Source organism: Argiope bruennichi, chromosome 7 (assembly GCF_947563725.1).
Source record: "Argiope bruennichi chromosome 7, qqArgBrue1.1, whole genome shotgun sequence".
In the NCBI taxonomy this organism is placed as follows: Eukaryota; Metazoa; Arthropoda; class Arachnida; order Araneae; family Araneidae; genus Argiope; species Argiope bruennichi.
In genome coordinates, this window is record NC_079157.1 from 55,975,374 (window position 1) to 56,033,946 (window position 58,573).

At 27.0% G+C, this 58,573-nt stretch overlaps 2 protein-coding genes across 4 annotated transcripts; one reads left to right on the plus strand and one right to left on the minus strand.

Annotated features, from left to right (window-relative positions):
* Nucleotides 1-246: 246 nt before the first annotated feature.
* On the minus strand, nt 247-35,943 carry LOC129975093 (WW domain-containing adapter protein with coiled-coil-like). Of its 3 annotated transcripts, none has more exons than XM_056088004.1 (13): nt 35,731-35,943; nt 29,997-30,030; nt 26,340-26,508; nt 23,606-23,733; nt 22,114-22,241; nt 20,179-20,267; nt 17,798-18,055; nt 11,631-11,696; nt 11,337-11,550; nt 10,425-10,608; nt 7,601-7,728; nt 6,510-6,599; nt 247-5,150 (listed from the first exon to the last, which is right to left on the minus strand). In XM_056088004.1, the coding sequence occupies exons 1-12, from the start codon at nt 35,769-35,771 to the stop codon at nt 6,524-6,526; spliced, it is 1,515 nt and encodes a 504-aa protein (XP_055943979.1). In that variant the 5' UTR covers nt 35,772-35,943; the 3' UTR covers nt 247-5,150; nt 6,510-6,523. The 3 variants fall into 3 exon arrangements, with proteins under 3 accessions (XP_055943979.1, XP_055943977.1, XP_055943980.1); XM_056088002.1 differs by having other exon boundaries at nt 22,114-22,244; XM_056088005.1 differs by lacking the exon at nt 17,798-18,055 and having other exon boundaries at nt 22,114-22,244.
* Nucleotides 35,944-36,391: 448 nt separating this feature from the next.
* LOC129975263 (protein fem-1 homolog B-like) lies at nt 36,392-42,154 on the plus strand. The gene is made up of 2 exons (XM_056088313.1): nt 36,392-38,540; nt 39,494-42,154. Exons 1-2 carry the CDS (start codon nt 36,567-36,569, stop codon nt 39,545-39,547), a joined length of 2,028 nt encoding a protein of 675 aa, XP_055944288.1. The 5' UTR covers nt 36,392-36,566; the 3' UTR covers nt 39,548-42,154.
* The last annotated feature ends 16,419 nt before the right edge of the window (nt 42,155-58,573 follow it).

The following is a 58,573-nucleotide window of genomic DNA, read 5'->3' on the forward strand; positions in this document are numbered from 1 at the left end:
GACAATTACAGTACTGTCTTTTATTCAAAAAAGTAAAAAGAAAATTCAAATAAAGAATCTTAATATTTTTAAATAACAATATTACAAATATTTTAATAGTATTTAATAAATAACAAATTTACTTTGTGACTTTACGCTGAGAGCTGGAATATTGCATTGAACGATTTTCCCGAAATTAAAACTTTCATCTGCTTGACATAAAAATCTATAAATAAAAATTTAAAGTTAAAAGTAAAGATAAAGAAGTTGCAAACACTGTCTTTTATTGAGTAAGCATTACAAATCAGTATCTGGCTCAATGCAGTTCTTTTAACATGAAATATTTGCCGCTGCTGCTGTTCTCTTCAAATTACTGTATATAAGGTCATGTTGATGAGAATACTGTGCATTAAACACTGCAAAGAAAACTCATGCATTCAACAGAATTCCCAATAAAATACTAAAAACAATTTTATTTAAGAATAAAAATAATTTAAAAATGTATCCACATGATTCATGAGTAGAACGGAAAAGAAAAAAATATATATAATGATTCCTAGTGTTCAACAACAAAGTACATTAAACGGAAATTATTTAACTATGCACTTGTCAACAAGAATGCAGTAATTATTATGTGAGTATATAACAGATTAGTGGAACAGATTAGCAAACAAACACTCAAATCTGAGTGTTTAGTCTTTTAATCTTCCAGGTAAAAACTGACTGACCATCAAATAGCTTACTTTATAGAGCCATTAAATCACATACAAATTCACAGTAAATGTATTAAGCAAGCACGATATGAAGATAACATTATAAATTTTAAATCAACTATTTCCTATAACAGAATACAAAGAGTTGTAACTATTTTAAGGAATGCCAAGCATTGCTTTCAGAAATTAAGGGAATAAAATTGTATAATATTCTTGAAATAAAAAATAATAATACAATAAACAACATTAAAGATAATTTTATAAATATCTTTTTTCTATTCTTTTTACAGAGAGAAATTACTATTTACAGAGATGTATGGTAACCCTAAATTTCCCTTTTAATTGAGTATTTCTAACTTGTGAAGAAATGGCAAGGACTATAAAAAAGCCACTTAATATTTCGAACTGACTTTTTGAATTTTGAAAATAATAGATTTAAATGTAACAGTCAGATTTTTTGCCATAAAACCGAGGATTTTCAATAAGGAATATTTCATTAGAATTTGCAGACCTATATACATAACATACCATAAAAGAATATAAAATATTAACAGCAAAAATAATTAATCAAGATTTCTATCATTATTTTATAACTATAAATGTATTAATAAATAAATATTTCAATACTCAATGCATATGTATTATGCCAGTTAATATCTTAAAAAAAATTCTGAATGCATCAAGTGACCACCCCCACCCCCTGCAAATTCAACAATGAACTCAATATCTCATTATCCCTTACTAAATAATTTTCTATCCCATGTAAGGTAAAATTATACTTTTAAATGTGCCTGTTGATTTAAATAAAGTTTTCACTCGTAAAGTTCAATAAATAAACTTTTTGCTAAAAATCACAAGCAAACAGATAACTCAGCAAGTCCTAAGAAGAGAAATATTACATAACCTGAAAAGAACTAAATTATAAAAATAAACTTATACAGAAGGGAAAATTTGTAAGGATTAACAAAAACATTTTTAAAATTATGTGGTAAAAAATAAACACCTCATGCTGCAAAATAAAATACATGAACAGGCTCTGTCTAATTGATAAATCGATTAGATGTCTACGATTGAACATTCTCTCATTACATACTGCTTGCATACTTAAATATACTGTTATAAAGGCAGATAAGAATGAGATTTGGTAAAAAAAAATTGTTTTTAACCCAATTGTTTAACAAAGCTAAGGATAAAAGCTTTATTAGTAGACTGCTTCTTATACAAGTATTAAACAAAATAATTTTACCATCATATAACATTTTGAGACTTTTAGTGATATGAATCAAGAACAGCAACTAGGGCTTAGCTGAACACATTCCATTATTTATTCTTTTTTTTTTTTTTTGTAACAAATGCATATCAAAACTTCTAAACAAGTTTTAATTAAAAAATACAATCCATTAATCAGATTTACAAATTATAGTGTCACCATTTAATCCCCCCCCTCGATCTATTAATAAGGCAATGACAAGAATTTGAAACTAATCTTTATTTGTGCAATATAATATGAAATTTAAAAAAATGTAATATATATATATATATATATCCATATAAAGTTCTTCATTTCCAATAAATTTTGATAATTATATTTTCTTAAAATTTAATTTTACTCCACAGTCATATTATTTTTCATAATTAATTTATATAAAAATATAATCTTAATTGAAATTTACTGAACTTTATGATTTAAAGACATTACTGTTATGTAGAATGAATAAAAATATAATTTCACGGAGAAAAGTAATTGAATAGACACTTCTGAGTCCAATCATGATAATAAGAATCAATTCCAAATGAACAGGATTAAGATAAAAAAACATCCAATTTTAAATAAGATTAACTCATTTTTTAGTCAGCTTAAATTGTGTTAAAAAAATTTTTCCATGAGAAAGTTCAAATTTAATTTTTACGAGATACATTTTCACTATAAAAGATTTTGAATTAACTTTTACTTACTAATTATGTATTTAACACAGAGAAATAAGAATTACAGGTGACATACTAAAATAAAGTTGGGTCAGGGCCAATAAATTGATTATGTTGTGTTAAAAAATAAATAAAGATAGTATATAACAGAAACATGATAATCAGTACAAAAGCCCTGATTAACACTATATGTAATAGTTGCACAAAAGTAAAAATACAGTATTGGCAACAAAATATAACAAAAATTAAGTGCTAAATATTTGTGCAAAAATATAATAAAATCCTGTATAATAAATATAAACGAAATATTTATTTTCCCACCAGCTGCTTAAAAATGCTTTTATATAATCAGATCAAAACTAATTAGCTATATGGAAATTCCTTGCAAGTACCTTAACCCAGTACAGTCCAAAATTTTTTCTATTATTTTAGAATGATTCAGTAACAGATGACTTCCAAAAAATAACACATCAAATGAAAATAGAAATTAAGATTTTAGATAATATATTTAATAACTTTAAAACTATTAACATTATAAAAACTATCAATATTTTTCAATTGTAGTACACTAAAAAATATCTTTCATTTTTAGCATAAAACTAATAAAAAATGAACAGATGAAAATAAAAAAAGGAAATTTTAAGAAAACTACATTAAACCAAATCTGAAGCATAGCTAAATATTCCTTTCATAAGGACCCGAAGTAGAAGCTTATCGTCCCACAAACATAAAGTGCTTAATAAGTTTAATCTCCAATAATTTCTTGTTGCAGGCATTCTAAAATTGTATGTGGCGGCATTTAAAAAATAATAGTAAAATGATATTTATTATCTTACATGATTCATGTATGGGATATTTTCATCATTTATTTAAACATTAAATCCCATTCCATTAAATGAATACGAGGAAAAATATTACAGAAGCCATTTTTTATGAGAAACTTAAGCTCATAATTTTTCATTTTATTAATTATCATGCTTAAAAAAGTACTTATATACATATATATTCACAGGATTCAAAAGTCACAAAATTTATGACTTTAAAATGAATACCATAAAACTTACATTTTAATAACACTATTATTAGAATCAATTTTTAGTAAAAATTAATTTTAATTTCTATCAAAAATTCCAGATTGTTTTTAGAGTTGCATATAGAAAGTAAAACTCTAACATTATGTATGCAAGCTTAATAACTGCAATGCTTAAATAATAAACTAGACTGGAAAAATTCTTACAGTATTATAATAAGATGTTTCTATGAAGCACATCCGATTACAATACTCAAAATAATGTATTTCAAGTCTAACTAAAATGTTAAGAAAATGTAAAACATATCCACAACAATATGAATGATATTTCACTAACGATCAGTTATATTTCTTTTACAACTCAGCACAACAAAATATAATTATAAAATTTAACTTTTACAAATTTTTTAGGATTGCATTAAAAAAATCTATATAAAGACAACAGAATAATTTTCTTCGCTATGAAAGCATGTAGATGGTTTTTTATAGCTACAAATTAAATAAATAAATCACACCTATTTTTAAATGTACCGTTTACTTGGATATAGGTAAAATCAATTTGTTTTCATTTAAGAGATTAGAGAAGTTAAACAGAACTTACGGAATTTCATATTAACACAGAAATAAAGTATATTATCTTTTATGATTTTTCATACCTCTATGATGAGTATTTCAAATTTGTTTAGACAATACTTGGCATTCATTGAAAAATTAAAACAAAGCATACTTAGCATTGAGATAAAATTTATTTCAGCTAATTAAACTGAACTTTTCTCAACTAACAAAACTAAGTCATCACATACAAAATACAATATATAATAGGAAAACATTTAGATTATCAAAATATACATCTTCCGAGATTGAAAATTTTGAGAATTCCAGAATATGTTTTTAACTGTTGAACATAACGGCATGTAAACACGCAGCCATCTCTAATGATGTGATCAATTGATGATTTCAAAGATGTGAAATGAAATAAATCAGAAGCAAGTCACAATGAAACATAAGAGGAGTTCTGCACACATTAATTCCACATTGCTCGGAATGCCATTAGACTTAGAAACATCTTCATATGTCTTCAGGTTTTTTTTGCTGACATCAGTATTAGATCAACACTCACAAATGTTGCGAGACAGAGTTCATCAGGAAACTACACACATTAAAACCACATTAGATCTTTGTTTATGCTTTGGTAGGTCTTCAATGCACTTTATAAAACCAGTGAGGAAGTGCCTGTCTTGATTTTTTTTAATAAAGGTAACGATAACTAAATCCACATTTTTGCATACAAGAAAAAACTGTGCAACAAATCTTTTCTGGAAGTCAACTTTTATGGCGTTCAGAAGGAAATTTTCAAGTGAAGCGCATTTTGGACCCAGAGCAGGGATATAGCATTTAATATATCTAAATGCCAGCCAGTATAATAAGCCAACAAGCTGTATAAAGTTGTTGGCGACGGCACTGTTAAGTCCTATAAGGATCATGTCCGGTAAAATACAAACCTAGAAGGAAAAAAAAAGCAATATTAATAATTATAAGAATAGCACATAATGAGAAAAATTATCCCATTACGTGCTCAGAGAATGTAATCAGTTTGGTCTTAACAGTAATGATTTCAATTTCCTTAATCTGCTTTAATAAACAGAAACTGAGGGGAGAGTTTTTACCCTCCCAAATAAAAAGAACTTAAAGGAGAAATCTAAAACAAAAAGCAAGTTACCCAGTATGAAAAATGTTATTAAATTTTACAATTCCAAATCGTTTAAAATAGATAAAAGATATGTATTAATTAAGAAAACATTTGTCATGAAAACAATGAATTATCACAGATATATTGCAAAATAAAGTTAAATAAAGTTTTTTTTCTCACATTTCTTAAAATCACAAATGCAATTGTATGAACACTGATAGTATACAACAGTTAAAAATTTTTTATACTGAGTTATACAATTTAAAAGTAACTGTTTTAAAGACATACTTTAAGGCAGTTTATTTTGAAATTCTAACTCCAAAATAAAGAAACTTAGAAAATTAAGAAGAATTAATAGATACTTTTATATTTCTCACTATCAAATTCAAAATGACAAAACACTAAAATTAATTCAAAAGATTTTTAAAAGGGGTTTTGAATTATATTACTAATTTGTTTAAATAATTTTTAATTAATAAAAATATAATTTTGATTTGATAATTAAATCTGTAATTAAAATAATAATAAAGTTAAAGTTTTTTTTTTCTCACATCAACTTATAAGCATTCATATATTTATTTGTATAGCTTTGTAATGTTATGAAGCACTTTGGATTAGTAGCTCTTTTCTAACTTGTAAATTTTATTTACCCAAGATTTCATAAATTAGATGGATAAAATTCATCAAACAATTTGTTTTATTTACCTATAAATAAATAATAAATTCACTGACAGATTCGTTTAAAAATTTAGTATAGATTTACAATTTTGGTAGTAAATTTATATGCCAATTCATTGCATGTTTGATATAAATCTATAATTTTAGTGTTAAATGACTTGGTCATAATTCATGAATCTATTCAATCCATACTTGTGCTGCGATTAGGTATAAGCAGATAAGTATACTTAATTCCAAAAATTATTCTTACAGATCAAAATAAAAAATTTGGGGTTTTATAAAAAAAATTATGGTGATTTATCTTTCTTCCTATATATATATATATATATATATATATATATATATATATATATATATATATATATATATATATATATAAACTTTCTCATTATCTAGTTAGCCCTTCAAAATTATAGAAACATATATATGAAAGAAGTACTAAAAATTCCTAAAAAACATATTTAAACTAGATAACATCAAAACTCTACAATACCTTTATTTTTTTTACTAAGAATCTCCCATAAAGCTATTTAAACTTCTCCATTCTTCTAGCTCTTTAATTTGCTGTCTCAAAAATAATATCCTGCAATCAATAAAAGCATGAGATATATGCATAATTTACAAACATCATTCTAATAAATTTCAAAAATTAAATACAATTAAAGAAAGTTGAGAAACTTTCGTATTACATAAGTGATAAAGGTGCAATAAATAAAAGTAAAAATAAATAAATGATTAAATTACTGCTTTATTTTGGTATTATTTTTGGGTAAGACGAAACTTAAATAACAGGCTACTATGCAATTAAACACTTTTTTCTCCTTTCCTCCATGAAATAGTGAAATTAATTATAAAACAGCTTTTTATATAACTATCTTAAATTTCTTCTAGAAATATTATTCACACTAGAAATATAAATAATTCTAAAACTGAGGTTAACCAAAATTATTATTTTGAATTCACTATTTTCATTAAACTGGCACAGAACTTAATATTTAGATATTTAAAAACTTTGTACCAAGTTATACATTTTATTAGAAAGTAGGTGATGTTTTGATATTTGATTTTCTTTTGACATTTTAGAAATTGCCATAAACTAACATTTTTAATATTTAAATATATAATTGAGATTGTATTGAATAATAAACTATTGAAGAATTATTCAACTTTTATGATACATAAAATCTGCTTCTCCTATTTTAGGAAAAAAAGTCAATTCTTTTTCAGAAGAATAAATCATTTAAAAGAATTATTATGAAACTTTACTACTTCCAATTATATATATTATTCAAATAAAATAAAAATGTATTTAACAGTAAATATGATATCATTTACAATTAAGGATAGCATGATTTTAAGCATTCTATCACATTAAATAATGTAACTCATAGGGAATAAAATTTGAATTCAGAAAATCAAACATAAGAAAATGAAAACAGAATTTTAGATTGAAACAAAATTCAGAAAATAACACAATCCAGCATTCAGATCAATAAAATCCTTTATTATAGGAAACTATAATTTGTATATTAAAATGCCCTACAATACTGAAAGGGGAGAAAAAAAAAGTTTTAACATGCTTACCTCTGTTCTTGCAGAGTTGCTTGAATTTCGGCTAACCTAACAAGGGCTCGGGCCATCTTGAGTTCAGCTGAAACTTGGGTGCAGTTAATACTGCCAATGTTAAAAGCCTCTTCCCAATATCGGTTTGCCTAGATTTAAAAAAAAAAAATGATATTAATAAATCACTTAGTATAAATCTTTCGAAATACAAAATAAAAGAAATCAATCCCATTTCAGATAATAAAAATAAAAAAAAGTAACTGAGTCACTGTAGTAAACAAATCAGTAGGAAGCCCCAAACAGAAATAAATTTACATTATAAATCAATTGCATTAAATATAAATGTCATTCAGCAATTTTTTATAGCATATTTCAGCATTTTCTCACTAAGCTATAGTCAAAATAGTAACTTCTTCAAAAATATCTTTAAGAAATTCCATGCCATTATTGGCAAAAGAACACGTAAGAGTTCAACTTTGTTACATCTTGAATAAATACAAAAAAATATTAATCAACTTTAAAGAGCTACATTTTATAGAATAAAAAAAAAGTGATGTTTTAAATTAAATTTGTGCAATAAACATAAAACATTTTGATTGGTCAATGTCAGTGTAATTAATGTTTTATATGGCTATGGATGCCATATAAAACATCTTCATATGGCATCCATAGCCATATTTATGGATGCCCTATGTATTAAATTCATAGATTGATATCCCAATTACAATAATTTCTCATTAAAAAAGGCAAAACCTTGAATAAGAAAATAAATTTCATTCTATCAAATCTGATGTACAATTCTGGCAGACAACAGGACTCTGGCTCTAAAAGACAGAAAAACATATTCCCCACATTCCTATTTATGTATAGGGCACACAAGGTTCATTTGCTGTATGGAGAACAAGCACCAACATTTCTACTGACTACTTAACATACCCTTTCCAAATGGCCAAACTTTTTTAACTGGTATTCATAAATTTTCCATAATCAACTTCAGTTTTAATACCTGCTTTATTTAGCAATATGTTTCAGGTGCTACTTTTAATGTAATGAACTTTCAACTTTTATTTCACTTAACTTTTGATAGGTTTATCTCTTTATTTGCAAATTATTTGGATTTTAGAATTTTTTTTTTTCATATCTACCGTTAATCTTTAATTAAATTGGATGTAGTTTGATTCTTCATTCAATACAATAGAATCAAATAAATGTATCTTTTTTTTTTTTTTTTCAAAACCAAGACATTTCAAATGATAATGTATAGTATACCAATAAACGACACAGAATTAAAAAAAATAATAAATAAAAACTGTCTCAATACAAAAATAATAAAGTTTTTTTCATTGAAATAAACTGATTTATATAAATGAAAATTTCAAATAGTTTGTAAATTACTAAAATAAAAATGCTTAATAATTTTCAAATTTCATTTACAAATACCACAAAGCACAAGAAAAGTTAAAAATTTTCTTCAATACTAATGAAAATTTTGTGGTAATTACTTGAATAAATATTTTTTGAAAAATTACATTCTGAAACATAGAAATTTTCTTTTTAGAATTGTCATTTTTTAAAAAAATAAATACAGATAATTTAAATCATTTTATTTATTTGCTACTCAATTGCCACTTGCAAAATTTTGCATAACATTCTTTTAAAATTATTACAAACTTATGAGTGAAACTGGCCTAAAACAATATTTATAAATTGTTTGACCAATGTTCTAGTTCAAACTAAAATATTTAAATAAAATTAAAATAAGGGATTTTTTTTATATACTAGAACTTTTTATATAAAAAAATATCTTTTACATTTAAAATATATTAATTGTTAAAGAATGTGCATTTGCCCACATTTCTTCTCGCATATGGAATGTATGATATGAATGTATGATGAAACTATGGAAAGATAAATTGATAACTGATCGCTCCAACCTTCATTATAATATCAGCATTTGAAATTTTAACTAAAAAAAATAAAATGAATTAAATGTTTTAGTGAAGTTTTTGCAACAATCAATGAAATATCTATGTTTTATATTGGGGGGACAAGATTAATTCCCCCTGCCTTCAGAATATTAAGCATATATTAGCTAGTAGGAAGACTTTTCTCTAAGAAAACTACATCAAATAAAATCCAATTTTTAAAGAAAAGCATGTTTTATGCACACATAAATAAACTTTCTTACTTTTTAAATGCTAGAAAACTTTCATTATTACTCAAAATAATGCCATTCTTAAATTTTCTAGCATATTTTCCTATAAATGTATTTGTGTATTATTAATTCAATCTCATTAGTAAATACTTATGAAAGAACCTAACTGCATGTAATTTTGTTGAATTTCATTATTTTTTTGGGAGATTAATTAATGGCAGGCAATTAACAAACAAGTACCAAAAAGCCAAATATGCACATTTTAGATGACTTTTTCTTGTCTAAATGAAACCAAAATTTGACAGAGGACTACAATTGTATTCACTAGATATATGAAGTATAAGCCATTACATTTTTGAAAGATCTTATCTATATGCAAGTAAAAGAACTGACAATCAACCTCTTCACATATTTGGTTCCAAATTTTTATATTATATATATATATATATATATATATATATGGTGTAAAGCCTACATACCAAATTTCATTTAACTAGATCAAAACATTTTAAAGTTATGTTCACAAACAAACATAATTCCAAAAATGAGATTTCTAACTCTTGGAGGTCTGAAACATGAAGATTTGTCAAAACCTAGGGGTCAAAATTTATGATTACAATTCTCTCTCTTTGTACATATAGTGTATGAGAATGCAAAAAAACATTCAAACTGATTCAAAATTTAACTCACCTGCCGTTCAGCATGGTCTGCCTGCCAACCTACAACATGAGATATCAGATCTTCTCTATAGTAATTGGCTAATGATGGGGTTAGAGATGGGATGGATGGTTTTAGTGCAGCTGTAGCTAATGAACTAGTCCCAGCTGTACTTAAGCTGTGCAGACTGCTCACACTTGAAGTGGGGCTGTCATGCCTGAGAAGAGAAAAAAACAAACCTTTAACTTAAATCAATGGACATTAGAAATTTCACAGATGGGTTTAAAACAAGCATAAATCTGATAAATCATTTCTTTCTAGCATCGATTTGAATTCCTGAAATATGGCTAATTATAGCTAGAAAAATAAACGTATTGAAAATTTTGCAATTTTTTTGTAGTAAACAAATTTTTCATACCTCACTTACCTATGACCAAAAAAAAAAAAAAAAAAGTCAAATTATAACACGGCAATTAAACATTGAATGCAAAAGTAAGCTTCATAATCCATTTCAGTTTCTTTAATTTATAAAATACAAAAACATATATTCATCTGCAAAGCTCCGAATTTATTAGAAGAACTGAAGTACTTAGTCATTCCATTGTATTCCAAAAGTTGCATTGATAAAGGAAAGAAAATAATGTATTCTGCCAGATAAACAGAACAAAAAAAAAAAAAAAAAAATCTTAATAATCAGCACATATGAGTTGTGAATGCTTAAGCTAGAACCCCACTCTATGATTCTATCTTCACTATTTGTGATGTCAAAAAATTTGCTAGTAACAAATTTATTACAATAATTTCTGTTTTTTATATGCAAAATATCATTCCCTAATATCAAATCTATATAAAAATATTTTCTACAAATCAAAAAAATAAATATTTTTATATTTATAAAAATAGCAGCATATTACTATTCTATAATGGAAATAATTTCACACATACCTCACAGAATGAGTACTACTATCAGAATCTGGAGAGGTTCTATCCTGATCCAACTCTGATTTTCCATCTGGAAAATGTGCAGCACCCGTAGAATTGACTTGAAAACTGGCATTACTTGGTAATGAAGTGATCTGAGCTGTTGCTGGATGATGGTTAACCTGATTTGGTTGAGACTGTGCAGGGGAAGCTGAAGGTTTGCTTTGGTGATGAGAATCTAAAACAATAAAAATGTCAAATGTAAAAGTAGTAAATACAAGAAAATATTTTAAATTGAAATAAGAAAATTAAAATTACCTGCAGCTTGAGACAGATTAGTCACCTGCTTAGTTAGTTGTAAAGCTTGTTGTATTGTTCTCAAAGCTAAAAAGAATTTCAAAAGATCAGTACTGCAAAACAAAGACAAAAGAAATGCACACTCAAAATGCATTTGTAATAAAAAATTTAAGTTAATACAACGTCATTTTATTCAAGATAAAAGAAATACTACATTTTAAAAATATTCTTTAAATGAGATATCAAACACACATAAAATAGAACCATAAGATAGGAAAATGTTTACGCAAGAAAAATGTATTTATTTTTCAATATAACTGCTCCAGTTTTTGAAGCTTTTCTCTAATGCTTAAGTAGCATATAAATGAATTACGGGAATATCTAAAATACAGAATAATAATGGACTCTTTAGTTGTAAAAATATATTTTACCAAAAAAAAAAATCAAGACAAATAACATCTAGATACATTTTTCTAGATTCATAGACAAGTGTTGAGAATAAGAGAATCTGATACACTTGCAAAAAGCAAATGGCTAGTCCCATGTAATAACTAGTTGCTTTTATTTCTGTTAATTATATTTCAAAGATCAAAAAGAAAAAGGAGGTTGATATGAAACTTAATAATTATTTTCTCATATCATCATCATTTTTCTTTGAGAATAGAATATGATGGTGAGTTTTTATACAAAACCAGACACTGTTGGCAACCATTGATTTGTTGGAATTAATGGTTGCTAAAAATTTCAATTACATATTTTTTTTTCTATGTTTGAATGGTTTTGTGGGCAAAATATTTTTAAACTTCAAATTTTAAGATGTATATAACGCATACAACCTTAGAAGCCTGTCATTCTTTTCATTTTACTATGCACATACGGATTTCTTTATCTATAAAAAGATGGCCAAATTTTGAAAGTTAACTTATACACAATTTTGAAATGAAATCTAGTAAATAAAATCTCTGAAATATTAATAAAACCATGTTTTGTACTAAAATCTAATCAACATGGGAAAAATAAGCCAAATCATAATATCCTGATCATCAACAATAAGGAAGAAAATTCAAGATAATATATTTGCAACAATGAAAACCATTTGAGTTTCATTTCAAAAATGAAATATATTCTTATAAAACACACTTAAAATATCTTTTTAAAAAACCGATTAAAAATAAAAAAATATTACAGAGTGAAATAAGTTGAAATCCTGAGAAAGACGATTTTCAAACACAAAATGAAAATCATTTTTTGGTTCTTCAATAATATTTTGGAAATTGTGGAAAAATATTGAAATTGCTGGGTTTCGAATTACTTAAAATTCCGATATAAAATCAAATAAAATCACTCTGAGAAAGACATTCCTAATCTGTTATAAAATTCTAATCAACCTTTCAATAAAAGCACTCCAAGGAACACATTCCTATAGCCAATGTATACATGTTCTAAATTTACTAGCTCTAGTACAAACCAAGTTTTATAGCTCTAGTCTGATCTAAAAAAACAATATATATAGATGTGCCCCTTTATTATAATATACTTTTTTCTTGTTCTTTAGGACTGCTCTTTAACTGCCAGATATTTTACACCTTTTTATATAAATGTGCTCAGTCATTGCCTTTACATTTATTTGAAGACCCAAAGATAAAAATGAAATTGTTATGAAACTTCTTATTCATTTCATTACAAAACAACTTATAAACAACAACAGCATTAAAAGCAGTAATAATGAAATCTAGTAAAAATTCCAATTCCAATAAATCTGGAAAAGTATATCCATGGCATACAGATCAAAAACTAAAGTTTATCATATTAACTCATCTCTAAAATTATTATACCATAAAAGGAAGATAAAATTTACAAGGAAATTATTGTAAATACTTTTGGTAGTTTGAAAAAATGAAATTAAATAACAATTAATCAAACCATTCATATTTATTTAAAATTTAAAATTCAGTTAAAAAAAAAACTTAAGAGTTTTAGTTTTCAATCAATAATACAAGGAATTATACTAAATATATATTCTTAACACTCAAACTTATTCAAAATTAAATAAGCAATGAAACAATTATTTTTTAAAAATAGTTTAGGCATTGTTAAGAGGGACAATGAAAGTTAATAATCTGGTTAACTTTTTAATGTACTGATAACTTAACTCTTATTACTTTCAAAAATAAATAAAGCAATCACTAAGGCAAATGATCAAATTTAAACACCTTCAGATATTTGCCTAAAATAAATCAATAATTCTCAATATTCCAAGATTTTCTTTTCTTTTTGTAGATATAACTGTCTATTTTAATCATGTTTCTATGTTAATTTCCAAACTATTAGAGATAGGCACATAGTACAAATTAAAAACAAAATTATATTTTAAGTAGTCCAAATCAATAAATGTACTAAAAAATTACAAAATCCAAATTTTGATATTTTTTATTTTATTACCTGACTTTATTAGTTCTTATTTATTAAAAAATATTTTGCATACTCACATTTAAAAAAACTCTTTTGCAACTTAAAATTAATGGAAGTTCTGAATCGAATCATTTCAAAAGATCCTCAAAGAAAACAATTCAATAATCAATGGATGAGTTTTCCTCAAGTTTCGATACCTAATCAAATTTATTCACAGTAGAACTTCTTACTTTAATAATATTAGAGTGACAAAAATAAATAAATATTTTATTACAAACGACTAAAGAGACAGATCAAAATAAAGACTACATAAAAATTTAGCTTTCTTTATAGTTTATTTACTGCCAGAAACAAGAAATATAAATATTTACATCATTTAAAGAATTGTTCAACTGAAATTGTACCTTTAATGGTTTAAAAATCAGTTATTGGGCCATGATTAATATGGGCACCATGTGTTAATATATAATTATGATAAAATGGACTCTTGTATTAATAATATAAATATAAATTAATTATATTTTAAATCTAATATTAAATTTTCCATTATGCTTGAGGGAAAAATAAAAATTACATATAGCATAATTTTCAATAACATGAGTTAATCAAAAAAACAACATATCAGCCACACCAAAAGAATGGAGGAAAAAACTGAAATTATAAATTATGTTCATCTTTAACTCAAAATACATCAATAAAAAATGTAATTGTATAAATTTAGTATTCGATATTTAATTAATGATTAACAATATCACGCTACTAATACTTGAAATAATAAAAACTTGAATTCTAAAATTGACAATTTTTATTCTATTGCAAAATTCCTTAACATAGTACAAACAAGACGACTTAAATTTTCGATAAAATAATCTTTCTATATCACAGGAAAGACTTTCTATAAACAAGAAAATCCTTCATTTGCTTACAAGGAAGAAATATTAAATATTCCATATCATTTGTTTTCCAATAACAAAAATTCGTGAAATGTGTTGCCTTACAAAAAATGTGTGTGTCAATTTAGATAGGTGTCTGATGCATGTTCTAATGTCAATAACAGCATTAAATTAAAGTGCTACAAAATATCATCCCTCATGTCATAAATTTGAAATAAAAAATGTAATGAAAATATGAAATTCAAATCAAACATTTTCTGAAAATTATACTGTTTAGAATATTAAAGTATATATATTTTTTAATTCTGTATCCTGTATACATATTCAAATTAATTTAAATAATACATGGTATAGTAATCTAGTAGTAAATATGTCCTGTAGCTTTAATGAGATCCTGTACATGTTTTGACATGGATTCCACTAATTTATAACATATTTTTCATGTCAGCAAAATGAAACCAAACTTCTATGACATTCTCAATCATATTTCTCTTAGTTTAACAGTCCGTTTTACTAGCACATTTCTTCACAATGCTCCTGAAATGAGATTTACATCTGGGGAATTTTACCAGTCCAATCTAAAACTGTTAATACCTTTTCTTGAAAAAAATTCTTTACCACCTTGGAAAGATGGTTTGGAGCAAGATCTTGTTGAAAGACACCACCAGCAAACATTTGCATCAGAGCCACAATTATTTCTTCTAGTATTGAAATGTATTTTTTAGAGTTCATTATCTCTTCAAATGGCACTAAGCTACCAGATCCTATAGTTGTAAAATGACCCGAAAATATCTGCTTCTGAGGGTGCTTAACTTTTTGATTAAGATGCTGTTCTCTGATGGGTTTTCCAGCACTTTGTCCGACAAATGTTGATTCAATCCCTTGCACAAAAAAATATTTTGTCACTGAATACAACCTTATTCCAGTCTTGTGCAGTCCAGGATTGATATTTCCTGGCCCAATACAAACGTTTTATCTTATGTTTGGGATTGAACCAAGGAATGGAATGACAACCTCAACTTTACCATCAGATATTATAAAAACTATCGAAGACGAGGATGAACTTCAGAAAATTTGCGAGGATATGATTGTAGAAGAACAAGAAACTGAACAAGCATACTCAGGAGAACATATGTTTGCTAAGAAGTCGACCAATATTTTTCAAATTAGAGAGGAAGCCAAAGAAAATTTAATAAAGCAAGCCAAACAAATGTAAAAGATCTCTTATACAAGACACCCTGAGATTGATATTGGAGATAATGTTATTATTCCAATTCCAGATATTGATAGAGCAAAAGCTGATTTGCAAAATCTCATCTGTGTATTGCTTGAAAAAATAAAGATGGCCTGTACAAATTGGTACGAAAGATGGAGTTCTGAACAAACTGCATTCAAGGTAAGAAATGATATTTAAACGTAATTAGTATTTACTCTATGAATATAATTTATTTAATTTATATTAACTTTAAATTAGTTTATAAGCATTTATACAGTAGATTATACCTATTCAGGGTGAAAGTTTGATACAAAAGTTTAACATATTCCCTGATTTTTAGATCTGAAATTGATGTATCACAGCAAATTTTTTAGACTAAAGAATAAGTACGAAATCAAAAAATATCTCTGAGAACAGCAGCAAGAAAAAGAGATATAGGATCTGGGCAAGGATTCTTCCACTGTTCTTGTAAAAAACACTGTTCTTCAAAGAGATGTTTATGTATGAAAAATGATTCTCTTTGCAATTCTAAGTGTCACAGTAGTTTGTCGGTAGTAGCCTTGTCGAAATAAATGATCTGTAATAACGGTACTACTTTAAATAATATCCAAGGAAAGTACTTTTTTTTTCTTCAATGATAGGATTTTTCCTCAAATACTGTTTTACTAAGTATAAGTTAATATAATAATTTTGGACGGATGGAAATAATTTTGTCTAACAAATCAGATAAAACACGAATAACATGGTTATCCCTAGAATTGTTAGTGAGAACGCATTTTTCCTTTTTAATTCGGGTTCTCCCTGGTGATGTCAGAACGTATTTTCCCTAGTTAATTCATGTTTTGACTGATTTCGGGTTTTCACTGTAACATATACATTCTTTAATATGCATTAGAACCAGACAATTCACAAAATCAACCAACTGCAGCAACTTAAACACAGCTGATGGTAAAATGCTTTACATGCGTTGATCACATGATCAAACCAGTTTAGACTAGCCAAGAACAATATTTTTTGTACAGAAAATGCAGTTGAAACCGTTTTGAGGCAGAAAATTCCTGAGAAATGAAGAAATTTCTAAAAAATGGAGTTTGTCCCAATTAATTTGCACAGTATTGTAATTATTCTCTTAACGTATCAAAAGTACAATAATTTTCACATTTTAAATTATTTCATGACTAAATATTATTAAAATATGATAGGCAAATCTTTTGATTTACTGCCGACAATATACAAATAATTGAAATTGATTCTTTCATCACACTAGATATTTTCAAGACAAAAATGGAAAAATCCAATTCTACATGACAATGTAATCAAATCTGAACAAAATGGTAAGTGATTCTAAAAATGATTCTTTAAAAAAAGAAATTATTTTAAATTAATGGGTAAACACATGAAAAGCATTTTAGAAAAATATGGTATAAACCGTTAAGAAAACTTAAAAATAATAAAAGAAACAAAACATTTATTTTGTAGCCAAAATACAGAATATTAAGGAATTAAGAAGAGACAGAATGACATGCAAGGAAAAATGAAAACACGGTAATAATAAAGCTAATCCATCACCATTACAAAATAAAAAAAAAAAAAAAAAAAAAAGAACTATGCATGAAAGACTTGAATAAATCAAGGGGGCAAGGCATTCTATTTGAGCTCCATCTTACCTTCCTGAGGCGACAGTTCAGACAAATTAGGCAACCCTTTCGTTCCAGCAAGTTGCGAGATCAGCTTGGGCAGGTTGGATAGTGTAACTTGAGAGGGAGAGAGTAGATGGGCAGCAACCTGAGCATTGGTGGGACAAGAGCTGGAGTTTGTTGTGGAGGAATGCGTACTACTTGTCTGAGTACGGTTGTGAGTCCCAGAATCTGTGTGGGGGTCACTGTTTTCTATTGAATTTTCAACTGAATCTTGGGAATGAGAGTCTGTGCAAAGAAAATGGGGGGAACACTTTAGTTGGGAAAATACATGGTTAATGGGATTCAAGGTATGGGTAAAAATTACAGTTAACCCATTTTCAGAAGCGTTAATTCCAATGACATGCACGAAGCAATAAATGATCAAATCAGATGATCTTTCTTCAAGCAATAAAGAATAAGTCTTGCAAAAGACTAAACATATTCATTGATGCACATATTATAACAATCTTATTTTTATCTTATAACACAATGCTCAAAGCCTAGAAATTCAAACATGATACACAAAAGAAAATAATTTCAATTATTCAAGAAAATAATTAGCAAATGGAATAATTAATTATCAATACCCTATTATTATAAATAAACTACAAAATCTAAAAAGGAAGTAGGTCAAATATATCAGAATTGCTAAAATTTCATTTCTTGATCCACTTACATTACACTTTCATTGCTACTAGCAAATTTTAGATAATGCAAACAAGTCCTAACTAGACAACTAGAATGCATTAAAACTGAACAATAAGTCATTATAAAAAGCAAGAATTAATATTTTCATTAATAAAAATTTTTTGTTCTTAAAAAATTATGCTAATGGAATACTGACAATCTATAAAATTTAGAATATGCACGAAGTACTTTGACATGATAATAAAACTCTTCAAAAAGCAAATGAAAAGAGGGTCATGTTTTTTTAAAGGAAACATAAGATTGCATGCAAAATATAAGCAACCTACAACTAATACAAATGCATTTATGTAGAGGAATTTGCCACCGCCCTACCCCCCAAAAAAATTATTACCAGCAAAAAAACAATTTCAATATATCCATAAATGCAAACAATTTATATATTTAAATGTGCTGCCACAAATAATAGCTATAACCACATAATTTTTAGTAATTCAGCATCATGATAGAACAAAAAATGCATACGTTTATCTCAGACTTATCACTCAGAAAAAATGCTAAATTTACAAATTTGGAACAAAAAGAATGAAATTTCAAAATATATGTATACATATATTGTGCATAGAAAATTTCACAATAAAATGATATACTTCAATAAAGTAAATACTTAAATAACTTTAAGATTTCATAGTAGTAATTACAGATTAAGAAGGGGGGAGGGGAAAGAAAAAAGAAAGTACTTTATTTAAAACTATATTTTATGGACATTATACTTTTCATAAATTTACATTCACATGGAAATTGAGATGATCATTAAATATAATTATCAAAACCATAGGAATTAATTTGTAAAACAAGAAAATAAACCCTAATTAAGATAAATAACTATTAAAGGATCTTTATTAAAAGGATTGCCAAATTTAGTGAAAACAGGACATAAAAAGACAAACTTTGATTTTCAAGTTCTGTATAGTAAAGTATTTGGTAAATATTAACATAGTAAAAATTTCAGAAGAAAAATATTTAAAATAAAATTAGCACCATCTGATAAAAAGGAATTACAATAAATTTCAAAAACCATTAACAAATATTAAACAACAATTTATTATTAATTAATACCAAAAAATTACGCATTAATAAATTGCAAACATTCTGATAGAAATGACAGCAAACTCAAAACAATTTTAAAATTCCAAAATCCTTTAATGCAGAAAAATATTATTTCAAATGAAATAGAAATATATATGTGCAAGGTTTGAGATAAAATGAGGAAGGGGAGGGGACCAATAGGGAAAAAAAAAAGATATTTTTTTAACTGATATAACAACTTAATCAACAAAAGGATTATTCTTAGAGGTTATCAAGAGTTTTAATGTAAGAGGCAAAAAAATTTTAAAATTTAAGCAGTCGCATTAGTTCCAGATATAAATAGGTTTGTAGACTGAAGAGAGAATCACAAAACTTTCTCAAAAATCAATACACAAATTCTTAATCATCATTTCATTGAATGTAGTATACATCTGATTGGGTTTTTCAAAAAACTTACATAAAGTACGAGTAGTAAATTATAACCCAGTAAAAACAAAAGCATCAGTAAACATAACTCATGCTCTAGTTACAATATAAGGAGGAGCGGGAGGATAGAAACATTTACAGCACACGAGAATGTCTATATAAAATAAAGATAAATTAATCAAAAAATATTTTTTACAAATATTACTCACTTTTACTTCCCCCTGCTCCACCAAGCCTTTCATGATTCCTATCTTTAATCCGGTTAGCATCGTACGCTAATCGATTCAAACTTTGTTGCCTGAAAAATGTTTAAAAAGTTCAGATTACATACAAAAAGAAACTAAATGGTTTGAAAACTTAATAGAATATATATAAGCTTTCAAGAAATTATTGTCTTAACAAAAGCATTAATGATCCTCAACCAAAAACTCCTGTTTATAATAATTATGCAATTACATTGAATAGAATTTGTTGAAAATAATCTTTCCAAAAGATTAGTGATGCTCAGCTTGCATATATCTATAAGGATGTGGTTGACCAAAAGGAAAAAAAAAAAAGTATGAATTAAATAGTTAATGTACAGAAAAAAAAATAATCAAAATGACAATAAAACTGCTTTTGTGTTCTAAAAATGAAGAAATGCTTAGCACGATGAACAGAATGGTGTCAGGCTTCTAAAACAAAATAAATTACATGCCTATTAAAATATGAAATTTAAAAATATTTTGCTGAGGCAATCTTTAAGAAAAAATTACAAAAAATGTTTGAATGAAAGCAACCATTTATCCCAACTGATTCCCCCCCCCATAGGTGATCAGTAGTTTAAATAAACACCATTTAAAACATAGATCAATTCAGAAAAATATATAAAGGTACTTTGTAACAGATTAGCAAGAAAATTGCCTAATTACTTGATCATACATATTACTTGCATAAATATGAATATTTAGACCCTGCTTCCATTTTTAAAGAAATGTCTCTTATTCCATATTTTATGCAAATAATTTAAATAATGGTTTCTCCTTAAACATTTTTGAGATGCTCATCTTGCAATGGGAATACATATGTGAGTAATTTTCATTTCACATATTCTGCATTAGATGCAACTTGACTAATAGTTATTCTTGTGCTATAAAAAAAAATCAAAGAAAAACAAACATATACAGACTGTTTATTTTGAAAATGGTGTTAAAGCCATTCTTTAAAAAATGTCATATAATGTGATTAACTTAGAGTAAACATTTCTTTATAGAGCTTACATTTAATTCTTAAAAAATAGCAATGTTTTGTTGAATTTAAAATTGGCCAATAAATGAAACTATGTAGTGATTAATTGTGAAAATTTCTATAAACATACATTATGTAGTGAATTTGTTTCACATGTAAAAAAAAATTACTTTTCTTCTACAAGTAGATAATATTAATATCATACAGTGATATAGGTAAGAAAAATAACAAATCAATATTATTTTATAACAACTAAAACACAAAGTAATAATAAAGTCCTAAATTTAAAAATACATAATTAATGAAAAAAACAATACTATTCCAATTTTATTTCTTACTATTATTTATAAATAAAATTTTATTAACCTAAAATATATTTTAAATGATTTTTAATCATTCCAAATCAAAATTAAATGATTTTTATAAATAACTAATTTTGAAAATGATGCAACTCACCAAGAAGTTAATCTTTTTAAAACACTATTAAATATTTGAAAGTAAACATTACATTTACTTTTACAAGGCAAAAGACAATATAGTGACTTTATAGTAAATAGAATCAATTTTCACAATGAGTTACAACTATATTACTACTTCAATTAATGAGGTCCATTTACATCTCATAAACATTTATTATTTCAATTGAATTTGCCTGTAGGAAATTCATATATTCAAATCACACATATTGATAAATTAATAGAAGCATTACCAGACTTGACACAAGTTATATTTTTGAATTCAGTCATATAACCTTTTATTCTGTCAAAACAAGAAAAATTGGAAATTGCTTCACATTCAAAACAAGCATCTGATATATCAAATGATGCTTTCCTTCAAAAATTAATTACATAACTTTTAAAAGAAATGAATACACAAGAAAAAAACATCTTTCAAAGGTATTTGAAAACAATCCTTACCTCTCCCATTCTATCAATTCTTTAGGTTTCTCCCACTGAGAAACTTCTGTCTTGCAATTATAATAATATTTTTTCCCAGAGGAACTAATGTGTTCAGACCAGTCAATAACAGGTAATCTTCTCTCGTTCTCCTGAAAAAAAGGTTATTACTCAAAAAAAATCTGAAATTTATCAGCCTCATCATTATTTCACCGAACACTCAAGATTGCACTAAAATATAATATTGTAAAATAAAATATTTATACATTATTTTTAAAAAGTTAATCTTTTTAAAACACTAATAAATATTTGAAAGTAAACATTACATTTACTTTTACAAGGCAAAAGACAATATAGTGACTTTATAGTAAATAGAATCAATTTTCACAATGAGTTACAACTATATTACTACTTCAATTATTTTCATAAAATATTAGTCTCATTTTATTGAATTTTAGAATTGATGTAAGTCAGAGGAAGAGATTTTATTATTTATGTACAACAATCTATTTTTAAAACTAATCTTTTATTTTTGAGCTTATAATGTATATTTTCCTTTTTTGTTTTCAATTATTTTTATGCTTCAAATTCTTATTCCACAAATCAGAATTTCTGCCTTAATTATTAAGAAATTGTTTTAATAAAACCTAAATAAATTTATAAGGCAATGTTTTATGATCAAACTGAAGCTGGCCAAAAAGCATCAACTTTAATTCTCTTTAAATCAATCAAAAAATAAGAAAATTTATAGTCTACATACAATTATAGATATTTAAGTAACAATACAATTAATTTGTATATAAGAGATTTGCTCCTCTAGTCTATATTCTGAAACAATTTAACCTGATAATGTATTAGATTCGATTATATTTATTTGGAAAATTTAATTATATGGCAGCAATAATATTAGTACATACACACAAATGCATTTAACATCATAGCAATGTTTGTGGATATAAATTAAATAATATAATTAAAAAGTATTTTCAAACACATTATGAATATGCTGTGCATTACCCGAGTGAATTCTAATTAAGTTAAATAAAATTTTAACTCATTTGAAATGCTTCGACTTTTTATTATGTCACCATACATTGGATTCTGCCAACAGTATCTTTATTATTCTACTCTACTAATATTCTATTCTTACATCAATGAACAGCACATAAAACAGCAATAACCAATTCAAAAAACTAAACATACCCAAAATAAATTTATTAATTCTCCATAAGCAGTTACGGTGGTCTAAATATTGAAAATTAAAATTTCTTGTCAAAATAATAACAAATGATCTCTATAAAAAAATTAATAAGGAAAAACCAAAGTAATTCACTAATCAGAATTAGATTAATTCTTTAGACATATTCAAACAGAAGAAATTGACCTTTTTGATAATTTAAATAGTTTCAATAAAAGCACTCCTCAACCTTCACTTTAGTATAAAAACACTTTGCAACCAAAACTTCATTTTATACTCAAAAAAATTATCAGATAGAATAAAATTAAAACTCACATCATTGGCACTCCTGTCGTGGTTGCTTTGGTACCGTTCAGAAACATTTCCATCTCGTTCGCAGGAAGACTGAGACTTGTTTAATCCGGTTTTAGATTCATTTTTTACAATAGGAGACTTACTTGAATCTTTATGAAAGGAACAAAACAATACACAATAAAGAAAAAATCCTTTTATTCTTATTTATTTTTCGTACCAACATTAATAATATAGCATTTGAAATTAATCAAATTATAATTTTAGATTTGAACATCACACATTTAAATTTAGTTTAAAAGAAATAGACACAATTTAAATGGGTCAATTATATAGTGAATCTTATGTTTAGTATCATTATCCTTTACATTAAAATTCTTTATATATTTATATAATAATGATCAGTAATCACCATTTTTCTTTTTTAATGTAATACTTGAATTCATGCGACTTACAAATTTATTCTTTTCAGACAAGTTCACCATCATATTTAATAATTATAATTACATTTAAATTATATGCTATCTTAAACTGATATAGAATGTAGAATTTTAAAATAAAATTATAGAATAAAAAAGGGTAAATAAATCCAAAATAATGTTTTTGCATTTAAAAAGAAAAGGCAAACAATTTATAATATTTTAAGACTGTATACAATCAAAATTTCATTAAAAATGTTACTTACCAGATATTTTAATTTTTTTTTAAATTTTTTTAAATAAATGATAAAATAAATTATCAGACTGAGAATATGGATGAAAAGATTGAACATGCAAAATATAGCTAATAAAATTCATGCCATGTGTTAACAAATTTTAAAAAATCTTGATAAAATCTATTTTATCAAAATTATCATGATAATTAGTGGCAGGTAAAACATATCTGCTTTTATTTATAGAATGTTTCTAATCTTGAAATTTTATTTAAAAATAATTTCATCCATATAAAACAGAAACTAACCTCCAGTATTTCATTGTTTGAAATACAAAATCACTAAACCAAAAGGTCAAAATTATATTAAAAACTTGCCAAACTTTATACAAAAACATTTTCATTTATCAAAAGATTTTGGTGCTATAATAGTTGATAATAATGCAGCAAACAAAGAGAAAAAATTAATATACTGAAACGAAAGAATTTAGAAAATACATTATTCACAAAGCATACAATTTTTGTATTTAAATGTTATACAAGAAGCCTAATATCAAAATTGGTCAAATTCAAAAAATGGGGTGGGGTATCAGGAAAAGAAATTGAGCCAAAACGAAATTGCTTACCTTTTCCTTAATGGTAAATATTACCCTCATCATATTCAAAAATTGAGGGTTAAAATTAAGTTATTCAATGTACCGATAAGTTAAAAAATAAGCATTTGTTTCTATTTCACATAATCTTTTGTTTTAATCAAATATTACTATAGTTTATTCTAATCTTAACAGTTCAGTCTTTTTCATACTCTCATTTATATGTTTAAAAAAATTTTAAATATCAAATATTCGTATATTTATGATATTGAATTCATAGCTTTTTTTAAAAAAAAAAACTAACAATATTAATTCTTTGAATGAATCAAAACAATAGTGTATAAGTAAACTTTATGCAACAGCGGTAAATCTTGGTAAATTGCTGCCTGAAGTGATAAAATATTCAAAGTGTAAAAACAAATAGTTATGGACAATTTGGTATGCAATATATATATATAAAATATTGAAGATTAAACTGATGTATAATTTCTTATATAAAACAAAAATGTCATCCAATTTACAGACTTCTAAAATTATAACCCTTTAAGAACGGATAAATCCTCACCGCTTTCTAATATTCCTATTTTATTCATAAAGAAAGTATGTTCTACTGAAATGGCCATTCAGAAATTTGTAGGTACTGACTCAATGTTGCAGGGCTAAATCAAATAAAGGTACTAACTAGATTATTTTAAAACCAGCTAGAATGGGCCCCAAAATTTTCTTGAATACCCTCTAATAAAGGTGTTATTCAAAAGAATTACATAGTATTTCTAAATATATATCTTAATATTTATGTTAAAAAATTATTCAGATTTCATCAGTTTTGAGAAGAATTATGTCATTATTTTCACCTCCTCTCCGGTCAATTTGAAGAGTAAAGCTCTAAAAATCGCATGTTGTCTTTAAGGTATACAAAAGAATTAGCCGTCATTTAAAAAATAATCTAGTTTATTAATATTTTCAAATGGATGTGTGTTTGAAAGCAAAACATAAAAATAAGTAAGGATTCTTCTGTTAATTTATATTCAATTCGTTCAATTTTTTAGAAAAATGAATGTAGATAGATGTTGTAAAGTTAATAAAAAAAGCAATTCAAAAAGAAAGAGTCAGATTTAAAAATGAAGAAACTGAATAATACAGGCAAAATTCATACAAGTATACATGAAAGTTCAAAATCTTATAAGAATTATTGTTTAACAACTGTTCTTAGAAGGGATATACTGTATATCGATGCTCTTTAAAAAGAAACTTAAATAAGAATTAAGCCTTTCACGCCCTTTTTTACAATTGTAACTGATACCAATAAAATATTTAGAATGAAATTCAAAGTAAAATTTCTGTAGTGATAAAGAATTCAAGACATTTTTGTATAAAGAGGGAGGCGGGGGAGGGAAGCAATGATACCATGCAATAAAATATAAAAATGTTGCAAACTTTCCAATTTTCATGCTATATAACATCTAATACAATAACACATCTTGTAATAAGAATCGAATATATTCAAGAAATACCTTCATGATGGTCTTTATCTTTTAGCCTTTGACTACAGGGTCGGTGGTATCGTGGACTACTTCTGTTCTCAGACACGTCATTTCTATTTGAGACATCGCTATTGCTTGATATAGGGGAATTTTTTATCTTATCACCTGGTCTTTCATTTTTAGAAAATTTTCCTGTGTTCTGAAATAATTTTTAACATTAAACCTTTTATACAGATGGAAATTTCCAAAATTCTCATTTGTAATAATTACATAATAAAATCAGTCTCTTTTGTGATTTATGAAATGAAGGAACATTTTACTGCAAATATGATTTTGAAAATAGTACAGGTTTACTATTTTATTAGTAGGATTCCTAATCATGCCAAGTTTTAAGTCAATGCTATTCTGTTGATGAAATAGCTTTGTGAATAAACAGTAAAATCTTACAAATTTTATCAGGAGCATTGTGAGAATGGAAACCATTATAAAATTATTCAATGCTTTTAAAAACAAAATAGCTGAAACATCATGAACTCTCTGGAGATTTATTTTTTAATCACTAAGTTAACGATCATGCAATTTTTCTGAAATCAATTTAAATAAAGCTGGTAATACATTTATAAAAACATGTTTCTAATTCCAAAAGAAGGAACAATTTATCAAGATCCTATAAACATGGTTACAGAAATTTGTTGAACACCACTGGCAAGTGAATAATTATTTAATTTATAGAAACACTAAAATGTTTGTCATTTTCCATTTCTAATGAATAATTTTTAAAAGGATTCAAAATCCTGCTGGAATGAAAATATACATTTTTTTTTTTTTTTTTTTTTTTGCATAATTTTAAAACGGGTATTTTCGTACTATCCCATTAGGAAAACTTCCTGGTAAATGAGCATGGCATTGAATTACAATACTTTGATTATATGTGCTTGTACCAAACATATAAAATAAAATGAACGCTATGAAATAATTGTTAATTAAATATATGTTAAATCGGATATCTGAATTTTGTTTTCTTTAAAAAAGCATAAATATTAAAGTACAATAACTAAATTTCTTAAATGTATATATGTACAATATATAAATTAATGTACTATCCTAAAATTTTTAGTTTTAATTTATTAAATACCTCCAATTAAATTTGAATCTTAACAACATTTTAAAGAAAATTTGCCGGTTTAACATTATAAAGGAACTATAAATATAATAAAATTACAGAGGCTTGAGTTCATGTACTTACACAAGAAAAACCATTATAGTAAAATAGTTTTTCAAAATAATAATGAAAAATATCAATTAGCCTGCTCCTTAAATATATAAATATAAATTTGTCTGAATTTCGGGACCAAAAATAGGAGAAAGGCACTGCTTTTAAAACAAAAGTAAATCTTTTGACGTATGAATTTATTTAATTTTTTGTGATTTTAATCCATGAAAATATAAAGGATATCCAAAACGCTAAAGCATATTGGTTATTTAGTTTTTCAAATGATTCAATTGCAAATAAAAATATCAAAATTTTAATATACAGATCAGAAAAATTATCATCAGGAAATGATAAGATTTTTTTAGAAAAATTATCATCAGGAAATAAGATTTTTTTAAAGTATTTTTCTATCAGACTGTTAGAATTAGGCCAATAGTTTAAAATTTTTGAGTAAAAAGTATTGTTTTGTTTTTAACTCAAATAGTTACCATATATAAATTTTAAAAGCAACACAGCAAATTATTAAAAATTAGCTTTATTTCAATAATTAAACATAAATATCTGTATGCATGGATTATAAATATAATTTTATGTATTGAAAAATCATTAATCCTATTAAAATGCTTAAATATAAACAATAAATCCCATTCACACAAATAGCTAAAAGTATCATTTTTCTACAATGACTGTAACAAATGAAATGCTGGTATATGTATTTTTTCACATTATAACACATTCTTTGTTAATTCACATAATAACAAAGAAACATTTCAAATATTATGGGAAGATTTATAAAAACATGTTTACCAAAATTATTAAACTTTCTATATAACGTCCAAAACTAATACAGGTATACTAGCTTGAAAAAACACAGTAAAAATTACAGCAAAATACATTAGCTGTTTTTTGTATGAATTTTTAATAATTAACCATTTTAAAAATTTGCCATACTAATTTTTATAATTAAATTTATTTTATGGACTTTAAAAATTTTAGCCAGCAACTCAATATATTAAAAGGTCTAAATTAATCTTCAAAAATCTTACTACTCTATTAGAAAGGACAGGTGACAAGCACTTTAAAAATCACATTTAATACAGACAGCATACCATGGAAAATTTTAACATTTCCATTTAAATACAGTACTCAAAATGATTATAAAACAAAATAAATCGACTTATTTTAAAACAAAGCAAACTATCTCTAAAATAATTAAATCTAAAATACTTTATGACTTTCTGTCCCATAATTTTTAATCTTGTTTAAAATTGTGTTATGATTCACTATTTTTAAAAGTTTGATTACAATACCACAAACAGATTAGAAAAGAAATTATCTACATAATAAAAGCATATCAATTGGTCAATATGAATGTAATATTAAATTTTGCTACTGTATTTGATTATCTTTTAACACTTTCACTGCCCTAGTTTATACAAACGATTCAGATTATCTAATTACAAGAATGATCCACATACTGTTTGTTTGCTATCTTTTAATTGTACTAAAAGGGTTCATTTAATTAGAAAGTATCCATAAATCGTTTACGATTTATGCAACAGCAAATATGTCGAACCTATTTCTCTCATTTAAGCATGTTTTCAAACTATATTTTTCTTATCACTTTTAACAAAACTCACTTTCATATGCTTGAAAATATAATTCAATTTAAATGCACTGATAGCATAGCACTAACTATAATACGTAGTATTTATAGATAGATTCTGATGGCATACCACATATGATAAACATTCATTCATTAATTTGACAACATAAGATTCAATACGGCCATTAACATTTTATGAAATTTTTTAATTACTAAAACCAAGAAGGTTTTTCTTTTTTTTTAAAAAAAAATATTTTTCTAATAGAATTTAGGCATATCTCAATCTCATTTTAATCTATCTAGTCACCTTCAAATTATACTGTTTAACTCGCTTTTAAAAAACATTTTGCATGACTTGCAATAAGTATTCATTGAGCTTTCATTTTTATGCAATAACTTTAAAACTATTTCCACCAATAACTTCAAAAACAAAATAAGTGATTTAATGACATGGTTACAACTAATAAAATTAATAAACCAGCTGGTCACCAAAGACAGCTATTATGCCATTTTAAAAGAATTCAATTACAAGTTTAGATCAGATTAATAAATAACTGATAACTAAAACATTTAATAATTTTTGAAGTGAACAATAACATCAGTTACATTAATATAAAGAACAAAGGGAAGGGGAAGAAATATATTAAGAAATATAGGATATTTTATCCAATTCTACATGATATAAAAATCAAACTTATATCTGTTTTTAATTAAAAGAAATGATACTTTAAGTTTAACAATAAAATAAAAATATTTTTCAAAAAAAATATTTTAGTGCAAATAAGCTGATGTAAAATTATAATACAGCTTTCTTATTATATTTCAATTTTATGCAGCAATAAAAAGTAAAATGTCAAAAAGCACTTACTTCAAAAGGATGACTTTGATTTCGATCAAAATACCTGAAAAAATAATTGCAATTCTTAAATAAATTCTAAAAAATAATTTTTAAAAAATTTAGAATAACAAATCAATGGGGGAAAAAAAGTTAAATCCTGTTATGACCTAAGTGTGGAAATGTGCATGTAATTTGAGAAAAAGATTACAATTCCTAATTTGAGAAATTAGGATTCATAACAAACCAAAATGAGTGATGGAGCAAAATTTTTCAGAAATATATACATAAACAAAATCATTTCTAAAACTACTAATACTCAGAAATACAATTTTAGAATTCACTACCCATTTATCTTATAAAACGGTTTTTCAAGAGTTCTTTATATAAAATTTTGAGTTTATGATTTTTTTTTTTTCCCAATTAAAAACACAATCTTTAAATAATATTGAGGTCTAAGGACTGAAGTAAAGTATGCAATAACATAAAAACCATTGCTTCAAATTTTCAACAATATGTTCAAACTCATTGTATTAATAAAAAATAAAATTTGATCTTAAAATTAGCTTCTCACTTTGTTTTAAACTTATATTTAATATATCCAAATATTTCATTTCATTTATTATGCCATCAATAAAAAATTAAATTTCCTCACGCTTGAAAGCAGACCTGATGTTTGAGGGAAGTTTAAAGAATTAGGTTTCTGCAGCACATAACAATGACTATCACCAACACTAAATAGGACATTCTAAAAAATATCAGTTCTGAAATATGCTTTTGGCTGAAAACAATTTTTTTACCTTTAATAACTAGAAATAATTATTATCATTTTCCAAGTTACTCTACCGTCCTCATTCGATTTCCGAGCATCCTCCTAATTGTATTTGCTGAAGTACTCCTTTTCAGTACATTCTGATTCAGCAATTCCAAAAGCATTTATTTTAATCCCCCCCCCTACCAATAATGTCTCCTTTAGCTCTTGAATTGATAATTCCTTTTCTGCTTCAATCAACATTTTAGATTTTTTTATTACACTTTCAGATTATATTTGTGTACACATCCATTACTATGCTGAATATTTTCAACAATTATATGAAAAGATTTCTTTTCTTCAGATATTAGAATAACAAATATCAACATGATTCAATTTTCGAGCTCATTTAGAGACTTAAGCATAAATAATTTTCCATGGACATAAAATGATCATACCTAATAGCATCAAATTTATTATACTAGTTCAATTAAAGAAAAACACAGGCGAACAAACTGAATTTTTTAATGAGATATATACTACATTTTACAACTTTTAAATTTGAAAATTCAGCTTAAAAGTTTAGTTACTTCAGTAATCATTTCTTTGCTTAACATATTTTTTAACAAGCATTTTAACATTTCTCTAATGTATTAAACTTAAACCAAGATTTAATAAAACTAATATAGAATATAATTATGCTACTAATATATTATTCAACTGAACATAGGTATTTAATATAAAATCACAAGTTGTACATATTTGATTCTAGCAATCATACATGTATTTAGATATAATGATACAATTAGTAAATCAGACTAATTTAAGTAATTCACAATCAATTTACATTTCTCTGCATCATTTTATAGAATCGCTAGTCTTTCTTATTATTTAACATTGTTTTTAAAAAAAGTCTAATTTGCTGTTTATAGGGTAGATGCAACTGTTGTGTTTTAATACAATTTTTGATTCTTCTTTTTTTTTTTTTTTTTTCTTTTTTTTTCGCCCAGCAATTACAACTTGTTTTCAAACAGGAAGTATTATTCTATTTAATATCAGGTTGTGCAATAACTAGCTAGTATTTAAATGATTTTGAGTAATCATCTAATATAATGATGACAAATATCATGACAAGGAGTTCTTACTATTCTTATATTTTTATTAATAAATGCAAAATGTGGAATACAACAGCTGATAGTTACAATTAATTTATTGCAAAACATTGACATAGAACCTGAAATTCAAATACAAGTAATCAAATCTGCACTATCTCATCAATAAAGATTCTAATACCCTACTTAAACAATAAAAGAAAATTTTATTATAAAAGTAAACTCAAAATTTCTAAATTTATTTAGAATCAAAGAATTTATTTATATTCCATATCATATATTCTATAAATTCCATAATCATTTAAAGCAACCTTATTTTCATTATTACTAGAGCACACAGCAATATTTAGAAGTCTCAATTTCCCATTTTCAAAACAACATTCATCTAAACATTATCAAAATATAATAATTCGAAACAATTAGTAAAAACTTCAAAATTAGTTTTATATAGTATTCAATATTTTATTTATGATTTTAATCCTAAATCATAGAATAGCCTCATAGGAACTTCACAACAAATACCCCTTCCTCCTTTAAAGCATTCTACTATCATAATTATTACTTTCACACTTATCACCCATAAAAATCAACTATATCCTTCTCAATTAACAAGAAACATTAAATAAGCTGAAAAAATTCATTTGAATTTAGAAAAATGATTACTAACTACTTTTCTAATTGTTTGATGAAAAAGCTATATTTTTAATAACTATATAGTTACCAGTAAATTTATATTGCAAAGATGACTAATAAATATTAAAGATTCATAAATTATAAACAAACATTTATTCTTTCCTCTAAAAAAAAAAGGCATTCTAGTCCTTGACTTAAATTTATAAAAACAACCCATTTTGATGTCATCTCTATTATTCAGACACAGCCCACATGCATTACAAATGAATGAACAAAACACCATAATGCTTCAAGGCCACCAAAAAAAAAAAAAAAAGCTGCTTTGATATGCAGGTTAATAATAATAATAAAAGAATTCAAAGTCAATTTCCAAACAATATCAACTAAATATTTTAATTTCCAGTTAGAAAACTATTATAAAAGATTTAATACATTGTAGAATTCCATGCAAACACATGGTACTCCCAATATAATATTTTAAAAAAATATAATAAAATGATTTCCTTTCTGTGCAAGCAAAAAGAAGATATGATCTATGTATTAATCTCCATTTCAGGAGTTCTTATTTTTATTTTCTTTAATTAATAATCAAACTATACATTTCATTAAAGAAAATTAAGCAAGAACAGAGGTATAAAGTAATCAACTATTTACAAAAGAGAATAGTTCAATTGGAGGAATTAATTTACTAATATAGTAAATGCTTAAGCTAAAAAGAAAAGGCTAATAAGATTCAGTTAGCTAAGCATTTATAATGTCTATAAGAATAAGGTACAATATTTATCATTTTTACAAGAATAAACTATAGGAGGTGCTAAAATTAATTCAGAAAAAATAAGAATTATATTTCCAAAACACTTTAAATTATCTGAAATAGAATTTACAACAATGGAATTTAACGAAGGGTTTATACAGGATTAAGGAATAACATGCACCACTCCTTTTTAATAAAACTACTGCAATATTATTTAAAACAGTTTTCAGATGAAATAATTAATCACGCATCTAATATTTCAAAGAAAGCCCAAAGATTTTGATGAAATAATGTATTAATCAGAATAAATAAATTTTAAGAAAATTTGAATCCATACTTTCAGATATCCAGTTGGATATCTAAAAATGAAAACAAATTCTTTTAATAATTTTTAATTAAACAACTGGGACAGTGGATTTACTACACACTAAAAAAAACTTTTTAATTCTTGAATGATCATATACTAAATAATACATTTACTACAAATTAAAATAGAGTCATAAATATTCACAAATTTTCAAAAATAAAATATAACTAAGGAAAACCTTGTTTGATAAATACTTTTTAATTATTAGTAATGCCCTAATAATATTCACCTTAAAAGGGGACTATTTGGAAATTGCAATGCAGATATTTCTATGAATTGACTAAAAGAAAGTTACATAGCATTTTCCTGAATCCATGAAGAATTATTATTTTATACTAAAATTTAATATGCTGCACTTTTAAAGAAGGGGGGGGGGAAGCAAAATGCATATATCTCAGTTCACTACTTAAGACTCAAGTAAATAAATCAAATTTAAAAAGTTATATGGGTAAAACAATATTGTGTTGAAATAAAGGAATAACTTTTAAGGCACTATTTAGTACATAATGAACAAGTAGATAATTACTATTTTCTTTCATGTTTTTTTGACATAATAACTAGCAAGATATATGAAAATTCTAATAATTTTATATTCTTTACAAGTAATCAAAAGAAAAAAAATGTAATTTATTATAATAAATATCATGGAAAATTTTCAAAAAACTTAAAACTGTCCAGCAAAACGAACAGATCCATTACTAATTGTAGTTCCCAAAAAAGAAATTTATGTAATGCTTTATAATTACATTTAACCAACAATGACTTTTATATTAAATTTTATCATGGGAATTTAGAAATTACAATAGTTTTGCTAGTGCATGATTATAGTTTAATACAGAATATGTTCCTAAATAAAAATAACAGTCTAATTTTCTTGCCAATTAAAATGAGTTCCAAAAGAATTTACTGACATAGAAAATTGTTTGCTTTTTAAGCTAAATGTTTATTAAAAAAACCCTAATCATGAAAACATTTACATAAAACTATTTGATGATCTTTTACTTTGATACAATAATTATTTCATTCTTTTCATGCTTAAAAAGAATAAAGACAGATTTTATTCCATGTTGTAAAATCTGGGAGTTTTAAGATTATTAATTATTTTAAAACAAACTGAAACTATTATATTGTTGCTTAAAAATATTACACAAAAAAGAACAAATCACCTTATTTAAAATTCTTAATATATTTCAGTCCAATCTCTAATATTATACATTAGCTAATGACATATAAAAGCTAACTAAATATAATTATTAAAAAAACATATGCAGTATTAATCTTTGTTTTCATAATTATATGCCTAATTTAATTATTCTCATACTTTATTTATATATATATGTATTACAGTATCAAACTACTATCAGAAAAGACTTTATCTTACAATATAATACTGAACTCCAACAAGCTAATAATTATTTAATATTCATCTTGGTGTCTATTTAGTATAAGTGCCTTCCTTTATGCTCAGATGTCAATGACATTTGCAATCCTGTAACCCTGTAAAATTTTACTTTAACTTTTAAATAAGAAGATGTTGGAGGAATAATTTGTTTTCGTATGTATTAATTTTGACCAACTCATCAATCAGTATGAATGACAATGCATCTTCAGACGGTATGCTAAGCCTATATACAAGAAAAATGAAAACAATACAAAAACAAAATACTGAAATTAAGACTTCTATATAAAAAAGTAGCAATGTTACATTTTATATAAAAAAACATTTAAAATAAAATAAAATCAATTCTATTTCTCATTAAATCAGTGAAAATGTTTTTTGTTTATAAATCTACGTAGGAAAACAGAAACAATTAAAACTTCAGATATAATTTAAGAGATGGTTATTTTTGCACATTAATCCTAAATTTAAGTCTTTATAGTGAGAAATAAAAAAAAATTATTCTTAATTTCAGCTTTGTTAAACATTTAACGGCTGTCTGTCAATAACGAATTTACCATACGCGAAAGCGTCAGTATAAAAAAACAAACAAAAACAAAACCTACATACAATGCAAATTCCTAACGCATAAATTTTAGAAAATTTAAAACACAAATTCCAACTAAGATCAGTGCAGGACTGAACTGCCAATGCAAAATATTGGCTGTTTATATGTTTAAATATACATAGCAGATAATTAGAATGCTGATACCCATCGCTGAGTCTTGGAAGTTTCCTTGCCTGCATTACCATTAATGCTAAGATAAATTTTGTCCACCTATTCTTAACTACAAAAATTGAATAAAACAACTAATAATTCAACTGAAATAAATGTCAAATAATTAAAACATTCAATCCCCTTGAAAAGTCAAAATTGACGACCATCACACATCCGGGGATCATAGTGAGGCAAATCCATTGCCGAACTACAGTATCTATAGTTTGCAACGCTGCATTTTCAAAAGCATAAAGTAAACAAAGAAAAAAAAATGCGATATATATTTTTCAGTTCCTTTGAATAAATTATTATTTACTAATAATTACAGAATTTTTACAACTATGTTTTGATTCCTGCTACCGCTATTTAAAAATTACATGTTTTTAAGGTTATGATGTACATTACCAGTTTATTCAACTAAATATGTAATTATTAAAAATTATTGTCCCGTGATAAATTTTTAAATTTTTGAACATGAATTTTCGCATTTTTAGATTGTAGTTTTTCTTAAAAATTCATGTTGTACTCTTTTGTTTACTTTTTCATTGAAGTGTTTTCATACTATAATAACAAAATAGAACTGGCAACAGACAGTAAATCACGTCAGCTGTTGGAAAATTTTGCTTTTCATTTCGTTTGTTCATCATATCCGTGACTGCCTTTGTAGAGAGGATTGCGTATGCATTTGAAAGTCGTGGTGACAAGTTCGTGTAGCCTTTATAAATGAGAGCTACCTAGTTAAGCGTGTGTCCCTTGAGACTGCTGGTGATATTTAGATATTTCTGTTCTTTTTCTGAAACAAAAGTAATTACCGTGCAGAGAAAAATTTTATGAACTGTGATACTATCTCTTGGCCATGGATGATGGCTTTAGCAGAAGATATGGACTCTTTACGTCGTCGTATTTACTATGCAGCTAGAGATGGAATGGCCATTACTCTTTATGCTTTACTTTCAAATACTGCTCAAAGTGAATGGCGCCATTATTTAGAACAGCCTATTGATGATGAAGGTCACAAATGCACACCTCTTTTGATTGCTGCTATAAACGGACACGATAATGTGATCAAAATGCTATTAAATCGTTTCAGCCCAAACATTGAACAAGATGGTATTGTACAGATTGACGGTTATGTTATTGAAGGTGCTACGGCTCTATGGTGCGCTGCTGGTGCTGGTCATTTCAGCGTGGTCAAATATTTATTATCCCACGGAGCGGACGTCAACCACTCTACAAAAACGGACTCAACTCCGCTAAGAGCGGCGTGTTTTGACGGAAGGCTCGATGTCATTCAGTACCTAGTCGAAAACGGAGCTGATATCCACAAAGCTAATAAATACAACAACACTTGCTTGATGCTTGCATCGTACAGAGGCCATGCTGATGTTGTTGAGTACCTTCTTAGCAAAAAAGCTGATCCAGATGCAAAGGCTCAATGTGGGGCAACTGCCTTGCATTTTGCTGCTGAACATGGTCATCTAGAAATAATCAAGATACTTCTAAAGCATGGGGCTCAAGTAACAAAAAACAAAATGGGTATGACACCTCTCTTATCAGCAGCAGAAAGGAGTAAGTCTGAAGTAGTTGAATACTTTATTAAAACTTCCTGGTGTTGGTGTTGGCTATCTAAAGAAGAATCCGTTGAAGCTTTGGAACTTTTAGGTGCTTCATATGCTAATGATAAAGACTTTTATAACTTGGAAAAAGCTTTCTACTATCTCCATTGGGCTATGAGTGAAAGAGTGAAGCATCCGAAGTATTATTCTCCAAAACCTTTACTTCCACCTATTCCTGCATATGATAACCATATAGAATGTAGAACTTTAGAGGAACTAGAAGCAATCAAAAACAACAGTGATGCATTGCATATGGAATCCTTAGTTATCCGTGAAAGGATATTGGGCTCCAGTAATCCAGAAGTACCTCATCCGGTTGTTTTTCGTGGAGCTTTGTTTGCTGATATTGGACGCTTTGACAGATGTGTGGATCTGTGGTTACATGCGTTGAATCTTAGACATAATTACAATGTCAGTGTAAGAAAAGACCTTTTGAGATTTGCTCAAGTGTTTGCACAAATGATGCATACCGGAGAAGAAGTCAGTTTTGAAAAAGTGAGAAAAGTTCTTGAAGTCACATTGCAAGAGTTAATTAGAAATAAAACATCTCTGAATTCTTCTACCTCAACTGAGCCTCAAGAGTCTTTAATGGAAGAGTTAGAAGATAATATTTATACAACTTTGTATTTATTAGTTATTGTTACAAAGCTTATTAAAAAACTGTTAACAGAAGAAGAGCATTATCTGTATAAAATTGTTTATAAAATATGTAAACTGAATTTGTCTACTAGTGATGGTTCGACGTTGCTACACCTGGCCGTTAATGCAGACACTCCTGTTGATGAATTTCATACGAAATATATATGCAAGTTTCCTTGTGCTGCTACAGCTCGTATGTTGATTCAGTGTGGAGCTGATGTAAATGCTGTGGATAAAGCAGGTAATACCCCTTTACACATCATAGTAGCTTATCAAAAGCCAATTACAGATTTTATGACATTGCATTCTATAATTACCAAGCTGCTTGATGCTGGCTCCCATATAGATCGTGTAAATAATGAGGGAGAATCGCCGTTTGAAAAAGTTCTTACTGGTGTTGCAGAAATCATTTTGAAATCTCAATATCAATTAAGCTTAAAGTGTATTGCTGCACAAGCTGTAAAAAAATATAATATACCATACAGAGGTATAGTTCCTGTGACTTTAGCTACTTTTACAGATATGCATGGCTCAAATAAAAAGAAAAAAGTTAAGTAAAATATTTTCCTAACTTTGAGAGAAATCTGTTACTTTTTGTAAAATGTTGGATATAATATTAATTTATTATACTTTTAAATTTATCTTGTGTAAAATATATTCATTTTTAAAATGAATACGTAATCTTGCTTAATGGATAACTCACTGCAAAAATTTTCTTTGTATCATTACTTGTCATATCTATTCACTATCATGAAAAAAATTAATAATACTACATAAATTATATTGAACATTTTTTCTTTTAATAATTCAAATGATATTTGTTGTTTAATATAAAACAAACAATTCTATACTTGAATGTGTTAAGAATAATTCTTATTTCATTGCTTTGTTTGCTGTTGTAAGCAGTCTAGAAAAATAAGAACTTGTGGTAGAATTAATATTGTTTAATATTATGAAATGATTTATTTCTGTGTTTAATTAATTAAGGTTCTTTAACTTGAATACAAAATGTTGTGATAAAATAATTTCTAAAATTCTTTTAATAATATTCATATATGCAATTTTTTTAAAATTGAACTAGTGTAACAATTGCTTCTCATTATTTTACTTGTAATTACAAGAAAAAGTTCCCAAGACCATACTACTAAAAAAATTGAAAAAAAGTACTCAAATTAATTTAAAAAATAAAGGCTGCAAATGATATTATAATGCATTTTAATTTCCTTTTAAATTAAAATCTGTATTTTTATAAATTAAACTTTTATGGAAATAATGCATAAATAGAACATTAAAACTCATCTGAAATACTGAAAAATGTAAAGAAATTTTGTGTCAAAAGTTATCAAAATATTCATTCTGTTTGTAACATTTATTAACATAGATTATTGATTAAATAAAAGTTAAATAAGAATTAATATATGTATACAAGATTTTAAATAGCTGCAATTTTTAAAAAAAATTAAGTAGTAAAAATTGAATTTTGTTCCTTTATTCTATTTAAGATTTTTTTCATCTCGAAACCAATGAAACAACTGCAAAATAACTTTTGGTGTTGAATGACATCTTCTGTTCTAATAGAGTGGAGGCTTATTATCTGTTGAATTCAAGGTCACTATAAAGCAATTTATCTCTTAGAAATGAAGAACTGGTATGACATGTAATTATGTGAAGAATATTAAATTTATTTATTTATTTCAATTTCCTGTTTACTTTGAAATCTTTGTTTGTTACCTCTCCCTGTTATTGACAATTTAAATTCTACTTGTCAAAAAAAGTGGGAGAAAAATTGAAGCTTTATTTTTATAAAATGACAAATTATTTCTGTATATGCTTCTGGGAGTCCTGTACATCTATCTAGTCAAGTTTTTTTTATATGTTTAGTAATGTTGGTAAAGGATACACTTTTTTTAAAATATATTTATAAGTTAAACAGAAATTGTATGGAATATCTTTTTTTAAAATCTTATGTTGCATCAAATAATTAGTTTTTAAAATAATATTGATTATATAATATTCTGAATTTGAGAAATGGTATAGATTATTTGTTGTAGCAAAGAAGAAAAAAAAAAGTAGCATTAAGAAATTTTAGAATTTATAACATTTTACTATGTTTCCTCGAAGTGTTTTTTGAATAAGTATGAGGGTTATTTTTCAAATGTATAAATTAGTAGTTAAATATGAATGTGATGGATCTGAAAACAGAACAATTAAAAGTATGCTGTGTGTAAGTAGATCAAATGTTAATAGCCAACATATGAATTACTGCATATTTAGAATAGATATTGAATTAAACTATAAATATTATAATATGATTAATAATTCTATTCACTTCTCATTATTGTATAAATTTTTTGGAAGAAAATTATATGCTACTATTTAAAGAATTTTAATAATTGTAGTGAGTGAGGATTCTTTCATCTTCCTTTATTCCTTAATCTTCTTATCATACTGACTTGATTCCCAAGTGAAGGCAAAGTGTTTTTTATATGCACAGTATAAAAAAGAAATCTCCAAAATCATTTAAATTCTCTTATCTTTATATTTTTCTTTTATCATTTATCGATACTTTAATAAATATTTTTTGATTTTAATCGATTAATATGACTTTTCAATGCTTATTAAGTAACTGTTCGTGTTATATGATTTTCTCCCAGCATTACCCAAGTCTCAAGGTAAGAATCTTAAGAATCAGTCCACTGTTTATACATTCTAATCTTCTGTTAAAGAATTTAATCATATTACTGTGCCTTTGTCTCTTGCTTGCATTAAACTATCATATTTAACAAATTATAAATTAAAATTTCCCATAAATATTAAATGCTGCGATAAAGATTATGTAGCAGCTATAAAGATCATGAATTTTAAAGGATTTTTAATTGAATCAGTAAATAAATTTTCAGAATAGATTGTCATTAAATTAGTTGGTAAAGAAAACAGTTACAAGATTTGTAGTTTTTTTTTTTTAATTGAAAATGGAAAAATATCTCGTTGCATCTTGTGATGTTTAGACTTGTTTTTATGAATTAATAGTTATTAGGTATTATGAATAAATAAATTCAATTCAAATTAATTTAATTAATCTTGTATTTTGCTGTTATTATATTGTTTATAGATATTTGCTTTAAATATTAAAAAGATTATTATATTTAAAATATTTTTAAGGATTGAGATATTGTAATGTTTGATTGTATGTTTAAATTTAGCTTATGAGAATTATTACAATTTAAGAATCAGATATTAGAAATCCCTTCTCTTTATGGATTCTGGAAAGAAAAAAAAGAAATGTCATGATTATACAGTAACGTTCACAACATTTCTCATATTTTAATGCTAACATAACTGTACAAAATATTACTGTATAAATTCTTTTATCTAGGGATTATAATTTAAGTAAATTGGCAACTTGGATTTCATAATCGGTATATTTTTAAAAGAAGCTCTATTTCCTAAAGCAATTATATGTTCTGGTAATTGATCTAAAATATAAATATAATATTTTTTCTAGTATTTACATACTAAATTTTATTATTGCAGGATTTTAAGTGTTGTATTGTTAGCATTCATGTTAATCTTGCACACTGTTAAGAAAAATTAAAAAAAATTTTTTTTTTTTTTTTTTTTTTTACTATGAAGTAATGTATTAATACGATCAGATACTTATTTTGTTTATAATTATATAGAAAATGAGATTGTGGGTTTGAATATTTGTTAATAGTAACTTGATTCAGTTCAAATTTAAAATGGTCAACCCCAATAATTCATGCAGTCAAATTAATGTTATTACATAAGTTAATCATAGAAGTTACTGAATCAGCCTATTTTTGTTCTTGTACAGTTCCAAAATGATATTGATATATTTTCTGAAAAGTCTTTTTGTGAAAAATTTTATATTGTTAAGTTTTAATAATTTTCAAAAAATACTATTGGTTTACTTCAAAATAACATTACTTGAAGAAATTTTTCAATAAGAATAAATGTATAAGCTTAAAGAAATAAGCATGTTTTATAAAAAGTTAAGAAAAATGGCTTTCTAACGAAAGTTTATTAACTTTATCTTGAATGAAATGTATTTATCAAATTTCTTCCATCAGATTTTACTGAATTACTATGAATTTTACTTGGTATATGCTGTTATTATATTGTTATTTATTCCCTATATAAATGTTAAAAATATATTATAGACAAATATAAATTTCTATCTGTAATACTGATAGTTAAAAAATCATTTAACTTTTTTTCTTTTGATTTTTTTTACATTGTTGTTTACTTTAGTGTATATTTTAGTAGTATTTTATTTCTTTGTATTAATTTGTGTAAAATTTGAAGTATTAATATCATAAAATGATATTCTATAAATAATCTTTTATTCTTATGTCAGAAATTTTGAAAATTTTATATACCCTTATTAATAAATAATTTGACTCTTGATGAAAAGTTTGAATCGAATCTTTTTCTTCTAAATAATAAAAGGCGTCTTGTAGAACTTTTACTTGGACTTTCAATAAACTATTGTATCAATAAAATATTGGATTTTATCCTCTCCTATTATTTAGCTAATCACTTTCATCTTAGGTTATTGTTTTCTTTCTTATCTTTTTTCAATCACCTTATACATGGTATATTGATTATTCATGAAAGAAAAAAAATAGTAACTCCGTAGGTAATGAATGGAGACTGCAGATCTAAACTTTTTACATGAAAAGAGGAAAGAAAATATTTTCATGTTTTTTTTTTTTTTCATTAAATATTCTTTTCCAAACATTAATAACAAGTGTAAGCTTTCCACTAGCCTGCAGCCTAAGGTCAATTATGTTGGAGTCTTTATTTCTTTAACCTATGTTATTGAGATGATTGGTAAAAGATTTTCTTCTCCTCAGAAATTCACTTAATCATGTTTTATTTAATATTTCTATGAGTTGAAGACTGAAGTTACATTTTTCTATAGTATTGTTGCATTATGTGCATTGGCCATGTCCCATCCCCTCCTCCCATCTGATGAGCTATTTCTTTTGATTTTTATTAAAACTATTTTGTACATTTAATTCATTGTTTTTTATTGTGGTTACTTATGTCATGATTTATTTTGAATTATGATTGTTATACATTTGGTTATGTTTACTGTAAACATTTCATTGAATGCAATTCTTGTTCTGCACATTAATATATTTTCTCATCTTGGAATTATTAGACTGCTGCATTTTTTAGAAACAATACATGTGTCCTAAAACACCATAACTTAATTTCTGACACACAAATTGCTGTACTTTTCTTTAAGAGTGTATTGCATGTCACCTGTGCAATTGTATTTATTGTAGTAGTGTGAAAGCAGAAGTATATTCCTATTTTTTGTACTTCGTTAAAAATAAAGAGGAAAAAAAAAAACTTAAAAATGTGTTATATTTATTATGAGTCTCATGATTCAAATCTCTAGACATTTATATTTATATTATAACAGTTTTTCTCCATTAAAATTACTTCTTTTCCTTGCTTAAAAAAAATTGATTCGCTCGTGCTTGGTTTTTCTCGTGGCTCTCAAAATTTAAGTGCCGTAACTTTAGCTGACTGACATTGATTTGCTGTATCCCATTAGCTTCACTTTTAAAGAAATGTCAAGAAGAATCCCATTTCAATAGCAAAAAAGCCAAACTAGCAGTGCTCTTAGATAAAGCTTCACCGATGAAATTCGCCGCTCCTGAATTTTTTTGTCCTATCAGTAAAGATTTTCAGAAGGAAAAAATTGACCTAGAATTGAATTTCATCCCATTGGTAGACTTCTACAAAAGCATTTTTGTAATTATATGTGTATGTAAAAATAATGTAAACAGATGTGTGGTCGAAAAGGAGAAACTTGAAATTTTAAATTCGATTCTTTCGATTAACTTTCATCCCTAAAGGCATAATTTGTGCAAAATGAAAGGCGATAAATATATACGTCAGTCTGCATCGCGCCACAAAAGCAAAAGAAACAACTTTTTCAATTCAGTGATTTTACTATGAGATTTTGAAAGGGATTTCTTTGATACGTGTTAATTTATAAAAGGGAATCTTTGCAAGAATGTTGTAAGCTTTAGGGATTTTTATCCCTTCTCTCAGCGTGAGAATATGTTGAATTAATCAGTTTTCCCGAGCGGGTGTTAAATCAAAAAGTGGGAATTGGATCAGGAAATAAGAGAACACTTTAAAATGAAATTAATATGGACTGAATAAGATAAAATTTAGGAAATTAGTAAGAATTTAAATTAGATTTATATATGTAATATAAAATGTGTGGTGTCCTTGCCGCCAATGATTCAAAATACCACTAATTACGCGACAGCCATGATATCTAATTGGATCAAATTTCATTTCTTCCCGTTTTGTTTACTATCGAATAGCTTACAAGAACCATTCGCTTCATATTTCTGTTAAATCTATTTTTTTTAAAAATAAATTTAGGACATATTTGGAAAGATCATGTTTTTTACTTCCAGATTTTCGATTTGTCATATTATGTTAAAACTTTTCTACAAAGATTATAGCTTATATTTTTCTTAATCTATTGATATGCATTTTTATTTGTGTACAATGCTAACTTTTGGCAGAGTAAAAATCAACAAATTTCGGCGTGCGTTCCAGTTTTCTTTCCATCGCGAGCAATGACTATTAATAGACAAGTTTTTGATCCTATGATTTGTGAATAAATATGTAATAGACCTACATCTACTACTAGAGGGAGTAGTCTCCTCAAAACTTTTTCGCATACCCTACTAAAGATGTTATCCTCCCCCCCCCCCCCGAATAAAATTAGACCTTGGGCAAAATCATCCAGTGCTACAGGTTCTTAGATTTCCATTTTCAGACATCCATGTGTGAGACTTGTGTGCTTAATAGTCGAATTAAATATAAACGGTACTTGTGTATTAATTGCATGGTATTGGCGACGCAATATTTATGAAATGTCGATCTTTAGGAATTAATTGTTGGCATGGTTTTGACGCGCACTACCAGAAAATCGAATATATATTTCAGTCCCTTTCTTTCCTGACCATTTGAAATCAAAATTTGACATTGAACTACTATTGTAATCACAAGATCCCATATCAAATTCATTTATCTTGTGGTGACGCTTTATAAGCCAGATAACAGCTACGAGACATGAGAAATTTCTTTTGTCTAGTGGTCTTGTTACTCGGCTACGAACCCAAAGGTTGCGAGTTCGATCATCGCCAGCAGCAACATTGGTGACCCGATGACGAAAATACGCAAACTTCATACAACTGTTGTGGCGCCCTCTACCAGAAATAAATAAGTAAAAAAAAAAAACGCTGATAAAAAAATCGGCCAATAAATAAATGAAGCTGATAAAAAAAATCAGCCAATAAATAAATAAAAAAAAGCTGATAAATAATGAGCCAATAAATAAATGAAGCTGATAAATAATCAGCCAATAAATTAATGAAGCTGATAAATAATCAGCCAATAAATAAATGAAGCTGATAAATAATCAGTCAATAAAAAAATGAAGCTGATAAATAGTCAGCCAATAAAAAATGCAGCTGATAAAAAATCAGCCAATAAATAAAGGAAGCTGATAAATAATCAGCCAATATAAAAAAAAATGGATAAGGCGCAACAGCCATTATATCACCACAAATTAACAGCAAAAACAGGACAAAAAATCGTTCGTCTCACCTCCGACGAACTGAAGGGGGAGTAATGTGGTGACGCTTTATAAGTCAGATAACAGCTACGAGACATGAGAAATTTCTTTTGTCTAGTGGTCTTGTTACTCGGCTACGAACCCAAAGGTTGCGAGTTCGATCCTCGCCTATCGCCAGTAGCAACAATCTGAGTCGTTGTGTTTCTAGGTTACTGCATTTACTTGTATGCAAAAATACAGACTGACAAACGATCAACTTTTAACTTATTTTGTTACACATCAACGTTTTAGATGCTTAAAAAATGTGTACTAAATTTTATTTATCTGGCTCTCTTCCTTTTATATCTATCGCCGATTATCGAATAGACAGACTTCATCTGAATAGAATTTATTCAAAATTGATGAAAATCGATATATGTGATATAAAGACTATGTACCAAATTTAATCCATTTAACCATATTCACAGAAAAGAAGACATACATAATTTCAAAAAATAAGTTTTTCGGAATAAGGGAGGTGTGCAACCAGCAGATTTATCAAAATCTCAATTCCCAATTTCTTGTCGAATGCAATATTTTTTCTTTGTATACTTCATATATGAGAAAATAATAGAATAATAAGAAGATAAATGAGCCTATGATTATTAAATATATAACTTTAAAATAGATCGACTGAGGAAATATGTGATATAAAAACGATATAGGTTTAAACAATATATGGTTTTATAAGATTTTTAAAGCTTATAATGGTTTTCTTTGACTCTTTTCGCAAAATTTATTCCATTATACTCCATTTATAGACTATGTCCAGGACTGGAAAAATCGACAGCTGCTTAAAGTCAAGCAAGCAATTAGTGATAGTCCACAATTTACAACATGCGGACTGTCCACACACCGCTAATATATTCTTACTTATTTCCTGCATACTTCATTTTCTTCTAATAATCACCTATTTTTGTACTAACATTTGGTACAATTTTATTCTACAATAGATTCAGAACAAATTGATGAGTTTGAGCATGACAATACACTAAAACGCTCACACGTTATAGGACAGAACGAGTTAGCTTTTCTTCACTTACAGCAATTGCCACATCATTTTTTGCAAGCTCAAAATAATTGATGGAAGGATCATGTGGAGCAAATGGTTTGAACGTTGTAACTGGTTTCAAAGTTCTTTTGAAACTTTCATTGTGTTTCACAGTTTTTATATTCCATCCACATTATGTAGCGGGAAGTTAGTTACTTAACCATCTCAAATTTGTGGAAAAACAAAGCGTCGATGGCATGCTTCTTAGACCGGAGGCAGTTTTGTCCGTGCCAAAGGCAGATCGCGATGTACTTTATCAAAGTCATAAATCTGAAAAATGAACCTTCGTTGAACTCAAAATATCTTTTTAATCCTCAAGAATGCAGCATATATTTCTCTGCTGTAACCAACAATTCTTCTTCCGATATACTAAAATTCAGAAAGATTTCAATATTTCCACTGCTTTTATTATTTTTTCATATACGTATTTTAAGAAAAATATAATAATCGTCAAAAAATTTGAACTCGTTATGTTTTGACGAATCTCCATGTTTTAGAGCTCCCTCAATTCGAAAAACACATTATTGAAAAGTCCGTCTGTCTGTCTGTGACAAAGATAACTCAAAAATACTTTGTTCTAGACGGATGAAATTTTTTATACAAACTTCACACCAAATTTGCAGATTTCTATCAAATTTTGAGTAAAATCTGCTCAGAAAAAATCTGTCTGCCCGGCTGTTCGAATATAATTTAACACAATACTATAAAAATGAAGGAAAGTAGATAGATGAGATTCGATACACAGATTTAACATCTATAGTTTAGGCACTGTCAAATTTTGAGCCAAATTTAATCAAGGATTCATTGTTTGTCGGTCTGTATTTTCAGAAATATGTAAATGCGATAATTCAAAAATGTAGTAACTTAAATATATCAATTAGGTATGGGATTTTATGACTACAAGTGCAATTTTGTGTCAAATCTTTGTTTTATTCGGTTGAGAAAAACTGGTCTAAAGTATAAATTCGATTTTCGGATATTATAATCACCAGACAGGGAATAATCACGAAAAAACTGGCCAAGGATGACGCCATAGATTCAGTAAAAAGGCTAAATTCACTTCAAAAAATATTTCATAACTATTATATACTGAAGGCATGCAAGGCGTTCTATGGCATGACAAGTTTTTAGAGAGTAGGAGAGAAAGTTTTGGGGGAACCACACTGTTATTTCTACTTATATTTTAAATTTATATATATTTCGGATTTAGCGTAAGAATATTCGTTCGGATTTAGCAAAAATGATGAACTTCGTCTCATCATTAGTTAGATTAATAATGGCTGCTCCAAAAATAGTAGCACTTTGAACCTTCTGAGGAAGGCAAGGAGAGAATTTTAAAGAACTTCTGTATTCTTTTATTAGTGGTTCATCAATGGCATAAAATTCTGTTTTACATTAAATATTTTCGAAATTTGATAGTTTGGGATTTATCTTTATTAACTGGGTAGTAAGTATACAAAAACTGAAATTAAAATATTAACTTAACTCTCACTGCAAATTAAACCTAAATAAATGCAGTTTTTAGCACGTGTCTGCATGAAATAAAATAATTATGATATATAAGGCATGGTTTAATATATATATCCATTATGTCCACTCTAATTGGGGCCACTCTAATTGGGTTTCTAAACAGTTATTAATAGTCATACACATCTAATAGTATAAATGAATTATATTTCATGCAATTTCAGTCAATAAATGATCTTATGAATTACAAAAATTTGAATTTTTTTCAGACTCTCTGTCTGTGAATCATATTTAATAAATAGTTCTTGAGACACTGAAAAAAAAATTTCAACTCTTTTGCCACAAACGCTGATTTCAGTTATACGAATCTGAATTATTATTATTCATATTTACATAACTGCATTATTATATAAAAACGAGTGATTTTAGACTACCGCATTTACCTTCAAGAAAAATACGCCAATCAGCATCCGTAGTTTATCCAAAGCCACCTTACTTAAAATAATAAAAATGTTTATTCACTTAAAATAATGATATTCAATGCTTCATATTTCGATCAGAATTAGTCGTAGAACGTTGTCACGATTTTTGATTTAAGATTGGGAGTCTCAAGAATATTTTAATGAAAATTATTCATAGGGTGCAAGAATTGTACAAAATTTAGACAATATATATATAATGATATTTTAAACCCGAATTTCAATTTAATTTATTTCCAAGGTTTTATCTTAATTTAGCCCATAGTAACTTCACTCTAAAATATTTTCTTATTTTGTGATCCAATTCCACTTTCTCTTCTTAATTAATTCAAGAGAAGCTTTGTAGAATTGCTGAATCGACTACAAGCCTAACTTTCCCACATTCCGAGTGAAGGAACAATATACAGCTGACGAGACAAATTCTTTTTTAAAAGATCCCTGCGTTTCCCCTGCCTCTTCGGCGCATATAACGAAAATCCCTATTGAAATCTCATTGTATATAAGCCCTATGGAGAAATATTTTCCCTATCAATTTCACAGGTTATATAAGACCAGGGATAAACTGTTCAAGAGCTTTTTTCTTCATTCCTGTCTGTGTCGTTCTGTGTTGTGTGTGTGCACATAAAATAATGCTTATATATATATATATATTCAGAATTACATTTATTGATTGCCAGAAAACGAAATATTATCATTTACATCATTTCAATATTTTTGAAAATAATTTGTATTTTATAATGAGACATTAATGTTTTTATAGAATAATTCTTTGAGATATTGTATAAATTATAAACGTTATTTTGTAGCACATATAAGGTTTCGATGCTAGTTGATTACGATTTTTTGTGTTCAAATATTATAAAAATTTATTTGGTGTCAGATTTTTTTCTTTTCTTTTTTGTATTAATGGGGTCAATTCACGGTCACGTGTCAGGTACCAAACAAACCGCTTCTGTTCAATTTTCAACCGTTCTGCGCATGTCGTGATGTCTGCCGATAACGTTGACACTGTTTACATTGTTGTTGACATTGTTTAGTAAATATTAAGCTAGCCGATCAATTATTAAAAACTTCTGATTTTTTTTTAAAGATATTATTTTGAATTATTTTCTCCAAATTTTCTTAGTTATATAATTTTATTTCTTATACTAAAATTTTAATTAGTATTTTCAATAGAATTATTGTTTATGCAACATTAACTAACATCGCTTTTTAATGCGTTTGTGCCGCTTTATTCTTTCCTTTCCCATACCCCCCCCCCCATTTTTTTATCCGAAGGATACATTTTGACAAATGACTATGGCAGTGTTTTTGAAAAATTACATATGTTCTTTTTTACATATTATTTAAATAGTATTGAATGTTGAATTTTATGAATATAGTTCCCCCAGTTAGTTCTTTTTAAAAATAATTATTACTCTTAGATAAGTTAATATTTTAAAGCTTACTAATGAAATTATTGTATTTTTTTTCTTATGTAATTACTTTTATAAATATTGAGACTTTGATGTTTTCAGTTTGCTTAGAAGAAAGAACATGAAACTCAAATTAGTATATATTGAACAAATTATGTTTACAATTTCAAATTATGAAATATAAAAGGTATGGATACCTTTTTTTAAATCTATGCAACTTATGAATAAATAATTTCATTTTAATTTGTAGAAATCATTAAAGGAAAACAAACAAAATCACGCTTTCATAATTTTTATTTACACATTACAAATATATATATATATATATATATATATATATATATATATATATATATATAGAGAGAGAGAGAGAGAGAGAGAGAGAGATAAAATATATGTGATAATTATTTGAAAAAATATGATCAAATGTATGTTTCAATGTACTCACTAATACAAAAAACTAAAAAAAAAAAACTATTAACTATTTATCAACATTTATTTTTCTAGACACTTAGAAATAATATAAACACAGTATGACAAGAATGTTGATGTAAATGATAAAATCAATTTTATTCAACAGAAACATCCTAGATACTAAAGAACAGTTTTTTTTATCACTAATAAAAACATAATGTTGAACAGTATACTTTTAAGGCAGAACATTTATGAAATTTTTTTAAATGCTAAAGATACATTGATAAAAATTATATTGAATGAATAAACAAGAATAAGGTCATGATATATATATATATACAGAGAGAGAGAAGTTAAATAGGATATAAAGAGGAGTTGAAAGAAACACTTTTATGTTTTCACAGAATTTTATAATTCAAAATTGATATGTTAAAGAAATAGAAAAAAAAAGAAAAAAAAAGTGAAACAAGCATGTAGCAATGAAGTTGGGAATAAAAATTATATAATAAATGCTGATATGGAAATTGATTTTCAATGAATAGACCTTTATTTATTAAAACAGAAATCACTGAGGTGCACAGTGTTATAACAGGATATTATGATAACAAGGAATTTCAGTTTAAATACAATAAACTATTGACATTTCATTTTTAACAATAGAAAAGATGTTTGATATAAATTTACTTTGAATCCATCACAAATCTGCAAATGTAGTTAGAAAACTAGCAATATTCACTTCCACCTAAGTTTAGCATTATAGCAGTTGTTATTTTTGCAATAGGAGTTTGTTTACTTACATTAATTAAATTTAGATAAGATTTTGTAAAAAAATGCAATGTAATACTCATGTAAACATTTTAAAACCTTCTAAGCATATTCAAAATTATCAGAAATTTCATCAAATGTGAATGAAGTAAATTAGAAATGCATTCATGATTTTGTTTGGTTGTTTTTGGGGCAAATCGCTTACCGATTTCTTTTTCTTCGAAGAGTTTTTCTAACAAATTACTGGTACAGCTATATTTAATAAATGGACACACACTGAAGGAATTCTTCAAAATGATCGACTTCGAAGGCTTGAAAAAATCTATACCAAAGCTATCAACCCAAGTCAGGATTGTTGAAAGGAAAATAAAAAAACATTTTATCATGACAGTCACTCTTGTATTTCGCATTAAAGCATGCATCCATCAGCACACCAGTATTTCCTCTGTTAACACATAATAAGAAGAAAGAAAATGACTCAAAAATTATAACTTCAAATGTAAACAAAAAATCCGCTTCATACTTGGCGGAGAACGTTAATGGCAGACTGATCGACGAGAGCGGCGCGGATGAAACTTAAATGCCATGCGCAAGAGGTACATGACATGTGACTTTTACGTCACATGAATTGGCCCCATTTAGGTTTAATCTCTTCCATTTCAAGACGAAGTTCAAATTTTAGGAGATATGACAGTAAATTAAAGAAATGCATAGTACAATGAAAAGAACGTCGTCAGTCTTCTATAATACACTCATGTTCATAAATTAAGGATAATGCAAGTTCAGGAAAAGAAAGAGTCAGAAGCAAAACAAATATGACTTATTTGTGAAGTCTATTTATTAAACAAAAGTTAAATATCAAAAAAGATGCTATATGTTTGATATCATTAATAAAAATTGCGATTTTTTGCTCCCTGTAGCAAATTACAAAAAAAAACCCCCTATTTACAAAAACCAATATTACATAGTTGGTATGATGGTTAATACATAATATGTCTCCCAGACGATGCAATACAGTCCGTGCAACGCCTAGGCATACCATCAAATTATCGATCTGATCTTGGGGAATATTACACCACTCATCAAGCAATGCTCTCCGATGTTCCGATAGACATGTAGGAGGTGGTTGACGGACAACTCGTCGGCCAAGCATGTCCCACACATGCTCTACTGGATTCAAGTCCGATGAAAATGCTGGTCAGTCCATACGATTTATATACTCCGATCGAAGGCATTCGTTTACGATGTTTGCACGGAGAGGACGGGCGTTGTCATCCATAAACAAGAAATCTGCGCCCATGGCGCCCCGAAACAAACGTACATGTTTTTCCACAATGACATCCAGATAGATTTGGCCTGTCATGGTTCCAATATGAACATGCAGGTCAGTTCTGGATCCCAGAATAGTTCCTCCCCAAACGAACAATCCTGCACCACCGTAACAGTGTCGTTCAGTGATGTTCTCTGGATGGTAACGGGTACCTGGCGCTCTCCATATGAAAGTCCGGCTAGAATCAGACTGCAAGCTAAACCTGGACATATATATATATCACACAAGCCCACTGTTGCAGTAACCACTATGCATGCTCTCTACTCCAGGCTTACCGCAGGCGACAGTGAGTTGCAATAAGTGGAACACATCTGACATACCTACGAGCATGTAGACCAATCTGCCCTAAGCGTCTGTACACGGTCTGCCTTGAAACTGTCGTACCAGTGACTGAAGAGAGCTGACGAGACAGATCTGGTGCTGTGCTCCGTCTGTTACTTTCGGCAATAACTGCCAAATACCGGTCCTCATTCGGCGTTATAACTCGGGGGCGACTTGTGCTGTAACGTCTACTCACATTACCATCATCTTGGAATCGTTGCCAAAGCCTGGAGATGACACACTGGGCGATTCCAGTTTCCTCGGATACTTCCAGCTGGGTACGCCCACATTCCGCACGGCCGATAATTCTACCGCTTAAAAAATCATCCAAATGCGTCCTTTGTGTCATTACTGTGCGGTTATTGCACTAAAAGGCTTATAAAGCGCTTGCGAACAATTTTACTTTTTTGCCTGTATTCCTTATATATCACTCTCTTACACTGTCGTCATTGTGACGTACTATCGGTGTTATCTGGTGGCTTTTTGCAATTTCCATATGATTTTTGAAGATGTGTGTAGTCATTCTACGGGTGATATATGCATTTTAGGTTCGATTTCAGCGTAACTCTGAATTATCCTTAATTTATGGACATGAGTGCAGTATAATTTAAATTTGAAGTTTAAAAATGTTTTGCTGATGATTCTACAAAGACCAAGTTACATAAAATATTTATTTGAAAAGTTAGTGAAATTAATCCCTGCAAACCCCGTGGTCAGCAAATGTAGCTATTCAAAAATAAAAAACAAAAATTCAACACTAAAAATATAGGTCTTATTGAAAAGATATATATATATATATATATATATATATATATATATATATATATATATATATATATATATATATATATATATATATATATAAATATATATATATATATATATATATATATATATATATATATATATAATATATATATATATATATATATATATATATATATATATATATATAAATATATATATATATATATATATATATATATACTATATATATATATATATATATATATATATATATATATATATATATATATATATATTAATTTTAAGATGATGTAATAATAATTTATTTCTACAATATTTTCGGATGTTATCACAGGAAAACGTCAAAATTTCGCTTTACTTTTCATCAATTAAAAACTAAAGAAAAAAGTCCGATTTGCACATTCAAACCCTTCACAGTATGTACGTGTCAAGTTCGGAGCTCTAGGTCAAGCCATCTTTTTTGTAGAGGCCAATACACACACACATGTCTCGTTATTATAAATAGAAATTGTCTGCATTTAATAGGAAACCATTTGAGGACAAAATCTTTATCCCGATCAATATCAGCAAAATCCTTTAATATGATAACTTAGTGATCATTTCCAAGTTTTCATTTTTTTTACTACATAGTTGTAACATATTTTGCGTTAATTTTTCTGAGGTTTCAAAAAAACACCTTCGTGGTTAACAGAACTTTTTTTATTCGTCTGACCCCAGTCCAAAAAGTAAAACGCAGGCACCAGTATGTTGCCGTAAATACATCTTTCAACGTTTATTAGTCATTTAAATGTCTGCGTTGTGGTATTTTAAAGCCTTTCCTGTTCAAGACTGAATTTTTTCACTCTACGAATAGACAAACGGTTAAAAACATCGAACGCGGCTTTATTTTTTTTTCAAAATGAATTTTTGCGGGCATAAGTCATTGCAAAGCGTTTAGTACTCGATCGCGCAATTTGATTCAAAATATATACTGTCTTGTACAGAGTTTAGAATTGTCAATTGTTCTCTTCCTTCAGAAGAAACAAATAATAAGCAGAAATAATCTAAATATAAATGTATAAAATAACACCCTGCATCCCTGGATACCATGTAGATGTTAGATCCCCAGGTAATGTAAGTATTCTGGCTTCTCCTAAGGTATAGTAATGGTGTGAAATCGAGTTACCTCCTTTCCGATGATGAGATGTAACTCCTGCAACAGAGATTTGGACTTGGTCGGTGATAACCCTCAGTTTCCATTGTGCGCTAACAACACATTTGGACAAAACACTAAAATATGAATTTGCAAATTAATTCAAGCGACATACTTTACGGGAAATCAATATCATGGTGGGATGCCACAATTATCAAAGATTTTCTACTCTCTTTCTCTTTTCCTCGATTCTATATAGACAAGAGATAAGGTGGACGCTTTATGATTATGGCATTTTTAGACCGTTAAAATAGAAATTGTCTTTAATAATTGATTATCTTCTTAAGGCCGGCTTGCGGATGATTGTACTAGACCGTGGCAGAGTGCAGTCAGGGCCGCCGCGTGTGGGTGGCAAAATTGTTCACCGCACAAGGGCGCCGGGCCAGGGGGGCGCCAAAATTTATAGTACTTTTACAGTGTTTTAATTTAATGCTACTTATATAAAAGTTGTTAATTATACGCTTGCAATTTTGCATCTTTTATATTTTCTAAGCAAACAAATGTGATTCTATTTTTATTTTTATTTTAATTTAATTTTACTTTTGTTTTAGTTTTTGCGAGTTGTTTTCGTTTGTGTAAAACAAAATTTGATTGCCGATACGAACAATAAAAACACATTCCATGTGGAATTCGCGCAACCACACGGAACGTATTAAAAATCTAAGAATTTGTAACATATAACAACAGGAATTGGGAATGTTTTGTATTGGTATATATTTATTCTTTATGTGCTGTGAAGCTGTCGCGGCTCAACGTCGTTGTTTAGTTTGCTTTTTTTTTGGGGGGGGGATTGTTGGTGGAGTCGCCACCGTCCGTATGTGTCTTTGAATTAACAGGGAATACACTTATTTTTAATCATATACGTAGTCGCTGCTCATAAAGTGCATACATTCTGTGAATTGCTTCGCAAGCAAAGTACTTTGATTAATAGTTTTCAAATAATTTTTTGTTTATAATTGCTTGAAAAAATAGGATTATTATTTAGAGATAAGTGAACAATCTAAATATATTATTAGTATTATTTCCATAGCAGTAAAGATTCATAAAAAGAAACAATTCATTAAAAAAAACTTTTATCTTTCAAATTAACAAAATAATTCAAAAAACAACTTTTTCTTTATCTCTGTAAAACCCAGAAAAATCTTACCCTTAATTGGGCAGAATTTGATTTATCTATTTCTGATATACAATAATACAAATAATCGAAAAAAAATTCTAAAAAAATTACTAATGATTATAGCATTTTTTCATTAAAAATTTATAATTATTATGTATCTGAGATGTTTTCAATATTTCAATTTCTTATAACAAATATTTTTTAGTAATTTGTATTAATATTGGTTTAATTTACATAAATATATTAAAACAACAAAAAGAAGAAAAAATTTCAAACTAAATTCTCAGAAAAAAATTTTCCGCAAAAAAAAAAAAAAAAAGTTTGTAAATTTTTCAGTCAAATTAGTTTCTTTAATCTGAATCTTTATTTAGTAGCAAATGGCATAAATGGGCTTTCGACTTTCAAATAGTATATTGAGAGAAAATCATATGATGCATTTTGTATATGGAATGAAAATTAATTTTTTATTTTTATTTAATGCAATAAATATTTTTTTAGAAACATGTTCTCAAAAAAAAGAGAAAAAGTCTGGAGTACAAAATAGAAACAGGAAATTGCAACGAGAGGAAGCTAATCAGAAACTGGAGGGATCTCAAAATAACTATCTCAGAAACACAATAGGATTAGACGGACAAGCAACTGAACCAGGACCATCAACATCTGGTTTGGAATTTCATAATGAAAATTTATCTCAAAATGAAAATTCATCAAAATATGATCAAGAAGAAGCCACGATTGTACCAATAGAAAACTTAGATGTTGACGTAGAAAATTCGCCTGGTAATAATGTAATATCTCAAAGCGAAGATTCTGACTTTGAATTAAACGATCCAGCTACCTGGAATGATACAATTTCTATAAAAATTAGAGATTATTGAATTGAAAAGGGTCCTCCCCGCTTGATAACCAAACATTTTCCGAGAGATAATTCTGACAGAAAGTTTTCAGAATCGTTCTATTATAGAACATTACCGAATGGAGAAAAAGTATTTAGAAATTATTTAGTATATTCAAATTCCCGAAACACAGTTTTTTTCTTCCCATGTAAACTATTCAGTGAGAAGCATTCACAGCTTATTAAGGATGGATGTAATAATTGCGCACATTTAATCCACATTTTGAAAACACATGAAAGCAGTGCATCTCACCTTAAACATAGTTCAAAATGCAGTGAACTCAAAATGTCTTTATGTAATTTATGTACCATTGATGCAGCTCAACAAAGACTTTATGATGCAGAAAAGGTTTACTGGTAATCTGTTATTGAACGGCTTATTTATTTAATTCAATATTTAGCCTAGAAATACCTTGCATTTAGAGGTTCTTCGAAAGAGTTGTATCATAGTGATAATGGAAATTTTTTGAAATTGGTTGAAACTATAGCAAAATTTGATCCAATAATCGCTGAATATCTCCACAAAATTCAAACATCTCAAAACAAGAACATTGCTCATTACTTAGGGAATCAAATTCAGAATGAAATTATAAGCATTATTTCAGAAGGAATTAAAAAGCATTTATTACATATGATTAAACCGCCAAAATATTACCCACTAATTCTAGATACTACACCTGATGTCAGTCATACCGAACAGTTGACTGTTGTAATTCGATTTGTTTATAAGAACGAGGAAACCAATAAAGCTCAAATTGAAGAATATTTTTTAGGATTTCAATCTGTCTACGACACTACTGGACAGGGTCTGTTTGAATTCATAAATGGACATTTAAAATCGTTAGTACTAAATTTATCAGATTTACGAGGCCAATCTTACGATAATGGTGTTAATATGAGAGGAAAGCATAAACGATTGTAACAAAAAATTATTGAAAGTAATTCGAGAGCACTCTAGAGAATAGGCAAAGCATGGGATATAAATGTTGTTGTAAATGATGCAGCTAAAATTTCCTTCGAAACAGTAAATTTCTTTGGAGTAGTGCAGGAACTTTACAACTTCTTTTCTTCATCCGTTAAACGTTGGTCTATTTTGCAACAGTATGTTGAAAATCTAACTTTAAAGCCACTCTCCAACACCAGATGGGAAAATAGAATTCAAGCTTTAAGACCGTTGAAACACAATTTCAAGAGACTTTTGAGAGCGTTAATAAATATTCAAGAAGATCAAACAAGAGACATGGAATCAAGAACTCAAGCAAATAATTTGATTCAGAAGATTTCCTCGTTTAAATTCATTTGTTCCATTAACTTCTGACACGATATTTTAAATTTAGTAAATGTGTAAATAAAATAATGCAAAATTCTAAATGTGATTTACAAATCGTGACTGACTAATTTACAAAATCTTATAACAGAACTAAATAATCTTAGATTAGATAAAGCGTATGAATATGCAAGTATCGTTGCTGATGATTTGGGGGTGGATACTGATTTTCCTCAAAGTCAAAACAGGTTAAAAAAGAAACTATTTCAAGATGAACAAACCGACGAACCAAGCAGCAATCCAAGACAAAAATTTAAGGTTGAATTTTACAATATAACTAGCAGACCCGACCACTCGTTGCTGTGGCTAAGGTTTTTGTTATATTACATAGTAGTAAACTATTCAAGGGAAACGGTAGGAGAA

Excerpts from the sequence above, each read along its gene's own strand:
- LOC129975093 (XM_056088002.1), bottom strand. The coding sequence starts at position 35,771 with ATGGTAATGCAGGCAAGGAAACTTCCAAGACTCAGCGATGG. Across the intron at positions 10,609-11,336 it reads AGTAGTACTCATTCTGTGAG|GCATGACAGCCCCACTTCAA; the intron begins GTATGTGTGAAA and ends TTCTCTTCTCAG. Across the intron at positions 6,600-7,600 it reads GCAACTCTGCAAGAACAGAG|GATATTATTTTTGAGACAGC; the intron begins GTAAGCATGTTA and ends TATTGATTGCAG.
- LOC129975263 (XM_056088313.1), top strand. The coding sequence starts at position 36,567 with ATGAACTGTGATACTATCTCTTGGCCATGGATGATGGCTTTAGCAGAA. Across the intron at positions 38,541-39,493 it reads GCTCAAATAAAAAGAAAAAA|ATTTTTTTCATCTCGAAACC; the intron begins GTTAAGTAAAAT and ends ATTCTATTTAAG.